The sequence below is a fragment of the Phaseolus vulgaris genome, chromosome 11 (genome assembly GCF_000499845.2).
Source record: "Phaseolus vulgaris cultivar G19833 chromosome 11, P. vulgaris v2.0, whole genome shotgun sequence".
Classification (NCBI taxonomy): domain Eukaryota; kingdom Viridiplantae; phylum Streptophyta; class Magnoliopsida; order Fabales; family Fabaceae; genus Phaseolus; species Phaseolus vulgaris.
This window is the reverse complement of record NC_023749.2, coordinates 47870795-47937744: the sequence shown is the minus strand read 5'-3', so window position 1 is coordinate 47937744 and position 66950 is coordinate 47870795. Positions and strand designations below refer to the sequence as shown.

Genomic DNA, 66950 nt, shown 5'->3' with positions numbered 1-66950 from the left:
AACGTATCTTTGTGAGTACATAGATCCCTTAAAAATTTGGCATACTTTGGGATCTATTTAATAATGTCTAGTAGAGGAATGTTCCTCTACCTTGAAGGTCTCCAAAATCTCTTTATACACCTCTTCCAATTTCTTATTCTTCTATACAAACCTCTATGGAAAAGGAAGATGGATAAATTGTTGTTCCAAAATGGTAGACGATTATTTTCTGCCAGGATGATCTCTACTGTCAAATCTAGAATTCACTCTTTCAGTGATGAGGACATTGGAATCATATCATTCAGGAAATGAAAGATAAATTGAACTGCTTTGAGGGGCATACGTAACTCTTCTTTGTTCGGGTTCCTATGTTTAAACTTGCTAGACTATCTAACATTATATGAGTCTCAACATGTTGTAGTTCTTGCATACTCTTGCCTGATCTCAACATAATTGCACTGACATTTTTTGGGTTGATAATTGTCTGGAAAGGCAACTTGTTGGACCATTGAGATTGTATCTCGTTTACCCTAGTGGCCAATTGACCAATTTGATTTTCCAAGTTTTGAATGGTGATATTTGTTCTCTGTTGGAAATTCATGTTGTGCTTAACCATTTGTTTCATCTTGTCTTCGAAAGATAATCCATTCTTGGTTGGTACAGCAGCTAGTGGTGACAATTCTTGTTCTGTTGGCATAAATGTGGGGGTTTGTGAGGTGGTCTAGTAACATGTTGATATGACATATGAGCTTGTTGCTATTGTGCATGTCGTTCCCCTAACTCATACTACGATTATTTCTCTAACTTGGGTTCTATTTGTTGGAGGAGAGATCGGGGTTGTAGTGTTAAAAGGAAAATCAATAAATGATCCATTGATGAGATAGAGAAAAGCGAAAAAGGATGTGAGAGACATTCCACGTGTGCAATGTGTGTCCCAAATCATCAAGTTAACTTCGTTGGTGAAAACTTAACGGAATGGACCAAATTGAACCTTTTTAAAAAACTTTGGGACCAAATAGATTTTTTTTTTAAAAAACCACTATATTGAATTGAATATTGACCCCAAGAGTAGGGACCAAAAAGGTAATTAAATCTTTTATAATTTACCTTATAATTATTAATATTAAATTTTTTTAAGTATATTTGTTCTGAAAGATCACATGAGCAAGAGAAAAATGTTCTTAATTCACATTATTGATAAGGAGCATTAGAGTTTGCCTTCTAAAAGGGACAAAGTTTGATGGGCTAAATCTTCTTATGGTATTTGTCACAAAGCAAAATATTTACGTAAGGAGAGCAATTTAAAATATATATATATATTACATAAATGGATAAATATTTTTTTTATTAAGAAAATAGGTAAGTCGTGATAATGTGAGATGACTTCAGCTTGCTAAAGTCGTTTCAAGTAAAGATTTAATTGAACAAAGAAGAACTTGTTATGTGTTTCCACAACTTTAGTGTTATATGTGATTTCGCTTTGAGGTCGTTCTAGGTTGGAACGACTTTGATTGAGTAGTTTTTTAATTTTCTATCTCACGCTATCATCAAAAGTGCGTGCAACAACACCTTATACCCGAAGTTGTGCCTTTCAAGCATAGCCTATAAACCCGACTTGGTCGGCAAAGCTTCCAGCAATAAGAATTTGATTTTTTTTATCGACTAAGAATAAATGTAATAAAATAGAGTACTTAAGAGGTACTCCAATCCTTATATAAAAACAATCCATATAAGAGTACATACTACCTAAACACCAGTAACTCGTACTAAAATAATCCACCTCATTATCTTTCCACAACCAAAAGACCTTTGACTGGTTGTAACACCATCTTGGACACCATCTAGATTGCTCCTAGTGCTACACCAAAAAATAAAAAAAATACAAGAGGACCTATGTGGCAAAAATATGTGACACTAGATTGTAATGATCTACTTTATATAATGAAACAATTATTTGTTTGATATTTTATTTTCTTTATATAATAAAGCAGTTATTTGTTTAATATTTTATTTCCCAATAAAGAGGTGCAAATATTTTTATATAATCCAATTATAGTATGATAAAATTAGTAATTATTTTAAAATATAATCTGTATTGCTTTTAGTTTATAAATAATGCAACAAAAAACTGTAGTAAAAAGTACGAAAATCTAACATCACAAATGTTAGCAGTTTTAAAATATGTTTTATTCACTTGTAAAAATTATTTTATTCACTAAAAAGTATTATACTTTTTAGATTTAGTTCTTCTTTAATAATTTAATCCTTCTATATAATAAAATTAGTATAGGTTTAGTCTTCGAAAAAAACTATTTTTAAAAACAAAAAAATAAATTTTATCTTTCATGAATGTATACCACAGTGTAGTCCTCAATGGCTTTTAACTCCTTTAATATATGCAAATATACAAACAGGTAAACTTATTTTGAAAAATTGTTTAGATGAAATAAGACTTTCAACACAACTAGAGTAGTTGAAATTATTATTACTTTTTGATTTTTTTTAATAATAATTTTTTATGTAATGACAAATGCTTGTTGTTACTTGAAGTATTAGCCTAGTTGAGATGTCAAGTTGCATAATCATGCCTAGTTAAACATTTATATATGATGTAAGTTTGAAAATTAAAGAGCAAACACTAGAAAATTAACTATTATGAGACAAATAGGAGAGAGAGTTTCAACAGATGGATCATTAATAAATAGGAAAATACATGCTTGATACCAAGTTTGAAAGATGAAATAGGATGATGGAAGTGCCTCCGAAACAAGATTAAGAAATGAAGATAAATTAGGAAGATGAAATAAGAAGATTAAGAAATGAAAATAAGAAAAGTGATTTCTAAAATTATATGTGCTTACATGATATAATTCCAAAAAGAACTAGAACTAACACTAGAATTGGGAATTTAGGGTTACGAAAAGGAATCTATTAAAAATAAAAACAATGAAAACCTGGATAGAGAAGGCGCCACAAACAAAGTTTGATAAACCTAAGGATGATCGCCATAAGAATTGGTGAATTTTTTTATAAGATCACAAGATGAAGAAAAAAATCCTAGCAGAGAAATATTTTCTCTTAAAAAATCCCAAAATATTCACCCCTCATTTTGATTTCTAAAAGTGTATAAATACAAATTTAGTTGTAAGTCTTGGGTTCAAATCCCAACTCCAGCAAAATAATAATATTATTTTATTTTAATACTCCAAGTATGTTGTGTATGTAATCTACTTAGTCTTTTAAAATGTGGGTCATTCAACAATTGGACCTCCAAAAGATTAGTCGTCTTTGGCTTGAACATCTGCATCATTACAACTAATTAATAGTGATATGCGTTTTCTCACTAAAATTGTTAAAAGTCGCCTCCGAAAATAAATTTGTAAAAAAGTGAAGTGGGAAATCAATGGAAATTGTTGTAAAATCACTTAAACTTACCAAAGGTCTCATAATAAATTTCAATTAAAATTAAATATTTTACTGTTTACAATAATATCTTAATCGTAGAATTATTAGCAACACTATTCTTTTCAGAAATCACTTGAAAATTTAAATCCTTAAACAAAATTATACTATAAGAAAACTAAAAGTACAAATTAGAATTTAACTTTAAAATATAACCAAGCAAAATCACTTGAAATAGTCTTTATTGATAAATGTTTTATTAATAGAAATTAGGATAAGAAATTAGGTCTTTCTTCTAAACTATTCCAAGGAGAGCATTGATCTTTCTCTCCAGCAAAAATCAAACATGGTCCATCTTCTCTGACTACCCAACTGCATAAGGAACATCTAGCGGCATCCCTATTTGCTTTGTAAATATCAAACCTATGCAAGACAAAATCCCATTGAAAAGAACAATGGTACAATGTTGTTCCAAAGAAGTTAAGTTTGAAACTCCACGAAAAAGTACCATGAGGATGAAGATGTTGCACACCAAGATCATAGTCAGCAGATTCGCAATGAAGGAACAGATCTCGACCTTCCTGTAATTCATTTCCTACAATCACAGTTGGTTGTGGTAATTTTGGTATAGAAAAAGCATGACTTGTTGAAGGTTGCACAAGCAGCCAAAGTAAGAAAAAACTTTTAACAGTCACATACATTGCTTCTCCTTTTCCAATAATCATGGTTTAAGTTTAGTTAGAATGTTATGATTATTATTATATTTATAGGTATAATCATCGATATCAATATAATTAATTAATAATATAAAAATTATTAATATTCATATATTTAATATCAAATTTATTATTATTCAAATTAATGATACTATTAGTTATTACAAAAATATTATTAAATATTATTATCATTATTAAATAATATTGAATATTACTAATATTATTAAATTAATTAAATATTATTAATATTATAAAAAGTATTATTCAATATTATTAATATTATAAAAAGTATTATTCAATATTATTAATATTATTAAATATTATTAATATTATTAAATATTATTCAATATTTTTCAATATTAATAATATTTTTAAATATTATTAATACTATTAAATATTTTTAAATACTATTAAATATTATTAATACTATTAAATATTTTTAAATACTATTAAATATTATTAATACTATTAAATATTTTTAAATACTATTAAGTATTATTAATACTATTAAATATTTTTAAATACTATTAAATATTATTAATACTATTAAATATTATTAAGTATTATTAATATTATTAAAAATTATTAATTTTATTAAGACTATTAAATATTATTAAATATTAGCGAAAACACTTATATATATATATTAACATCTTTTATTTTTATCATTATGATATGTATATTTATATTTATTAAAATAACTATAAATTTATATGTATTCAAATTTTAAAAGGCTAAAAAAAAGAAAAAATACTCATTTAAAATATTTAATTTTAAATATTTGCTTGTAAATTGAAAGTTCTTAGTCAAGGGAATTCTTTTAATATTTTCTAAGTACACACCTTTAAGGAATATTTAGTTGGAGAATTCTTTTACACTAAATAATTGGAAAAAGTTTATAATATCTCTTTATAACTTTTGAATTTTATTAACATTTTTTAATATAACGGTCATATGCTAGAACCATTAAATTAAGGAAAAAATAATGGTGAAATTATTTGAAAATTAAAATAGCTGTGAGATGTAGTTAAACTTAATGAATTCAATTATATTTTTAAAAAACTATCTAAATTCATTATTTTTAAATTCCACTAGTAACAACCATAATTACATTGTTTTTAAAAATTTTGTTTATCTCATTAGTTATTGTCAAAATTATGTAGTATGAAAAAACTTTTAAGAAATTTCTTATATAAAAGATAAATTTAAAAAAAAAATTATGTTTGTTACTTGTAATAAAATCATTATGATTGAATTGTAAATAATAATAAAAAATTTGAATAACGATAACATTTTTCTAAAGAAATTTATTTTAATAGTTTAAATTTATTTAAAACTACAAACTTAAAAAAAAAGAAATTAAATATAATTTGAGTTTTTTATTCTTTTATAAATTTTTAATATTTTATCAATTTTGTGAATCAAATGGAGAATTGAAACCATGCATTAAACTAGATCAAGTATGACTTGTAGCAAACATGTCATACGAGAGGGGTGGTCCTTAAGGAGTAGTATAGATGCATCATTTAACACATAACTCACTTCTTGATTATAATCAGTGACATTGTGTTGAGAGAAAAAACCAGATTGGACCAAGATTTGCATCAAACGGAAAATAAAGCAAGTCTTTGGAAGAATGAATTGGGAGTAGAGGAATGAGTTCTCAGAGTGACATAAGTTGGTCATACTTATTTTTTTTATCAGCAATAAAAAATAAATAAATATGAACCTTCTCCACTTTGATTGAATCCGTAAAGAATTACCAAAGATTATCACTCATACATCTAAAAAGTCACTCATACACCTAAAAAGTCACTCATATACCTAAAAAGTACATCAGGAATCATCTTATGTAAGTCAAAGGGTGGGTCAAGACACCAATCAAAATCAGAGAAGAAAAAATATTAAAGAAATAATAATTATCAAATTATAACGCAATTATGGTATGCAATAATTTTACGTTATTGTACAATATTGTACGTAATTATACGCAATTAATTTAATAATGATTGAATCCATGATTAATGGATCCTTACATAATTAACTTGTAATTTGGAGAGAGAAAGTATCCGAAAACTTGTATATATTTTCAATTGATGTAAACATACACAATAATAAATCTTCATTTTTTCTTACCATCTTCTTATATATCATTTTCTTATATGGGAGTGAAGGAATGAGTTGTGAGAGTGACATAAGTTGGTCATATTTATTTATTTTTATCAGCAATAAAAAATAAATAAATATGAACCTTCTTTACTTTGATTGAATCCGTAAAGAATTACCAATGGCTATCACACATACATCTAAAAAGTCAGTCATACACCTAAAAAGTACATCATGAATTATCACATATAAGTCAAAAGGGTCAAGGCACCAATCAGAGAAGAAGAAATATTAAAGAAATAATAATTATCAAATTATAACGCAATTATTGTATGTAATTATTTTACAATATTAATTGCATTCATAATAATTGTAGTGTTTGTCCCAAGCAAAATAATAGTTCTAAAAGTACAAATTAGAATTTAACTTTAAAATATAACCAAGCAAAATCACTTGAAATAGTCTTTATTGATAAATGTTTTACTAATAGAAATTAGGTCTTTCTTCTAAAGTTTTCCAACCATAGCATTCATCTTTATCAAAAATCAAACATGGTCCATCTTCTCTGACTACCTAACTGCATAAGTAACATCTATCGGCATCCCTGTTTGTTTTGTAAATATCAAACCTATGCAAGACAAATTCCCATTGAAAGGAACAATGGAACAACGTTTCTAAAGAAGTTAATTTCGAAACTCCACGAAAAAGTACCATGAGGATGAAGATGTTGCACACCAAGATCTTCGTCAGTAGATTTGCAGTGAATGAACATATCTCGACTTCCTTGTAATTCATTTATGACAATCACAGTTGTTTGTGGTTTTGGTACAGAAAAAGCATGGCTTATTGAAGGTTGCACAAGCAACCAAAGTAAGAAAAAACTTTTAACAGTCACAAACATTGCTCATTTTCCAATTATCATGTTCTAAGAGATGAACACACCACATATGATTATGAGAGGTTTTAGTTAAAAAAGAATACATGAATATATTAGACCAAGATAAAGAATAGGTGGAATGAGAAAAAAAATCACTTGTATTTATTTTTCCAGTTACATATACTTAAATGTTACCTGACATAAATTTTAGTAACTCACACTCAAATTCAGTTAAGCTTTTCTCTATCTCTCATAAATCTCTATCTCGATCATACGACTCGCATTATTGTCCGTGCCGATGCTCAAACACATGTACTTGAATTTGATCTTTCAGTATTACAAGCTTAAAGTTGTTCTTAGAATTAGGTAGGATTTTTTGTTTTTTTTATTTGATTTTCTTTTTCATTTTTGCTTCAAATTTAATTATTTGATTTTGGATCACTTTATTTTAAAATGTTTATATGAAAATTACTTTGAGAATGAGATTTGTCTCTGCTTATCATCCTATTTATTACTCTTAATGAAATGTAAATCTCTAGAATTAGTTGTGATTGCATATTAAGATTTTGTTGAAACAGCTTATTGAAATGAGGATCAGTTTTAGTTCTTATCATGTAGATTTTCTCATTGAAGTTTTTTTGTCCCTCACAGGTTTATTGATTTCTGTTTCTGATTTCTCGTTTATCGTGCATACTTACTTTATTACTTTATCGTAAATAAATGTTACGATAAATAAATTTAACGTAATATATGGTGTCATACTTTTAAAATGTCACTAATAGATAACTCTTTTTAATTAAATAAAATAAAAATAATAATTAAATGAGTTTGTATTTTCCAGAATTAATATTTCACTAAAAAATAATAAATATATATTAGTTTAAAAGAATAATAATAATAATAATAATAATGATGAAGTTAGAGAAAGAAGGTGAAAAATGAATGGAGACTGTAACCTCAACACATCATATGTCATTATCATCAGTTACCGTTATTTGTGAAAATAATAATAATAATTAAATTAAATTACATGTTCAAATTGATGGATTTTCTGGAGAAAAACATGTTTGAGAGAAAAGAAGGAGAGTTTTCGTTTTTTCAAGAAGAGAATTTTGATTATTCTATAAGTTAAAATACATGTTCAAATTCATGAATTTTATGCAGAAAAACAGCTAACTCCATGAATGGGTTGTCCAAACAACACAATTGACATATAATTTTCAACTTTGAACTCCACCCGTGCCTTTTCCACGGTGAATTGTTTTTATAAAGAAATGTATATCTGGATTTAAAACCAAATGGATCTGCACATGATTTCGATTGAACCCTTAGATATAATAATCAAACTCCAAACACAATCAAAACGTTTTGTCTCACATTCTATTTCTGCAATGAAGATGAAAATGTTTCAGAAAATTAGAGTTATCCTCTGTTTTTCATAGCATCCGAAGCATCTCTGCTCAATCAAACTCAAGTAAAGGACAACCAATTGTGAGGCTAAACTAGAGTTGCAGAGTTCATTATAGTAGTATGTAAGTTATGAACAAAATTACAAAATCAAAAATTCCCGTGACAAGATTCCTCTCTATAAGATGGAAGAACATAAGATAGAAAAAGAGAGCAACGTTAATCTTAGAAAAGAGACCATGCATCAAAGAATATTCACCGTTCCTCCTTTCCCTCATGCCCCTAAAAGTTTCTCGCCGCCGCCACTGCTGCCGCCGCCGCCAGGAAGATGTGCGTGCAGGAAAGCTTAGTAGCTTCAGTCTAACACTTGCATACATATTTCTCGTTGTCTTCATCATCATCTTCTTCTTCGTCGGTTTGGTATATTTCTACATGCAAAGGCGATCCTCCTCGACGAATCCCGCGGCCGACAACATCCAAGGGCAAGCGGTGTCAAATCTCGTGGCTTCGAGACCTCTGATGGTGGTGGTCGTGGTGGCCGAAGTAGCTGGGGACTGTACTATCTGTCTGGAGGGGGTGGTAGAGGGAGAAGAGGTGAAGATGACTGTCCAGTGTAAGCATATATTCCACGCGAACTGCATCGACACTTGGCTGGAGAACCATGTTACGTGCTCGGTGTGCCAATATTCTGATATGGGTGGAGAGGATGAGCTTGTGACGGTAGGAGGAGGTAAAGAAGAAGATGCAGAAGTTTCTGGAACAAACTTGGAGTAGGAAGTGTTGAGTCTCTTAGAGGGCATATTTATATGTTAGGGGTGAGAAAAGTTTATTTTAAGGTTATTAGTATAATATGGGCAAGAGTATAAAGCTATTGTGTGTAATATTTATAAAATAATCATTTATTGTGAGATACGATTGACTATCACTCCTACCCATTCTTAACCAGTCTCCTTTACTTGATGAAAATGTTTTGTCCCACATCCTAGAGTTATCCTCTATTTTTCATAGCATCTGAAACATCTCTGCTCAATCAAACTCAAGTAAAGGACAACCAATTGTGAGGTTAAACTAGAGTTGCAGAGTTCATTATAGTAGTATGTAAGTTATCAACAAAATTACAAAATAAAAAATTCCCGTGACAAGATTCCTCTCTATAAGATGGAAGAACATAAGATGGAAAAAGATAGCAACGTTAATCTTAGAAAAGAAACCATGCACCGAATAATGTTCACCGTTCCTCCTTTCCCTCGTGCCCCTAAAGGTTTCTCGTCGCCGCTACTGCCGCCGCCAGGAAGATGTGCAGGAAAGCTTAGTAGCTTCAGTCTAACACTTGCATACATATTTCTCGTTGTCTTCATCATCATCTTCTTCTTCGTCGGTTTGGTATATTTCTACATGCGAAGGCGATCCTCCTCGACGAACCCCGCGGCCGGAAACATCCAAGGGCAAGCGGTGTCGAATCTTGTGGCTTCGAGACCCCTGATGGTGGTGGTCGTGGTGGCCGAAGCAGCTGGGGAGTGTACTATCTGTCTGGAGGGGGTGGCAGAGGGAGAGGAGGTGAAGATGACTGTCCAGTGTAAGCACATATTCCACGCGCACTGCATCGACACTTGGCTGCAGAACCATGTTACGTGCCCAGTGTGGCGATATTCTGAGATGGATGGAGAGGAGGAGCTTGTGACGGTGGGAGGAGGTGAAGAAGAAGATGCAGAAGTTTCTGGAACAAACTTGGAGTAGGAAGTGTTGAGTCTCTTAGAGAGCATATTTATATGTTAGGGGTGAGAAAAGTTTATTTTAAGGTTATTAGTATAATGTGGGCAAGAGTATAAAGCTACTGTGTGTAATACTAATAAAATAATCATTTATTGTGAGATACGATTGACTATCACTCCTACCCATTCTTAACTAGTCTCCTTTACTTGATGAAAACGTTTTGTCCCACGTCCTATTTTTGTAATTTAGATGAAAACATTTCAGAAAACTATTAGGGTAACCATTTAATGCTCGATTAAATGCAAAAATGAGATGCCCCCTCACACTGTACTACCTTCTGTCTTTGTGCCTCCTCTCCTTCATGCCATAAACGGTTCCTTGCCGCCGCAAGGAAGTGCAGGAAAGTTCAGTAACTTCACTCTGAAACTTGCCTATATCTTTCTCATTGTCTTCATCATCCTCTTTCATAAAACTTTCTCACAATATTTACATCTTAGGTTCCTTGTTTTTTCCATCAACAAAAACACAATGCTTCTCTACACAGGATCAGTTTTTCCCTTTGCCATTATAATCATCTCCCAAATGCAATGAATGCGTGTGCGAACAGTGGAGCAGTGGCCCGCACAAACGGAGACGCGAGTGGCGGCAAAACGTGTCGCACGAGCGACGACAAGAACAGAGTTGCGAGCTACAGAGGTTATGAAATTAGGGTTTCGGGTTTTCAAATTAGGGTTTCTAGTTTTATTCAGGTTGGATTTTCATTTTTTTGAGCTGAGTCATGGATCGTGGAGGCCCAAAGATCGTCCGATCCAACCCATGAATTTCCAAATCGCTCTGATTTAGACAAATTCCAATCCACCCACGATCCGACTTGTTTTCTTCTAAAATATATCCTGAGATTTTAAGATCGACAATCTAGATCAGAATCATAACAAGAGTGATTTTATGCATAACATCTCTAACTCTTCATTCCTTATTAAACTCAATATACTTCCAGTTATCACCACCCTTAAATCGCATACACTAAGGCTTACCATTATTATGGATAACCTTGTACGTTCCCTACAACACTCTTTAGCTTGCATTCTCTTTCTTCCATTGAAAAGTCTAGACTGACGTCACCTTCATATAACATTGTTCCTATTTGCTTGACTCCCCCTGAACAATGTTCTCCCTTGAACAGTGATGGTTGTGTTACCCTTCAAGAGAGAGAGAGAAGTAATGAAAACAAATCTCAATATATCACCACGTGTTGCCATTGCTAACTTCTATGGTTTGATATATGTTTTAGAGGTTTGGACCTAAAAAAGTGTGAATAGCCCTTGGAGTAACCTTATCCATAAAGATCTCAGCCACACATTCTTATAAGACCATCTCAGCACTTATATAACAACATTATTTGTATGTAATTATTAATTTTTCAGTAAGAGAGTGTAATTTTCTGACTGAAAAAGTTTCCTATGATACTTTTTTTTAATCACAGTTCATTATTATATAATATTTTCTATTAAAAAACTGTCTCATTAATAGTTATGGTCCATGAAAATAATAGTTTCCCTATTGACGTTTGTTCATAGACGCCATCTTTGACTGTCTTTTTTCAAAAGACTAGTCGAACTATAACTAGTCTTCTCTATAACTATGGGATTTTATTCTTACCTCAAACACCAAGTTGATATCATGGTGCAGTGGTCGTTTGCACAAGGTGTAGCATTCTTTGTCTTCTTCATCTGCTTGGTCAACGTTGCACAAGTTCAAGCTGCAGAGGCCACCACAGATCCTTCAGAAGGTTGGTGCTTTCTCTTTTCCTTTTGTTTCTGTTTCTCACCGCGATGATATCATCATATCTGTCTCTATGAGGGTTCTTTCATATAAAGGAAATCAGTAGACTAGTTTTCTTGTTAATTTGTGGCTATGGAAAAAGGTCTGAATTCTGGAAAATTCTTTATCTTTAACAAGTTTTCCATCATGATGGTACATATATCTCTGCTGCTTAAGACTATTCATATTCATAAAACGTTTCAATATTTTCCCAATGTTAATCCCTAAGACAGTTTTATAAAGGATATACTTGTTATTCCAATCTCAAGTTGACTAAGATAATATTGTTAGAATCATTATTTAAGGTATTTTTCATTTTAAAGTTTGGAGTTGTTTTATTTTTAAAAGATATTTCGTTGGGGTTAAGACATATACTTGAACACTTGTTGCATTAAGATTTTTTTTTTCAAAGAGAAACTTATAATAGATTGTAAGATTTAATTTTGAATAATTAATTTAGTTTTGTTTGCTCAAATTAAAATCATCATTAAACATGTTATTTTACTACAATTATTAAATAAAAAATAATTCTAGATACCCAAATAATTAGTTAAATTAGAGACAATTTTATAAACTAAAAAATTATTAATATCTAAAATAGTTATTTTATTGATAAAAATTTATAAAATAGTTTCTAAATTGGTATCTAACTATTAGCTAGTTATCAAGTAACTACTAACTATTTGTGTTCTAAATTAGTATTTTAAAGATTAATTTTGAATATAAAATATTAGTAGTTAAAACTTTGGTACTTAATTTAGATACTAATTTAGAAACCATTTTATAATATTTTATTAATAATAGAAATCACATTAGATATCAATAATTCTTTAGTCTCTAAATTAGTATTTAATTTAGTCAATAGAGTGACTAATTATTTTTAGTCTTTAAATTTGATTACTATTTAATGATTTTCTTGTTGTGTTTATAATAACTTCCTAAAAAATATTATTTTTATTTGCCACAAAAATAAGTACCCATATAATTTATTTGAGTAAAATAGGAAAATATTTTTTACATTAAAACTATAACTATTTTATAATAAAAAATGGACTTTTAAATTTGGCCTCCCCTATTGAAGTACCTTTAAATCTTGTTGAGAACTCGAAGTTGGTATCTTAGGGTGAGATAGATAAATCAATTTTCCATCAAACTTTGATATCAAACCATTCTTATCTCTTCATGAAAAGTTAATGTCAATTTTCTTCTTAAAACCCCACTTACACGCCATGGATTTGATCAATATAGGTGGCTCCACCAAGCTCCATTCTTGGTGAGTCTACATTAACTCCTTTAGATCTCATCACCTCTTTGTCAATATAGTTGGCTCCACCAAGGTTCATTCTCAGTGAGTCTACATAAACTCTACTTTAGATCTCACTACACGAAAATCATGAAATAGAAACCAATTTTAGAAGCAAAAAATAATTAGTTGTTATAGTGACTAAATTAGAGACTATTTTAGAGACTAAATAAATTTTTGCTTTCTAAATTAGTTTCTATTATTGTTAAATGGTTTCTAAATTGATATCTAATTATCAACTAAGGCTTTTGCTACCAAATTTAGAAACTAAATAATTGGTAGTTAAAACCTTGGTAACTAATTAGATACCAATTTAGAAACTATTTAACAGTAATACAAACTAATTTAGAAACCATTTTTTTTTTAGTTTTTTTAAATGGTCTCTAATTTAGTTAGTGTTGCAACTAATTATTTTGGTATCTAAAAATGAATTTCTATTTGATTTTGTTGTAGTGTGTCATCACCTCTTGCCAAATTTATGATTTTGGGCAAGTGGCTTCTTGGTAGGTTAAAGGGTCATTTTTGAGATGTGAGCAATTAATGCATCTTCTTCCTATTTGGTTTATATCTCTTAGGTAACTAATGTATTCTCTTAGACGAATGCGATTTTGTTAAAGTTCAACAGGTTATAAGAAGGCCTTTTTTTTTTTACACAATAGGCACAATGGTATTTGAATTTCCCCATGTTGTATTTTACTCCCACTAATTCCTTTAAAGATGAGTACTTTTGCAAAAAGTACAGAACTAACAACAAACACTCTTAGAATTATAGTTTCTTTTCGATGTCCCACAAATTGCATTTATATAGACTTAAAGAACCAAGTTTATCTTACCATAACATCAAAGAAAATCATTAAATAAAAATTAATTTTAAAATTAAAATAATTAATTACTATATTAATTAAATTAAAAATTATTTTATAAACTAAAATATTATTGATATCTATATTATTAATAAAAATTTATAAAATAATTAGTTACTATTTTATAAATTTTTATTAATAATATAAATCACTTTAGATAATAATAATTTATTAACTAAGTTATTTTATTTTTAAATTTAGTTATTATTTAATAATTTTTTTTGTAGTACATAATTTTTTACATAATCAAATCCTCATAAAAAGACATAATGAATCTTTTACTAGTCTATATCCACTTAAAAAAGAGAAGGGTATTATATTAATTTTTTTTCCACTTTGTTTTAAATTGTAATTTCTAAATTTTAAACACTAAATTGTGACTTCCACCTCTAACTTGTTGAAACCCTTGCTATCAACTTCCTTGTCACACAATAATTATAGGTCATTTTCAATACTTCATCACATTTTGTTAATAATTTTAATATATGGATATGTGTACCTAATGAAGCATAAAACATAACCCTTTGAAAAGTTTAAAGATTCAAAAACCAAAAAAATGAACTTGAAAATAAATATCAAAACAGATCAAATAGTGGTGGCGGGATTTGGGTCAATAGTTTGTTGACAATATCGAAAGAAATTTGGAATAAAATCTCAACTCACAGCTCTAGGAAAACCAAAATAAAATAGTTTTGCAAAAAAAAGAATAAGAATTTATTGGACATGGTTGGATAAGTAATGAGTGATGTAAACTCATTGCACTCTTTTTATGGATATATTTTTCTTAAAGTAGGTTTTATACTTAATCATGGGGATTTTCGTTTTGATTTAAACTCACTGCACTCTTTTTATCGATATATTTTTCTTAAAGTAGGTTTTAACCTTAATCATGGGGAATTTCTTTTTACGCCCCAATGAATTTTTTTCACCTCTATAAATATTAAAATTCGTTCTTTATCCTTCAATTTTTTTTTAATTATGCAATTCAAAACTTAAAATAGTATAACGGAATATACAACCTGAAATAGTAATATTGAAAGTCAATTTTGACTTTCAAATTGTATAATTTAAAATTAATATTATATACAAATTATATAATTTTTAATTCATTAAAAACTTTTTAATAAACTAAAATTGTATATGGATTAGAATATGCTTGAAATATTACTTTTAATTTAATTTATTTTATTAATAAAAAAATAGTTGATTATAAAATTGACCATAACTATCAAACCATCAACGCAATGGCTAACTCTTGGTTTAAAGGAGTCCCGGATATAGTATGAGATATGATGCACATGTCATATTTGAATAAACTAAAGTAACTAAGGCTATAATCACAAGAAACAAATTCCTTTATTATTTTTTATCTACTTTATGTCTAACATTAAATGCATAATGCATAAACCAACAATTTCAATATTTACAAAGCTGAAGCATAACTATCAAGTTGACAATTAGATCAATTACAGTTACAATCCTATTTTTTCTGATAAAAAAAATCTTATTTTAATTTTTTATTCATGATTTTACTATGCTTATTATTTTTCTATATTTTAGCAATTGAATTTTATTAAATTCATTTTTAATATTTTTTTTATTGTTTAATTAAATTCTACACCTAACATATTATTTAAGGTACCATTAATAAATAATTAATTTAATTAAATGTGAAATTGAGCATTTGGAAAGTAATTTAATTCTTAAAACTATAAAGATCTAAATTTATGAGATTTTTTTTTATTAAGAATGTACTTTTTTTTAATAACAACATAGAAGAACAGAGAAGAAAAAAGGAAGAATAATTATTTTTTATCTTATTTTTCATGTGATAATATGTACATACTAACATGAGTTTTATAAAAAAAAGAAATTAAAACTATTTTTTAATTTGTATTAGCAAAAGTTAAACTATTGCAAATTGGTGACAAAAAAATAAAAATTTTAACTACTAATATTTTATATTCTAAATTAGTTTCTATTCGTTTACAGAATAATTTAAAATATAAAGTAGTTAAAACCTAAATATGCATTTCCCTGAAAAAGTGAAGTTCTGAATGCAGCAAGAACTATAAATTCAATCTTCAGCAAATGGGGTATATCAGCAGACACAAGTATATGGAATATAAGCGGTGAATTGTGCAGTGGAAGAGCCATTGATAGTACCTCCACCCCTGAATCTTACAACCCATTTATCAGATGTGACTGTTCCTTTGACGATGGAACTACTTGCCGCATCACAGCACTGTATCTCTCTCCCTCTCTCAACTTTACTTTTTCAGTTTTTCAGATCAAATTTATCTGTGGTTGTGATAAGAATAATTCAAAACTTAAAATTTTGATACTACATATATAAGAAAGGCTAATCATATCGTTTTCTGTAATATACACAATTTTGCCAAATATACGATGCATTCATTCTTTCATTTTGAGTCATTCTTTCTAAATTAGTTTTTATTATTGTTAAATAGTTTTTAAATTGGTATCTAATTACCAATCAAGATTTTTGCTACCAAATTTAGAAACTAAATAATTTGTAGTTAAAACCTTGGTTGCTAATTAAATACCAATTTAGAAACTATTTAACAATAATATAAACTAATTTAGAAATCATTTTTTTTTAATTTCTAAAATTGGTATCTAATTAACAATCAGTTATTTAGTTTCTAAATTTGGTAGCAAAAACCTTGGTTGCTAATTAGATACAAATTTAGAAACCATTTAACAATAATAGAAACTAATTTAGAAACCAAACAATTTTTAGTCTTTAAAATGGTCTCTAATTTATTCACTATAACAACTAATTATTTTTTGTCACTATAAATTAGTTTCTATTTCATGATTTTCTTGTAGTGTTAGATACCAATTTAGAAACTATTTAACAATAATAAAAACTAATTTAGAAACCATTTTTTTTTAATTTCTAAAATGGTCTCTAATTTAGTTAGTATTGCAACTAATTATTTTGGTCTCTAAAAATGAGTTTTTATTTCATGATTTTCTTGTAGTGTCAGTTCAACTTAAACATATGAGAATTGAGAGAGAACAACCAACAAAAATCATTTCTTCCTCATATTCTTTTTGTAGAGTTGTGACCTGGTAGTGATTTCTTTTTGTAGGTTAGATGTTTGCTCTTAAGATGTCATAATGGTGGTGATATTTAGCTTTGTAAAACTTGCCAAGAACATAACTAAGGAATATAAACTAAACTTTAAACACTACAAGAAAATCATTAAATAGAAACCAATTTTAAAGACAAAAAATAATTAGTTGTTGTATTGACTAAATTAGATACCATTTTAGAGACTAAAAAATTATTGATTTCTAAATTAAATTCTATTATTGTTAAATAGTTTTTAAATTGATATTTAATTAGCTACCAAGGATTTAACTACCAATTATTTAGATTATAAATTTGGTAGCAAAAACTTTGATAACTAATTAGATACTAATTTAGAAACTATTTATTAATAATAGAAACTAATTTAGAAACCAATAATTTTTTTAGACTCTAAAATGATTTCTAATTTAGTCAATATAATAACTAATTATTTTTTGTTTCTAAAATTAGTTTTTATTCAATGATCTTATTGTAGCGAAACAACAACTTAATATACCAATTACCAATTTCTCAACTACCAATGTGTCAATTCAAAGTTATTAAAAAATATTTGTGGGGCATCTACCTCAACGGAAGCATGTGAGATTTTGGTGAAAACATAAGGTAAGGGAGAAAAGATAAAGAAGGTTAAGCTACGATTGTTGAGATGGTAAAATGAACTTCTTAGAATGAAGAAGAAAAAATCCATTTGTAGATTACTTTGAAAATATTTAAGAATTGGTCAATGCCATGAAGGTTTTGAAGGTTCAATTGACTCTAGAAGAAGAGTGGTGAATGGAGCTTAAACTCAATTCGGCAGAGTATCCTAGGTTTCTAAATCACTATAACCCTAGGTTGAAAATTCAAAATGCCATAGAGGATGAAAATTTGAATTTCAAAATTCAAAAAAGAAATCAAAGGAATTCTTTGGAAGTTGGACAAATTTCATGAATAGCCTTTCATTCCTGCACATGCACATGCTTCTCTTGCCTCTCTTGAACATGCTTTCCTTGTCCATTTTGACCCTTGAACAAATGTTGACCACTTTAAACACTACAAGAAAAATTGGAATTACATACAACCAAAATCCGTATATAAGACCCAAAATCCATATGTAAAACAGGTTTATATACGGATTACATACGGGCAAAAATTCGTATGTAATGCAAAAAGAAAAATTATTATTATCTATTTTAATTATTATTATTATTAGAAGCCTGAGACAAAGGAAGCATCAACCACTAGACCGGACAAGTTTTTTGGTCATATTACCATTTTTATTATACTTATTATTATTAATACAATTTATACATATTATTATTATTACAATTTATACATATTATTATTAATATAATTTATACATATTATTATTAATATAATTTATACTTATTATTATTAATATAACTTATACATATTATTATTAATATAATTTATACACATTATTATTAATATAATTTATACTTATTATTATTAATTTAATTTATACATATTATTATTAATATAATTTAAACTGATTATTACTAATATAATTTATACATATTATTAGTAATATAATTTAAACTTATTATTATTAATATAATTTATACATATTATTATTAATATAATTTATACAATTTATAATAATAATAATAATATAAATTATATTCATATTATTAATATTATATTCAATATTCATATTCTTAATATTATATTCATATTATTAACATTATTCATATTATTAATAATATTAATAATATTTTTAATGTTATTAATAATATTGTTAATATTATATTCATATTATTAATATTATATTCATTTTATTAATATAATTAATATTATATTCATATTATTAATATTATATTCATTTTATTAATATAATTAATATTATATTCATATTATTAATATTATTAGTATTATTAATTTTATTAGTATTATTAATATTATTATTATTATAAAATATTATTAATATTATTAGTATTATAAAATATTATCAGTATTATTAATATTATTTTTATTATTAATATTATTAGTATTATTAATGTTATTAATATTATTAGGATTATAAAATATTTTTAGTATTATTAATATTATTAGTATTATAAAATATTATTAGTATTATTAGTATTATTAATATTGTTAGTATTATTAATATTATTAGTATTATTAATATTATTAGTATTATTATTAATAATAAGTATAATAAAAATCATAATAATACACAAGAAGTTGACTGTTGTAGTGGTTAATATTATTAGTATTATTAATATTATTAGTATTATTAGTATTATTAATATTAATAAAATATTATTAGTATTATTAGTATTATTAATATTATTAGTATTATTAATATTATTAATATTATTAGTATTATTATTAATAATAAGTATAATAAAAATCATAATAATACACAAGAAGTTGACTGTTGTACTGGTTAATATTATTAGTATTAGTAATATTATTAATATTATTAGTATTATTAGTATTATTAATATTATTAGTATTATTATTAATAATAAGTATAATAAAAATCATAATAATACACAAGAAGTTGACTGTTGTACTGGTTAATATTATTAGTATTAGTAGTATTATTAGTATTATTAGTAATATTAGTATTATTAATATTATTAGTATTATTAGTATTATTAATATTATTAGTATTATTAATATTATTAGTATTATTAATATTATTAGTATTATTAATATTATTAGTATTATTAGTATTATTATTAATAATAAGTATAATAAAAATCATAATAATACATAAGAAGTTGAATGTTGTAGTGGTTAAGTTTTCTCTAGTGACTGGAAGAACTTGTGTTTGAATCCCATTTGTGCAGATTTTTGTTTTATGGTGGTGGCAAAGTTACATACGGAAAAATCCGTATGTAATTATATACGAAAAAATCTGTATGTAACACCTGTTTACATACGGATTTTAATTCCCGCTTCATGGCGCCAAAATTACATACGGATATAATCCGTATGTAATTACATACGGAAAAAATCCGTATGTAATCTCTATTTACATACGGAATAGAATCTGTATGTAAATATCCGTATGTAATGTTGATTTTATATACGGATTTTGATCTATATGTAATAATCCGTATATTATTCGCGTTTTTGAAATTGGGCTTCTATTTTGAACCTTGTATAAAGCCTTTTTTTCTTTTTTTCTTTTCTTGTACTCCTTTCTTGATATTGGTCGCCCTTTGTAAAGTCTTCTTAGGCTTGAGGAAGCACAACTAAGTTTAATCTACCTTATTATACCTTAAAAATTACAAGTCCAAAAAATTCAAAATAAAAAGAACAAAAGATTATTTTGTTGAGCAAGAACAACTTGTCGTGGCATACTTCTTGTGATTCTTATAGATGTTGTGTGTAACTTCATCATTCATGCCCTTATAAGATACTATTAGAAGAAAATGAATTCTTAATTGCACAAATTATCAACAAAAATTCTAATGTAAGAAGATTATCATGGATATCAATGGTCGTTACATTTTGAGGGATTATGAGTTGTTTCAAGACTCAATAGTTAACACATAAGTGAGAGTTGGTTCATTTTTGCATTTATAGCAGAAGTTGAACCTAATGAGTTTGATAAGCTAGTGACTAAGGAAGAGTGGCTAACAACTATGAAGGAGGATATCAAAACCCCATATAGAAGAATCAAATTTGGGATTGGTGAATCCTCATTCAAATAAGAAACTTATAGCATTAAAATAGGCCTATGAAGTGAAAGTTAACCCAAAAGGAGAAGAAGTGAAGCACAAGGTAAGACTTGTCGCATAAGATTTTATACAAAAAGACAACATTAATTGTGGTAATGTTTATGCACCATTAGATGTAAATGGAACTGTCAAATTGCTTGTAAATATTGAAACTAATGCTAACTTGTCAATGCATCAACTGGATTTTAAATCTACCTTTCTCGATGGTCCTTTAGAAGAAGAATTTTATGTGTTTCATTGTAGGAATTTTTAGTTAAAGGTGTCGAAAACAAGGTGTACAAATTGAAGAAGGCATTGCATCACCTTAAACAAACACCAAGAATTTGGAATAGGAGATAACTTTTTACCTTATGTAGGATTTGAAATGCACCTTAGAACATGAAGTTTATTTGAAATGTTGAAAAGACGATGTGAAAATAGAAAATAATTATTGTAAGTTTATATGTTTATGTCCTTTTGATTATTAGAACTGGTGAGAAAGCAATTATTGATTTCAAAGGAGAAAAGATGATGAGTTTCATATTAGTGACCTTAAACTCCTCTCTTACTTATTGGGAATTCAACTCAAAATGTCTTTGTATGGGACAATTGTACAATCAATCCAAGTATGAAAATGATCTAATCATGCTAGAGAAAGAAACAAATATGAAAATATGGTTAATCCTACTTACTACAAAAATATTTTTGAATTCTTAATACTTGTAAAATACAAGGCTTGACTTGAACTTAAGTATTAAACTTATTGGTATATTCATGTAAGAACCAACATAATCTCGATTGTTAGTTGTGAAGAGGATATTGAGGTATATGCAAGGGATAATTGATTTTATAATATTACTCCTAAGTTTTTTATTATAAAAAATTATTCCAAAGGGTAAAGCTTATGTAAAACTAGAACTGATTGGATATTTTGATTTGGTGTGGAGACAAAAGTGATATAAAAACTCCTTTGATTACATCATATTCAATAAAGGACCTCCAATTATTTAATCCTCTACAAAGGAACCTATTAAGCAGGCTGAGTATATTACAACCTTTGAAAGTATAAATCAAACAATATGATTATATATTTTGGTGATAGAATTAAGGCTGAGTATATTACAACCTTTGAAAGTATAAATCAAACAATATGATTATATATTTTGGTGATAGAATTACATGTGCAAAATTGTAAGTAAAATTTCTGATAAAACACTATTGATCCAACAAAGCATCCAAAATCTCATGAAAGAAGCAAACATATATAAATAAAGTTTTACTTTCTAAAAGAGCATATGTGAACAAGATATTGAAAATTGATCATTGTAGAGCTAAAATTTAAAATTTAGTTTAAAAACATGCTTACTAAGACTTTGAAACTAGATTTAAGGCATTATTTTGGAATTATTGTGTAATTGCAACTTTGAATTAAGGAGAAGTATTAAAAATAATTCAAAGTTTTACAAGTTTATTAATAGCTATATAAGCAAAAAAAAATATTTGTAATACACCATTTTATTAAATATACCGTTCATTTCTTCTTTAACATGATGTACATCGAAGTTGGAAGCTTATTATAATTACAAGCAATATAATTTTCACTTGTTTTTTGGGATTTTTTTAAAATGGCACAGGAGAGTCTATGCACTGAACGTGGCTGGTGAAATTCCAGAAGAGTTATGGAGTCTCACTTATCTCACCAATTTGTATGTTTTCTTATGCTTTTAATTATTATTATTGTTATTATTATTATTATCTTAGTTTAATTTTCATGTACTCATGATTTCATATAGAATTTTTGAAGTATTTAATATTAGAATTAACAAATTTATTATTGGACGGAAGACAATGAAATCAATGATTTATGATGAAAAACATATTAATCACAATAATGAAGAGTTCTAGTAAGTTACCTTCTAACTTTGTCTACAAGTTATTTATTTTTTTGAAACATAAATATATTGATATATTTTATAATGTATTCCATTAAACAAGAATGTGGTGGTGGACTAAGTTAAGTCTCAATTCTTTTACTCGACAAACGGATCGAGTCAACTGTAGTACAGTTGAGGTTGTCGAATCCATAGAGAATTAACGTTATCAAAGTAGAATTATCTTTCAAGTTAAAGTGATACGAAATTTGGAAATGATTTGCATATAATCTTTTATAAATAACTAATAATAATAATACTAAATATTTAGATTGAGAGGTGAAGTTAGGACAAATAATTGAAGGAAGGAAATAACAATATAGCACAAATGTTGAGATTGAAATAGGTTTATGAATTTTCTTTGTTATTATTATTTATAAATGCAATGTTTATTCAAGCTCCCTGTTCCTTATGGCCAAACCAAGTTGATCTCTTGCACAAGGTTATTTAGGACAATAAGTCACTGTTATGGCTTATTCATGCATTTAGAAGGAACAATTCAGCATAATCTCCGCGTTCTGTGATCATTGAATCCTATGACTGGTTGAACAGGGTCCATATACATGAACTCGTCTTTCGGCCTTATTCATGCTATATGGATAATCAATGGTCGTTCCTCACCATTTAGCATCAAGCATACTACCAGACCCAAGGAATTTGAATCTCAAATAGAAAGATGCATCTATAAACAACAATAACTCCAAAAATATCACATTTCCATTGAATCTCAACAAAATAGATTTAACAACTCATAATAAATTCTTACTGTGAAAGTTCAAGTATGAGAGGCTAAAGTACAATAAACATGGATCCCCAAGTGTTGTGGCTAGCTTAGGCTTCAAGATTTCATTCTCTAGAGATTAGTCTTCACTTTTTAAGAGGTTTTTTCCTTGTAGCCTGATTGATTATGAAGTTCAGAATTTCTGAGTCTAAGCAAGCAAAATCTCTATATCTAAACCTTTTTCTGGATCTCACATGATTTTTTTTCTACTTTATTTCTCAAGTATTCTCACTGTTTCTCAGTGGCTCTTAATGCCTCTCAATTTCGCTAGACCTCTCGATGCTTTGAACATTGTCCTAAGGTCCCTATTTATAGATTTTTTTGAATGGGATTTAAAGGGATTTAATCATTTGTTCATCGCATGCCAACCCGCTCAGTGAATTGTCTTTCTTCATCCTTAAATAATTTTTGGGCTTCTTGAGATTCCAGAGTCAAGGATTCCTCAAATTTCTTTGCATATTTTTCACTAGTTTTTACACATATTCTACACAAATTACATGCCTATCGAAAAATAAAAATTACTACAAATTAACACTTATCAGTATGCAAACTAAATTTTAGTTTTGCAGTGTTCAATCTTCAACATCTCATTCTTGAATTGTTCCCATAAGAAGTAAATCCTTATTTCTATATGTCTGCTCCTTCTACAAGATGATGAATGTCTTTTTAGAAAAATGTAGATTTATTATCTACCAACAAGTTTAATTTGCTAAAAAAAATTACCTGTAATTCTTTCAACAAATCACCTAAGTACTTAACATGACATTTCAAAGGTTTTAATATGTCTCATAACATGATAACATTACAACATATTACCTTGTAAAGGACCAATTGATTTGAGCTCCATAGAATAAGATATACCTAACAAAGCTTTTTCTATCACTTTTGCCTCTACAACTATCTCAATCAGAATTCCAATATTTTTGGTTCTACATTGGAATAACATTCCAAAATCAATTATCCCTTGCACATACTCAATATCCTTTGCATCAAACAAGTGATACTAGCTTGGTTCTTGCATGAATCTACTTATTAAACAAACACTTTTTTTATAGTGTATAGGATCAACCATCTTTCATATGTCTTATACACCCATAACTACAAACCCCATGGTTGAAGCACATAAACCTCTTCTTCCAATGGACCACTGAAGAATGCAAACTTAACATCAAGTTGATGCACTCATCAATTAGCATTAGTTACAATAACTACAACCAAACTGAGAGTTTCAATCAACTTCATCATAATCAATTCGACTTTTTTTTTAAGAAAAATCCTGTACTACAAGTTAAGTATTATGCTTCATCACTTCTCCTTTGGGGGTTAACTTGCATTTTATAGACCCGTTTGAGTGCTTTATGTTTCTTATTTGAAAGAGAATTCACTAATTCACAGGTTTGATTCTTCTTTATAGAGTTGATCTCCTCCTCCTTATTAGTTGTTACCCACTCCTCCTTTGTCACTGCTTGTCAAACTCAATAGGTTCAACTTGACTATTGAGTCTTAATGATGTTCTCATCACATTAGAATCATTGTTGGCAGTGGATGCAACTAATAGTTATTCTAATAGTATTTTTAGTTGAGCTTTATTAAAGACTGAATTCCAATTCCAACTTCCATTTTCATTATGGATAACATCTCTGGTAATAGAAACTTGACCACTTTCTGGTTCATACACTAGTGCAAAATGTAGAAACAAATATGGTTTATTTAGTGCAGCTTCGCGCTCAAACGCTTTCGTTAAAAACGCAGTGGCATTTTTGAAATTAAGTTCATTTACAAGGCTTTGATTTACAAGGGCAGCTATAGGTAAAGCCGCCCTTGTAAATCAAAACGCTTTCATTTACAAGGCTTTGATTTACAAGGGCGGCTATAGGTAAAGTCGCCTTTGTAAATCAAGCGTTTTGATTTACGAATGCAGTTTTACCTTTAGTCGCCCTTGTAAATCCTTTTTTACCCTAATTTTTGAAGCGTGCCACACTCTTTCATATTTTCTTTCTCCTATTCGTTTCGCGTTTGCACTGTTCCTGCTCGCGTTTGCGCTTTGTGTTCATCTCTTCTTCTGCAACTTCATGCATTTTGTATTGGTGCCTTTGTAAGTTTCTCTAAGTTTTCTTTCTTCTTCTCCAATGGTGTATAAATCTTTTTCGTTTTTCTTACATTTTGTTCTTGTGTGTCTTTTGGTTTGCTTCGTCGCTGCTTCCTTGTTCGTTGCTGCTTCTACTACCAACGTTTCCTTCACACTTAAGGTTGGTGGTGTTTTAAATTTTTTGAATTTCTTTTATGAGTGGTTGTAATACATTTTGATCAATATAAACAATTTGATTCTCTGAATTTATGTATTTGTCTGGTTGGGTATATATAATTGAACATGTTAATTTATATGGGAATAAACATTATTTACAAGGACGGCTATTATGCGGCTACAAAGCCGCATTCTTATCGCTTTAATTTACGAATGCGTGCTCATCAAATACAACTATATAACCGTCCTTATAAAAGTAAAATAGTCGCACTTGTTTTGCATTTTTGCACCAGTAATATAGGTTGTAACCTCTAGTTGGGTGATAGCTAATATGGTTTATATGTTTAAGTTTGAACAACCCAATATAACAAACTTTTAATCGTCCATTGATTTACATTTAGGAACTTTAATGTCATTATTTAAGTTTTAAAAATAATTTTATAAAAAATAAAATTGTTCAACCTCTTATTTCTTTTGTTACAAATATTGATTACGTAAGTCTGGTCTAACTTATCAATGGCTATATATTTGAAGTTTAGTTGAAATAATTTGTGTTATGATGATATCAATTGTACTGTCAAATCCAAAACCAAGTTAAATGTAAAGCGTAGTTTAGACTCAAGAAATCGTTCAACAATGAGGATTGTAAATTGAGGTTTTTGTGTTTTCAAACTATTTTATTAGAGCTAATGAGATAATTATATTCTGTACAAATAAAAGTACTTAAAGAAACCCATGTGAACAAGTAAAATCTATTGATCCATCGTGAACCAATTGTATAGCTAGCTTAGTGTTATTATTTGTGATTCAATGATTATATACAATTATTTTGATGCATTTTTAGCTTTCGGTTCATTGTTCTTAAGCTAGACATTTTATTTATTTTATATAATAAGTTCCATCCATTTGAAAGCAGATTTATTGCACAAAATTACTTGACGGGTTCTCTACTTGCAGCCATTGGAAATCTAACTCGTATGCAATACTTGTAAGGCACATTGAAGAAGTTCAGTTCATTAATTTATTTGTATTTAATCTTTAGACACATGACTTCTAACATTTAGTTTTATTCTTTGTTAGGTCCGTTGCAACGAATAATTTAGCAGGGGAGCTCCCAAAGGAATTGGGAAATCTTTCACAGTTAAAAGCATTGTAGGTCATATTTACTTTAACTTGTTTTTTCCCACTACTTATCAAGTATCAATACGAAAATACAAATCAATTTTAGAAATTAAAATAATTAATTGTTATTTAAATACTATTTGAGAGATTAAAAATGATTGATATTTAAATTAGTTCTTAATAATTGATTTTAACTACTAGTTATTTATATTCTAAAGTTGGTAGCTAATCAGATACCAACTTAGAAATTATTCATCAATAATATAAACTAATTTAGATACTAATTTAGAAACTATTTATCAATAATAGAAACTAATTTAGATATCAATAATTTTTTAGTATTATCTAATTTAGTCAATATAACAACTAACTATTTTTATCTTTAAAATTGATTTTTATTTAATGGTTTTTTTAAAAAATCATTGTAGTCACTAATCCAATTGTTGGTGGAATATTTGGTATTTTTTGTCTTTAAAGTACATTGATCTTGATATATCAATTTTTTTGATATATTTTAAAATGTTAAAATTAGTATTTTAAAGATATTGTAAATGGTAAACATACTCTGCAAGAAAATTATTAAATAAAAATTAATTTTAGAGAAAAAAAATAATTAGATATTGTATTAAGTAAGTTAGATGTCATTTTATAAACTAAAAATTATTTATATCTAAAGTAATTTCTATTATTAATAAAATTTATAAGCTAGTTTCTAAATTGGTATCTAACATTAACTATCAAGGTTTTAATTACTTTACATTATAAATTAGTCTCCATAAAGAATAATTTATAATCTAAAATAATTAGTAGCTGAAACATAAACGACTAATGTTGGATATCAATTTAGAAACTAGTTTATAACTTTTTTTATGAATAATATCAACTATTTTAGTTAAAAAATAAATTATAAAATATTATCTAAATTAGTCAATATAATAAATAAATATTTAAATAAGTTGCATTCTTTGTAACTTAATTATATTTTGTTAGTTAAGTTGAGTTATGTTGAATTAAGTTAAAATTGTACTTATATAAATAAAATGGACTTAGATAGTATTTGAGATTGACCTAGATAGTATGTGAGATTTGTTGTAACAATTGTTGTTGATGTTGGTTGTTCGATTGCTCCCTAATTACTCCTCAATACTTTAAGATTTGTTCCTCACTCGATCGGTGTTGACCTACAAAAGATACTCCGACGAAGTACTCAATACTTAGAGTGTATATTAGAAACTGATTAGAAGCATACGTTACTCCTTTGCAAATGGTTTATTTATAATGTTTGACCATGAATTATCTATTGTGATGAGTCGAATCTATCAAATATTAGTGTTAACTTATTTTTAAGGAGGTTTCCTGATTTCCTAGGACCTTACCCGATTTTAGTCGGATGTGACCTTAATTCTCAGAAAGTTTTTTTAACTGCCTTATTATTTATTATAATTAATTTAAATGTATTTTAAGTTCGATCCCCAAGACCGAGTGTTGCTTGTTCGGTTCTCACCTGTACCAAAAAAAAAAAAAAAAAAATTAGTGTATTCAATTAGAATTGAGTTAAGTAATAAGTTTATAAGTTTCAAACTGTATAAACCCAAGTTATGAGATGGTGTCATGAGAAATTTCTGTAGATGGCACTGTTGAGATTTTTTTGTTATATTTGTAGGGTTTTTTCCTCAAACAAGTTTTCAGGATCTCTTCCACCAGAACTTGGGAAACTGACAAAGTTAGAAGAACTGTGAGTATCTATAATAAACACTTTTACTATACTTCTAAATCCATAAATTCACACATATATATATAAGCATTGTTTTCTTGTATGCCAAAATATTGTTTATCTGACATATCTGACATAAATTTTTCTTGAGTTAGAATTATTGAAGCAAAAAGTGGTTCTTTATTATTGTCTATAAGCTGATACTGTTGAACAATGCTTTGGTCTTTTAATTCAGAATTAGTTGTTAAAAAGTTATATACAATACCTCATTATTGTGATTACAAGAGAATAAAAAGAATGATTTCATTGTAGGTATTTTGATAGTTCAGGAATCAGTGGTCCAATTCCTTCCACATTTGCAAAGCTTACAAATTTGGAGAGAGTGTAAATTATTCCTATTCTCTTATGTACCTTATGATAATTGATTTAAAAAAGGAACTTCTACCGTAACAAAGGTTTTTCTATTCATTTCAGATGGGCTTCAGACTTGGAATTCGGAGGCCAAATACCAGACTTCATAGGGAATTGGTCTAAGCTTCAAGTCTTGTAAGATAACATTACAACTCAACTCTCTCTTTTAGATTATTTGTCTGTTAAAAGTTTCACATGAAATAAAAATAAATAAAATAATAATATATAAGTAGAAAGATCTTATAATTATACTTGTCTTTAAGATTCGAATCGAAGATATTATATTCATCTCATATCACTACAAGAAAATCATTCCTTAAAAACTAATTTTAAAGAAAAAAAAATAATTAGTTATTATAGTAATCAAATTAGAGATCATTTTAGAAATTAAATTTGTTTTAGTTTTTAAATTAGTTTCTATTATTGTTGAATGGTTTCCAAGTTAGTATCTAATTAGTTACCAAAGTTTTTGCTACCAAATTTAGAATCTAAATAATTAGTAGTTAAAACCTTGGTAGCTAATTAGATATTAATTTAAAAACTATTTAACAATAATAGAAACTAATTTAGAAACCAAAAATCTTTTTAGTCTTCAAAATTATTTCTAATTTAGTCACTATAACAATTAATTATTTTTTATTTTTAAAATTAATTTTTATTTAATGATTTTTTAGTATATATATATATATATTCATAATTTATTGATGTTGAAGGTCTTTAAGTGTCTACCCTAAATATATTTTACTTATTAAAATTTATTGATGTGTCTTAATAGGAGGTTTCAGGGAAATTCTTTTAAAGGCTCAATACCTTCATCATTTTTCAAGTTGACTTCTTTGTCAGAGTTGTGAGTATGATCACTAGTTTCTTCTATGATTAATGTTAATTGATGAATGTTAATAAATAATGTGTGATATGAATGTAGGAGAATAAGTGACATGTCCAACGGGAGCTCCTCACTAGAATTTCTAAGGAATATGAAATCTTTAGCTATATTGTGAGTCCCTTGACTTTACTAATGAACACAGGTTTTCCTACAATGCAAACCGAGTTCGTTTACTTGTTATATATCTTCCACAGTGCAATTAAAAAAAAAATTCTATAATTTTTGCAGAGAACTAAGGAATAACAATATTAATGGTTCAATTCCATCCTTCGTTGGAGAGTTTCAAAATTTGACTCAATTGTGAGTATTACATGTGCTTGTGTTAAACTAGATAAGAATGACATTCAAGTGTTACACTATAATTTGTCTCTAATTAAATTACTAACTAGTTATATAAGGGATATTGTAAAATAAGTACTACATTATTATCAATATTTTATTTGCAAAATAGAAACTAGTATCTTGTATTATAGTTATAGTTATGCCGTATTTGAAAAAGATTAAAAAAAATTATATTATTAGGAAGTGAACTTTAAGTCTAACCCAATCCCATAAAACCGGCTCATAGAATAAGGTTTGTACCCACTTATATACAATGAAATATTCTCATCTCTAGTCGATGTGGGATCTCCAACACACCCTCCTCCCACCGAGAGTGACAACTCGTGCATGGGACAATATATTATGGGTGGTCCGATAACGGCCCGATAGCGGGTGACACAATAGGCCCAACAAACACTTGTTAGGATAGACTTTAAATGGCTCTGATACCATATTATAAAATAGAACAAATATGAACAAAAAAGAACAAAGATGAAAAAAAGAATAAAAAGACAAAGGATATGAAAATGAATATCTTTTTTATTGTTTTGAAATAATAACGAATAGTCTGAATATATACAAGGTGTACACACCCGTTCTAGGTCTAGCCAAAGAAAAAAATAGTCTAATCAATCAATAAATACTAGAATCATAACAGACAAAGACAAAATAAAGGTTATTCACCTCTACAAAGATAAACAACTAAGAATTAAAAAAGACACCATCAATATTAACTTTTTTTTATAAGGTTTTGTATCCATATCTTTAATATATATTTTGATGGCTATTGGTAGGGATTTAAGCTTTAATAACATCTCAGGACACATTCCAGAATCAATTTTCAACTCGAGTTCACTCTCTTACGTGTAAGTTGTTGCCATATTGCATTCCGACATGTCATACATTGTATTTTTGATATCCCATCTAACAAGGTTTAAAGGATGTTTTGTTTTTATCCAATTACAGGTTTCTTGGAAATAACATGCTAAGTGGCACTCTGCCGAGGCAAAAAAGTTCATCTCTTCAAAATATGTGAGTAAGATTCAACTATTTGAATCCTATTTATTACTTTGCTTATTTAAAATACTAGGACAGAAATGAGCCCTCCAACTATATATCACATGTAGAAATTGTGCATAAGCTTTGAATTTTACTCAAACAACTTCTTGAACACTACCAACCTTATTAACTTACCAACATTGTCTATATTAGAAAAACTTTTGCAGATATTGCCCAAGTAGGAAAGTTTTGTATGCCTAATCTCTATGAAAAAACAAGTTAACTTTACAAGATATTTAATAAAATTATGAAAACTTTTCACAGTTTATTGGAAAACAAATGAACTATCAAAGAGTCTAATGACTATCCTTTAGATGTTTAATAAAGGTATTGTCACAAAAATGTTTTTGAAGAACTTGTATACAAAGGTTTAAATATGAACGATAATCTAAATATATAATAAAAATATATAAAAAATTATTTTTGTACTTTTCATGAGCTTCTAGTAGTCATACCTTTCTCCCTTGAACAAGAATAGATAGTTTATGGCTTATTTATAGCTCTTCATACAATTTGTTAGATCATGCCTCTAGCCTTGCTAAGAACTAACCACAGAGATTAGAAGGGAGTTGAATAGAGCCTAGACTCTTTTAGTAGATAAATAGATTATACTGTCTAGCACAAAAGCAATAGAAATAGTACAAACATATTTTATACCAGTTCACTTAAACTCATGGCTACGTTAGTTCTCTCTTAAGAAAAATTCTCAAGAGGTTCCACTAATCAAATTAATGATTGCAAGAGTATACAAATCACTCATGGTTACAAAGAGTACACAAAACCACTTTCGGGTTATACCATCTTAACCTCCCCTAACACTACAAGATAATCAATAAATAGAAACCAATTTTAGAGACAAAAAATAATTAGTTGCTATATTGACTAAATTAGATACTATTTTAGAGACTAAAAAAATTATTGGTATCTAAATTAGTTTCTATTATTGATAAATAGTTTCTAATTTAGTATATAATTAACTATCAAGGTTATAAATACCAAATTTAGAATCTATACTTGTATAGACTGATAGGGTCTAGATAGTATTTGTTACCAAATTGAATAAATGTCTCTGATCCCTCGGTCACTCCTTCTTCTCGTACTCGCTTCTTGGTGCTTGGTTGTTCCTCCTACTCCTTCTCGTATTCGCTTTCTGATACTCGGTTGGGAGTTAACCTACAAAAGGTTCTCCGACGATCAAGTAAGTGTTATGTATAAGAGTGATTGATATATTGATAAAAGCGTACCTTACTCTTTATGTGACAATGTTTATTTATAATGTTCATAGTGAACTATTTTGCTTATGGACTGTATCTGATACATATCTTTAATAAAACAATATTACCTGATTTATCTCATGGTTACCAGATTTGTATGGTGTTAAGATATAACCTGATTTATCTCATGGTTACTAGATTTGTAGGGTGTTAAGAGTTTACTTGATTTATCATGTATCTCTTTATTTGTTATTTAATATAATCAGTTCATTTGATCGGTCAGTCACCGAAGCCAAGTGACGCGGCTCATTCAACTCTGATCGATACACTTGCCCCCAGGCTTGAGGGAGATTCATCTAGAAGAGCCTAGATGTGACCGTTGGGTGCTTCGAGGTAAGAAGTGATAGTGTTAATAATTAATGGTGCACAAACTCTCTTCTGGGTGTGTGTTGGCCACCTCAATCTTTCTCTTTTCCTTCATCTCCACCATTCTCTGCTCATACTTGATAGCGATAATCACGCAATTTTTCTGTTGCATGAACTTTGTCACTAGTTGTCTCAATTCGCCTAAGTTAGCTGCTGGCTTTTTGCATAGACTGTTGGCGAACGTCTTGACCCTAGGGTTGTGACCAAATGATGCATGGCCACTTCCGAACTCAGATTTTGGATATTTAAAGATAACTTATTGAATCTCTCCATGAAGGTTTAGAGTGATTCACCTTTTTCTTGTCGTATGTTAACAAGTGCAATGGATGTGAGATGATGCGATCGAGTGGTTTCAAACTAACTACCAAACTTGGACAAAAGTGCTATGAAGCAATCCACCGAGTTAGGGGGAAGCCTTGTGAACCAACTAAGTGTCACTTCTTTTAGTAAGGTGGGGAATACCCGACACAACACCAAGTAGTTGATGTATAAAGGCTCATTTGAGTCTTATATACATCCATATGTTCGCCCTGATCAGTGTTATTGCTGTATCAATCGATTTTCAGCCCCTTCTAATTAGGAGAGAGTTGTGCTTCCATGATTTCATCAGTAAAGGGGTGTTCTTTTGGTTCGTTCTCTAGAAGAAGAATACGCTCTGAATGTTTCTTGGAGGATTGATGAGTCTGAGATCGAACGATGGTTGTCCTCTCCTAATTTTGTGTATTCTCGGATCTCTCCGCGGAGGGTTGTCTTTCAGCTTCTGAATCTGACCCTTGAGGCCCTGGTTTGAATAGTGGACTTTTAACCTCTAGATCTGGCCTTCAAGGCCCTTGTCCGTTTCTGGGTTTGATCCTGGCTAGTTGCTGCTTCATCTAGTCATTTTTTTCTCAGAGGACTCATACTTCCTTCTCATTCTTCTGGCAAAGGGCTTATATCTTCTTCTTGTTCTTCTGACGCATTTCTACCATCTCTCTTTGTAAGGTTTGGAACATAGCTACTTGTTCGGTTTCTGTCATTCTCTCGTTTGTCATCTGCCTTGTTGAAACCATTTGTTGTTCTTCGAATCTATCTCAACCCCATAGTGGGTGCCAATTGTACTTGTATAGACTGATAAGGTCTAGATAGTACTTGGCTTGAACAATTGTCTCTAATCCCTCGGTCGCTCCTCCTTCTCATACTCGCTCCTTAGTGCTCGGCCGTTTCTCCTACTCCTTCTCATATTTGCTCTCTAATACTTGGTTGAGAGTTAACCTGCAGAAGGTTCTCCAACGATCAAGTAAGTGTTTTGTATAAGAGTGATTGATATATTGATAAAAGTGTACCTTAATCTTGTGTGACAATGTTTATTTATAATGTTCATAGTGGGTTATTTTGCTTATAGACCGTATCTGATGCGTATCTTTAATAAAACAAGATCACCTTATATATCTCATGGTTACCAGATTTGTAGGGTGTTAAGATATTACCTGATTTATCTCATGGTTACCAGATTTGTAGGTTGTTAAGTTATTAATTGATTTATTGCATATCTCTTTATTTGCTATTTGATATAATTGGTAACTAAAATCTAGGTAGCTAATTAGATACTAATTTAGAAATTACTTTTCAATAATAGAAACTAGTTTAGATACCAATAATTTTTTTAGTCTCTAAAATAGTATCTAATTTAGTTAATATAGAAACCAATTATTTTTTATCTCTAAAATTGGTATCTAAAAATGGATTTTAAGGTGTCTTTATATTTCTTAATTCATATCAATCATTTGAATGAATAACTCATATTCTCTTAAGTTCAAATGCGGAAAAACTTTTGCAATATATTTTTACAAAAAACAAATAATACAAACTTACATAAAAAATTTGTTTATTTTAATCTTCTTGTTTCTTCTCTTAGCCATTGTAACTTGTAAGGTTAAGTGAGAAAAAATGGGTAGTTCAAGCTTCTTCGTCATTCTTTTAATTGTAACATTTTTGCAATTTCTCTATCAATAATCACTCTTGCAAAGTTTGTTATTGATGAAACATCTTGTAAGAAATATATTTTTCCTGTATCAACAAAATTCTTTCATTCATGCACAAGTATACACCTCACAGTTAATAATCTCCTTCCTTATAAGTTAATTTATTCACACTATTACTTGAAAAAGATGAAGAAGGAGAATGATTGGAGTACACACCACCATTATTTTGTATCATCATAGTTCTTTTGGGGGGATAATTAGATGTAATGTGCACATAACCAAGTATTGAAAACATTTGATGCTACTACTTCTTTCTTGAGCTTTAAAAGATTATGTTTATACTCTTGAGAAGGTTTAAAAGAAGAATAAGGAGATAGCAATTTCTCCAATATCTTATGGATTACAATGTCAATAAATCAATTCATAACCCCTTATAATACTCATTAAGATATTTTATACACAGTTTTATATGCATAAAAATGCAATAAGGTACGGAGATTATATAAAGGAAAAGAAAATAAGAAAATAATTTGTTATGTCAATGTTGATTGAGCAAGCCACGAAATAAGAGATCCACTTCTAGGTATTAGTATCTTGGTCAAAATGTCATCTCATGAATAAAGTCAAATAAATGGAACTAGCTTCCTATAAGTTCACATGGCTTAAACAATTTATCTAATAGATAAAGCTTAGAGACATTCAGGATATTAAGATTATTTGTACAATCAAGTTTTTTCTCCATAGTGATCAAGTTTTTTCTCCATAGTGCAATAAGTTAAATCTTCCATGAACAAAATAAACATATAAAGATAGACTACCCATTTGCTAGAGAGAAAATAATCTTTAGGAAATGACCATTGTTATTGTCAACTCTAAAGACCAACTAGATTTATTCTTATTATATCACTCACAAGTTTCTTTCTTCACTATATTGGTATCAAGGTCAAGTCATATGGCATGTGTAAAAATAGAAACAAAAAATAGAAGAAGAGAGGTTAAATTTTGTTTTATAGAATATAATTAAACTTTCTCAAAAACCCAAAATTGTATGTAAATTTATATTTTATAAAGCAGTCAAGGTTTGATTCGAATAATGAGAACAACGGATGATAGTTTAGAAAACAAATTTTTGCAAACTCTCAAAAGACATTAAGGTGACATAATTGAATTAAAACAAGGTAAACAAAATCACAACACAAATATTTTTATATTGGTTTGTCTAAAATAAGATTACAACAAGTTTTTAACCAATTGATTAAGTTTTATGATAGAACAATTAGTTGCGTCTAATTTCAAAATAAAACTATGTTTCTCCCTAATCTGGTATAGGTTCAACCTAGGTCAAATCCAAGGACAATATATCATGTCAATGTTAGAATGTATGGTGAAAAGAAGAGGGATGTGAATTGTTTTCACAAGGTTTTCGCAAAGATTAAAAGTAGAGTGAAAATATCTGTAAAATTAATCAATTGATTTTCTGTTCAACTGGATGAATTTTTATATTAACAGTTCTTTATGAAAAATTAACTAGTTGTTTTATCGAAACAACTGATTGTTTAATGCAGCAGAATGTAAAGAATAGAAATTAAAGTAATGTATAAGAGTAGGAAAAGAAAGATTCACACAGAGAGATTTATACTGGTCCACTCTAAACCAAGAGCTACATCCAGTCCTCTTCTAACCACTGATAATTCACTATGCAATCAAAACTAGATTACAAAACATACACCAAGAATGTTGATCTTGAACCCCCTGAAGAACACACAACACTTCTTGGCAACACCACAGTTTCCATAAACCCTTTTTTGAAACCGACTAACACATAATTACAGTATTCAAAGAAGGAATAAGAGTACACCTGGGCTTTACAAAGCAGTGGAACAATTGAATAGAAAATCAAGTTCTTACTTCACACACAAGCAATAATCCAAAAGCTCTTAATCTTTTCTTGAAAACATTTTTTATAAAACTCTCTTTCTTAGCTTTTGAAAAGATCACAAAACAACCTCTATATAGGCTTTAAAAAGCAGTTTAAACTGTTAGATCATTAATTGAAAGCAGTTAAAAACATTTAAAAATAGTTTGAAATTCATAACAAAATTCTGTGTAAAAAATAGTTGATTGTTTTTAAAAGGAACTGATTGAATTCTTTTAAGGTTAAAGATTTCACATAAAGCAGTCATTTTTTATATCAAAATAACCGATTATTTTTGTCTCACAAAAAAGACAAAAGAAACCAAAGTTTTATCAAAAGCTTTGAAAAACACTAAGTGTAATTCAATCGGTTGTCATGACAAAACAACTAGATGAAAAATTTGTTGTTATCACCAGACTTTGAACAACAACTTTTTCAACTGATTAAAAGCTCGAAACAACTGACTAAAATTAACACAACTTTTAGAAAACACTTCTTTCAAAAAGAGATTAAGAATCAAGTGAACTTGGATCAATACTAGATGTGAACTAACAACTTAAAATCTACTAAATAACACACAAACACAACAACAAATTCCTCAAGTCTTCAAAGTAGATTTGGAAGCATTAAAGCACCTTCTTCAACAATGAAGAATTCAATGTATCTTTCTCTTACAAATTAAAAGATGGAAAATTGGAGTTAAATAATGGAACTACAAAGCAAACTAAAAAATAAGGCAGAGTGAGTGCTAAACTGTCTATAGACGATCGTCTAATGGACCATCTAATAACACTCAAAATGTAAAGATGGAAATATAAACGACAAAATAGTAAAAAGATGAAAATAAAATGTAATGTAAATGAAAATCAAAAGAAATGAAACAAAAATAATGAATTACAAATATTAGATCATTTACTCTGGAATCGCTTCTTAGACCTTTTAATGATTGTTGTGCAGAAAGTAAAATGAATTATGTAGAATGATTTTTCATATAACTGTTAAACCATCTAGTAAGAAATCACTTACTAGACCGACTAATAGCTTTGTGAAGAGATAAAAAGAAAGAAAAAGAAAGCTAGAGCATAAAGTGTAAATTGCAAAAAAAGTAAATGATAGAACCTTATATTGCGAGAAAAGTAAATGACTGCAAATAACTATGGTTAATAATATTCCACGTCAATTTACAACTTGGAATCCTTATTGCTAAAGAAAACACACAACTAATCTATTTGTATGTTTCTTAGATAAATTACTTTCAATTGAAAATAGAGTTTTGAAATAATTTTGAAGAAGAAAATACCAACACCAAGCATCTTCTAACATGGTTTTCATTTCGTTGTTACCCATTTCCAAAACCAAATTCAACTTTGAACAACAATTACAAAACATAGAAAATAAAGAGAAGAGAATCAATGGAGAAAAATTCATAAGAAATAAATTCATAAGAAAATAGAGAAAATTTTATAAAATTGGAAACGTCAAAAACAAAAAATAGAAAACTAAACTAAACTACTTCATTAGTTAACTATGTTGTGTCTCTCTACTAAGCTTCGCTCTAATAATTCTTTATAGAAGTTTCAAGCTTTACAAATGAATGGGCCTTGGTGGTAAAAAAAAATTGGGCACACACAATCAGTTCTAAAACTAAAATAACTACTTCATCTTCTTCATTCAAGGCAGTGTTGACCATCCAGTTAACAAAGACTTATTGACTGTCTAATGTCGATTTTCTTAAAAAAATTTGCTTTTTAACTCAACTTTTCCAATCTTCATGGCATATCTTCATTCAAGCTTTTAAGGTCAAAGTCCAATTTAGAAAATGTTCCTACAATTGATCAAAACACTCGTGAGATGGTTCAACCAATATATAAGCTAAAAAATATGCAATTTTTATGATATTTTATTAAAAAATCTAATTTTATTAGAAAAATACAAATCTAAACTAAGAATAGAAAAAAAAAAATAAAAGAAACCCTAAGGAATTACAATTACTCTATAAAATTTGAACAAAATCAAGAGTTATCATTATATGAAAAGAAGTATTGGTAAGGTCATTCCCTACTTACAACATGACTATTATTTACATGTATTTCTAATTATAAGCTTTACAACATGAATGCTTGTTTTTTACTCTACGCTTAGATTCAATGTTTTAATAGAAAAAGATACAAAATATTGTACTTACCGAGACAAAATAACTTTTAGATTAGATTCTTCTTCGGATAAGTGTTGGGACTTATCATATATGTGTTCTTCCTTAAACAATCAATCAGATGTAAGATTTGTATACAAGAATGATGAAACTTATATTCATCTATATATGAGTGCAATGAATACAGAGTCTAAGAGTGATATTCTGACTACAAGAAAACCATTAATTAGAAAAAAAAAATAATTAGTTCCTATATTAACAAAATTAGATACTATTTTATAGATTAAAAATATTATTGGTATCTAGATTAACTTCTATTATTGACAAGTAGTTTTTAAATTGGTATTTATTAGCTACTAAGGTTTTAACTACCAACTTTAGAATATAAATAATTGGTAGTTAAAATCTTGGTAGCTAATTAGATATCAATTTAGAAACTACTTAGCAATAATAGAAACAAATTTAGATATCAATAATTTTTAATCACTAAAATAGTATCTAATTTAGTCAATATAATAACTAATTATTTTTTATCACTAAAATTTATTTTTATTTAATGTCTATTCTATTTAATATATATATATATATATATATATATATATATATATATTTCACAAATCAAAATTAAGGGTTTGTTCGGTTTTAAACTAACATGTATCCTTCATTTGGATTTATTTTCTTTTTTGCAGAGATTTGTCATACAATAATCTATCAAACGACCTTCCCTCTTGGGTAAATGAACCAAATTTACAGTTGTAAGTATTGTGTTTATTTTCTTCTCCTCTTTTACATATTAATTTGTATGTGTGTCAAGCTATTAGTATATATATATGTGTTGAAACTTATCATCATCATAACATTTTTGGGGTGTCATGCAGGAATTTAGTTGCCAACAACTTCAGAATAGAAGGTTCAAATATAAGGTGAGTATTATACAGAACTTCAATCATGATTGGTTTAACAATTTTCTTTTAAAACATTGGTTATCTTTAGTTTTTACAATAAATTTGAGTTACTAATGAAAACGGTTAATAAATTTAAAAAAAAATAGTTTCATTGTTTTTAATAAATTAGGATTGTCTAGGTTTTAATATTGTGAATAAGTTAGGAATATAAAATCTTAATATAGAAGTGGAGAAAACCTATTTTCGAAGAAGTAGAGATTTCATTTTTAATTTATTCATAAATAAATCATTGAACCTATATGATCGAGATGAATAGAAAAGGAATACGTCTCTTAACACTATAAGTTAAGCCATGAGTAAGACATTTTTTTTATAAAACTCTTAGACCTTATGATTAAAACATATTTAGATAATTTTTTCTTTATCTAATGTTAAGAATTTGAGCAATTGATTAAAGTAAGTACAGATAACATTTCAATAAAATAGTTCAAGATATTCCAATCCATATAAAAAAAAACCAGAAACAATTACCATGAACCATGAACAGGTGATTGCTTGCAGCTGAAATAAACCTACTGGTCACAAAAAAATCATTCCAAAGCCCAATTAGCAATAAAAATCATTTAGATTACTCTATATGTGCACCACTGTGACATCTCCATACCCGAACCTCTTGTTAACACCTAGAGGTAAGACTTAGACCATAGGATTTTCCACACATTCCAAAGCCCTCTTAACTGCTCTTACATTGCCAGTGACCCCAAAACCTTTACAAAGACAACACTCCTTTGCCTCCTCCTCTATTTAAACACTCCTTCTACTGCTTCATTTAATCAAGACATCCTTCCTCTTGGGGAGATACATGTATGTTGTCAAAAGCTTGATCTACCAGTAAAAACAGGATAAGAGGCACCAAAGTCCTCTCACATTTCTGGACTTCATTCTGCATATTTGGACAAAAACAGAAAATATGCATCTCTCACAAAATGCAGAGTAACTTTTCTCTATTTCATTAAACTTATAAAATACACTAGGTAGACCTTCTATTTATAGGTGAAGGAGCTGTGGAGAACAAGCTAAAGGGGTAGGATGGGAAAAGGGGAAAAATGGACAGTCTTAAAGTTTGACTAAGTCAATCCCGCATCCTAGGCTTGTCCTTCTAGAAACTAGGTCAAAATGCCTTCAAATGGGCTAGGAATAAGCTAAAATGCTATCCACACCCCCTAATATACTAAAGGTACCTTATTCTAGTCTATATTTGCTATTTGGACCCCCAAAGTGAGCCCAATTATTTACAACATATTTGTAATCATTTAAAAAGACTAGCAGGAAGAACTTTAGGTGCTCTGATTTACAGCTTCTTCTTTTGTTGATGCTTTCTCAGGGTTGGTGGGACCTGACTTTGTATACTGAGATGACTGACCCTTTTGGAAATTTCTTGTTGTGTCCTTAGTCATCTGTCAGTTTGTATCACAGAAGGTGCAAAGTGATAAGAGGTGCACTTACATAGGCTACTGTCCTGACTGGGTATTTCCTCATCAAAACTAATATTGTACACCTTGCCATTGATCCTAATACCCTTTGAAAACCCTGCACTACACGACTTAAAAAGACAAACTTTGATTCTGGCGTACTCTAAGTTGTCCCATGACTTCATTGCTGCGTCAATAGTAACCAAAGACCCCACCTCACCAGCCACTTTAGATAAGCAATCTTTGTTCTACAGATAAATGGGTAGACCATAGCATCTAACCCATACCAATTTATGGCCTGCATCAAAGGATTTCGACCAAGGTTCTATAACCTAAAAAATACTCTCAAACCAATCTTTCTTGAGCTTAATCAAATTTTCCATCCTTTCTCCTCCCTTTGGTGTAAGAAGCACCATGTTATCTCCCATATAACGCACTCTGATCATATTCATCCCTCCCTTAATGAACTCCTCACACAAATGGTCGAAATTAAAATCTGTTGGCACCTGACCGACCACACTATTTAACATCCAAGGTAGAACTTTGTGTTGAGTTCAATAATACGACCTTTCCATTGCTCTTGGGGCTTTCTTCTCACAACATCTGTATAGGATTGTTCCATTTTGTTCCCTCTCCAAACCTTTTTCCCTTTGTTTGCCCCAACAAACCTCCTTCCCTTTCTTTTCCTTCCATACCACCTTACTTCTGTTATTCGAGGGTTCATAACCTTGAACGTGTTGTTTTCTAAACACCTTACTATTATCACCATACACGTATTGTTGTTTTCTTGCCACTCTCTGCCATCCATTCTTTTGTTTGACTCAGTTGTTCTATATCTTGGAAGGTTAACGTACATCTTCGTATTGCCAATGTGTATCTGGTCCAACTTCGTCTCCAATCTTCCCACATTATCCAAATTGAAGAATCTAACAAACTCAAATCTTCTTTCCCATCTATTGAGTCTTCGAGAAATTAACACCTCTTTCACCCTAGCCCACCTTTGGAAAATCTTAATCAGATCATACTCTCCATAATTGTCCGGGAAGTTTGAGAAAAAGAAGGTGGTAAATCTACTTGAAGAAAGTTGTGGCTTATGACCCTCAGGCCTCCTCCCTCCCTCAGGCCTCCTCCAACTCTCCGCCCTTCGTCTCTCCTGTCTCTCCATAGTCTTGGTAGCTTGTAATCAAAAAACAGATTTGGTATAGAGTTTGTTGTTGAATTTTATAATTTTTTATCTCACTGAAACATAAATTAATTTTAGAATTAGTTTTTAAGTAGTTAGTAGTTAAAATTATAGCAACTAATATTGCATATTAATTTTAAAATTATTTTATAAATTTTTATTAATAATAAAAATTACTTTAAATATTAATATAATTTTTTTAGTTTATAAAATAGTATCTAACTTAGTAACTAGTTATTTTTTATTTTTAAAATTAATTGTTATTAAACAATTTTTTTTAGTATCAACTTATAAAATGTAACAATATATACTATATGACACAATAATACGATACTATAATAAATGAGTTAAGATTAATTTAATCTTGTAAAACTAATTTATAAAATAAGAATTTTTGTCATTTATATATTATAAATTCACTTTATTTATAGTGATTTGAGATATTCAATAATCGTAATATACTTATTTCTTGTATTTACACTACAAGAAAATCATGAAATAGAAATCAATTTGTAGAAACCAAAATAATTAGTTGCAATAGTAACTAAATTAGAGACCATTTTAGAAACTAAAAAAAATTAGTTTCTAAATTAGTTTCTATTATTTTCTATTATTGTTAAGTAGTTTCTAAATTGGTATCTAAGCAAGGTTTTTGCTACCAAATTTAGAAATTAAAAAATTGGTAGTTAAAACCTTAGTTGCTAATTAGATACCAATTTAGAAACTATTTAACAATAATAGAAACTAATTTAGAAACCGATTTTTTTTTTTTTAGTTTCTAAAATGGTCTCTATTTTAGTTCCTATTGTAACTAATTATTTTGGTATCTAAAAATTGGTTTCTATTTCATGATTTTCTTGTAGTGTTAGTTCACTCAACTCAAACTATATTATATTTCCTTCTAAAAAGTCTTAATGTTCTTCTAGTCAAAACTACTAATTATGCTAATGACTACTCTTAATCAAGAGATAAATGGAATAATTCACAATGTTTTCACTTTTTAAAATTTTTTAGGAGATTTATCATTTTGTTGTAAATTCAAAATTCATTTGGTAACAATGATCGAAAATGATTATTAAATAAGTCAATGCAATATTACCAATAAGCTACCCTTTAAGCTAACACTTGGCGGTTGATTTTCCTAAACTTAATATTTTCTCATAAGAATCTTGAAATTATACTGCTCATACTTGTTTGGGATCGTAAAAGCCTTAACAATTAAATCATTATAAATTAATTATTTCGTTAGTATTTATATTTCTTGAAAAAAAAAAATTGTGCACCCATCTTTTATCGGATATAACTTGAAAGAGGGACTGTATGATCTGCTTCTTCATGAAATTTGAATTTTCAAATTTATTCTTATTAAAATATATTTTAAAATATGTGTTTGAGAATATATTAATACAATCCAGATTGTATATTCTCAAATGTGTTTTTATAATGTATATTCTGAAATATATATTCCATAACGTATTAATATATTCTGAATATCACTTTCTAAACATTTTAATATATACATTTTAAAACATATTATCGGATTATATAATTTAAAATATATTAATATATATATATATATATTAATATATTAGAGATAGTATATTTTAAAAAATATTTTTCAAATCTAAAACTACTTACTGAAATATATTAAAATGTATTTTTTTTTTCAATTTGAGTCACCCGATAATGGAAATGCAAGTTTAGAAGTATTAGAGTGCGAAAAGCAGATATTTTTATTTTCCTAGTATTCTTTTATTTTTATTTCTTTATTTAACATTTTTTTTCTATATAGCATGGTTTCAAAAATAAATAAAAAATAATAAATAAAAAAAATTGATAATTTTAATTTTGAATGCATTAAAAATATAAATGTATTGGTTGTAAGAAAAATATTTTTAATGGTTAAAATTGTTAGAAATATAATTATTGAAGAAAGAAATGAGTTTTTACAATGTAAAAATAAAAAGTAATAAATTAAAAATATTTAGTTTAAAATTTATTTTTTTAAGAATGAAGAAAATAAAAAATTAAAACACCATAAAAGTTGAATCTATAAACATAAATTAGTATTTATTTTTATTATTATTGATGATGTGATCATGTTAATTTCAAGTAAAAAATACATGACATAATTATAAAAAACCAAAATCAATTAGTATTAATTAGTAATGGACACAGATAATATTGAAGTGTTCATCCTAAATGCAAAATTCTAAAAAAAAGCATGATTACATCACTAATAAAAATAAATACTAATTTATGTTTATAGATTCAACATAACTTTTATTTTGTTGTGCGGTTTAATTTTTTATTTTCTTCATTCTTACAAAGAAAATAAAGTTTAAACTAAACATTTTTAATTTATTGTATTTTATTTTTATTTTGTAAATACTAATTTCTTTTTTCAGTAATTATATTTTTAACTATTTTAAATATTAAAATATTTGTTTTACAATTAATAATTTTTTTAATGCATCCAAAATTAAAATTATCAATTTTTTTTAATTTATTAATTTTTTTTTAACTTTTGAAACAGTGATAGATAAGAAAATAAAAATAAAATGATACTGGTGGTTGAGAAAATAAAAGTGAAAAATAGTGTTATCTATAGAAAATACTCATATGTGAATTTCTCCCATCTAAAAAAATAACTGTTTTTATTTTTTTGCAGTGGTTTGCCTAGTGGGCTCGGCTGTCTCCAGAAAAATTTTCCTTGCAATAGTGGAGTTGGAAGATGTAAGTATCACTTTAAACTATTTTCTCTCTAAAGTGATAAGAAAATATATCTCATATATATATATATATATATATATATATATAATCGATTTAAATTGTAATTTGTTAGAACTTACTCATTATACAAAAGTTTACTTTGAGCTATTTTCATTGAAATCAAAATTATACTATAGAATCTTTCAAGAATATTTAAATACACTGTATCTAGTTCAGATGTGTAATCTAGTAAAGCATATCTTTTATATATATAACACAAAACTCTTATGTAATTAATTATCAATTTTTTATAATTCACTACATTACTAAAAATAAATTATATAAAATATAAATATATGTTAGAAAGATATAGTTTAAAATTTTAAACTACCAAGATTATTTTTTTTTATAAAAAAATCTCTTTTTCTTTAAATTTTCTTTTTAATTTTAAATTTTTTTGATTCCTTATACTTGCTTTGCATGACCTTTAAGACACATAATACATAAACATAAGCTTCATTTAGGTTTGGCATGGAGAGAAGCCAAAATAATCTAATACCATTATCTTTTGCTTCTTGCTTCAACTTATCATCCTCTTCATTTATATGCAACAAAAAAACTATGTATAAAATTAATAATTGAAAAAATTACCACAAAATTTAAGAACGTGGTTGTTTTTTTAATTGTTGTATTAAGAATGGACTTTAAGCATAACTCAACCCTAAGGTTGAGGTTTGCATCCACTTATATACAATGAATTGTCCTCATCTCTAGTCGATGTGGGATCTCCAACACACTCCTCTCACGCTGAGAGTGACAGCAGCTCGTGCGTGGGATAACATATTATGGGTGGTGGCCTGATAAACCCAACAAATACTCGCTAGGATAGACTCGAAATTGCTTTGATACCATATTACAGAAGTGGACTTTAAGCCTAACTCAAACCAAGATCACTTGCATAGTTGTAGGGAACGAGGTGTTCGACTACAATCTCTCTCAGCTTATAGTAAATCTCCTCCCTGCAATGCAAAGTATGTACAATGCTCTGGTTAATCTAGGACTAGCACAACAGGTTACTATTACTTCTGCTCATTCTTACAAAATTTTAGTCTCCTCGTTTCCTCCTTCATCAGGGGTATTCAGGCAAGATCTGATACAATATATTCAACCCGGAGCCTAAATTTTGGAATCAACTATGGGCAAATAGCCGACAACCTTCCATCTCATTCTCGTGTGGCTACTCTTATAAAATCTCTGAATGTCACCAAAATCAAACTCTATGATTCTGATCCAAATGTTCTATCTGCATTCTCCAATTCAGACGTGGAATTCATCATAGGAGTTCGGAACGAGGATCTGCCGAGTTTGAAGGACCCTTCTAATGCTCAGAGCTGGATTCAACAGCATGTTCAACCTTATATTTCACAAACCTCACCTCATTGAGCCGGTTTTATGGGATTCAGTTAGGCTTAAAGTCCACTTCTTAACATGGTATCAAAGTCATTTCGAGCCTATCCTAGCGAGTATTTGTTGGGTTTATCAGGCCACCACCCATATTATGTTATCCCACGCATGAGCTTCTATCTATCACTCTCGGCGTGAGGGGTGTGTTGGAGATCCCACATCGACTAGAAATTAGAGCCTTTCATTGTATATAATTGGGTGCAATCCTTAACCTCATGAGCCGGTTTTATGGGGTTGAGTTAGGTTTAAAGTTCACTTCGTAACATGTTGTGTGAGGTAACATTAACAACTCAAAAAGGGTCATTTTAACATTTTGTTAGTAGTTTTTGTGTATCACTTGCTAAATATTGATTTATTTATTAGTATTTTGTTTAGATTTAACTACATATTATATTTCAATTAGGTAGCTCACTTTTACTAAAAAATAATTTTGCCTTTAAATTTTGTTCTGGTACCGCCAATATAGTTGTCTTTTAAGGACAAAACCGTGATGGAGCACCGACCTCTAAAGTGGACAATACCTCAGATGCGGTGATTGACCCAAGCGGTGCTATCTCTCGAACTTGAGGTTGACGGGTTGGGGGAGGAAGGAGTATATACACTGCCTTTGGCCTCGACTCCTGAGCGATATATAACTATATTGGCGACACTGGAACAAATTTGAAATGTTACTCTTAAATTTTTTTAATTGCGTAATTTGGTTCAATTAATTTAAATTCTTAGTTTGAATAGGGTATTTTAACTTCAACTTCTACAAAATTTATTTATTAAACATTTTAAATTAAAACTTTAATACTAAACTTTATGAAAAGCCAATTTTTAAATAATTAGTAATTTAAAGAATTATTTTTATTTTGCTCCACTTAATTTCTAATAATTTCATACTAATAAAACAATAACAACGTCCAAATTAATAATAATAATATTATTATTATTAATAATAATAAATAGTTATAAATAGTTGTAGTATTCATAATGGTAACATATCATATAACCATATCATATAACCATGTGAGGATATGAGAATTTTGTTTACTATAATGACTACTAAGTCAAAAATTTAAGATAATAAGTTTATATTTTATTCATTCTTATTTAATACGGAATTTCCAACTTACACTTGAAATTTTAAGACTATCTTCCTCAAGTTTAACACTCTTTCTCTCATAGGAACATGTATTAATAGTTTCATCAACTGAGAATTATTGTTCAACTTTATAATAGAAAATTGTTAGTTGAACGAGAGTTTCCTAAAAGAGAAAATTTTAGTTTTAATATTTGTTTAAGAATGAATTATGTTATGGACGTAGATTGAAGTTTGTCAAAACTTCGATTAAACCATGCTATTTTATGTGTGTAATTATTCATTATCCTTCACTTATTTACCTTCTAGATGTTTCTTTTTGTGGGTTTTGTTGTTATCATTTTATCGTTTATGTGGTAGATTACCTGCAGTGAGTTTCTTTGATTTATTCCATAAAAAATTGATTTGAGGAGTCTGGAATTCAATCATCATGACTTCCACAAAATATGAGGTTGAGAAATACACTAATTTGAATGATTTCAAATTGTGGCAATTGAAGATATGTGCTCTTCTAGTTCAATAGAGCTTCCTTGAAGCTTTAGAAGGAGAAATCAAGCTTGAAGTAGCCATGGAAAAGAAGGAAAAGAAAGCGTTATTGGAGAAAGTTTCATAACGCGCTTTCTCTTAGCCTCGATGACAAGATGTTGAGGCAAGTGTCGTAAGAGAAGCTTGGAAGCTTGTGCATGACGAAGTCCTTAGTTAATCGTTTATATCTTAAGAAAACATTTTACTTGTATAAGATGAGTAGCGAAAAGGAAATTAGCGAACAACTGGATGAAGTCAACAAGTAGATTCTTGATATGAAAAATATTGATGTTCAAATTGATCATGAGGAATAGGCGTTGTTTTTTTTTTCTTTTTCTTTTTTGCCTAAGATGCATGATCATCTCAAGGAAATCCTATTGTGCATAATAAATACTCTCTCTCTTTAGGAGGTTCGAGTTGCACTAAGCTCGAAAAAGTTGAATGACAAGTTTGACTTGAAAGCATCCAATGTAGAGATGACCTTATAGCAAGGAAAAGATTGTCTACTAGGATAAGGGAAGAGTTAGAAGGAGGTCAAAGTCAAATACTCATGAAGGGGGAGTTGCATTGTTTATTAGATGTTAACATTGTAAGAAGGATGGTCAAACTAGAAAGTTCTATCCACAAAGACTAAAAAAGCCAAAAGCATTAGTAGAGTGTTTGGGTCTGATAGACAATTTGGTTAAGATAGATTGTCCATGTCGGATGAAGCAACTCTAGTGGAAGACGATTATGAATCATCAAAGGTCCTCACAGTGTGAAGCAGTACTAATGATTGTGAATGGATAATGGACTCAGGTTGCTCATAACTTATGAAACCTAACTGTTTATGGTTATAAGAATTTACAAAACTTGAATGAGGTTCAGTTCTCCTTAGCGATAACAAGTCCTATAAGATAATTGGGTTGGAACGTCAAGTTTTGTCTACATATTGGAACGGAGGTGTTACATGAAGAAGTTAGGCTTGTACCTAGTTTTAAACTTAAATTTATATCCCTTGTTGAACTAGAAAATGAGGGATGTATTTAAAGGTGAGAGGGGAGTGTTGAAGGTGTTGAGAAGATCCATGATAGTGATGAAGGGTGTGAGGAAGAATAACTTGTATGCCTTGGAAGGTGTCTTAAATATGGGTCAGTGTCTACTGTTGAGAAGATGGTATTGTTTAAGATCGAGATATGACATAGGAGGTTAAATTATGTAAGTGAGAAAGGCTTAGTTGATTTGAAGAAGCAGGAAAATTAAACTACTACGATTCTATAAACATTGTGTCCAATGTAAAACCTGCAAAATTTGTTTTAATATAGAATAGCATAGGACAAAAGGAACCCTTGATTACATTCATGTTGATCTATAAGGACCATCTTCAGCTCCATCACATTGTGGAGCTAGATACTTCCTATCAATTGTTAAAGATTACTTAAGAAAGTTATGAGTCTATCCTCAGAAGGTCAAGGACAAAGTCTTTGATAATTTTAAGAGTGGTAAGCATCTAGTGGAGACCAAGGCGATAAGACAGTGAAGAGGTTTAGAATTGATGATTGTCTTTAATCATGTTCAAAAAATTTAACACCTAGGAGAGTGACATAGCAAGGCACTCAACAGTTGCAGGGACTCCTTGACATAATTCCCTAGTAGAGACATTGGATAGGACCATTCTGAAATGAGTGAGATCCATATTGCTAAATGTTAGTTCCAAAGGCTTTTGGGCTGAAGCTACTAGTACTGTCTACCTAACCAATAGATGTCCCTAAATAGTGCTTGATATGAAGACCCTGAGGAAATTTAGTCAAGACAATCGGCCAACCTTGGAAAAATACAAATATTTGGTTCCATTTACTCACATAAGGCAAGGAAAAATGCATGTTTCTAGGCTATCTAGAAGGTGCGCAAGGATATCATTTATGGTGTCTTGAGCAAAGATTCAAGAAGCGTATCATCAGTTGGAACGTCATCTTCAATGAAACTGAGATGATTCATAAGCCAATATAGTTTCAAAATGTGAGCTTGAGAGTAATTGTGATGGTGAGAAGGAAAACATTTAGATGGAGTTTGATAAACAAGAAGCTTGCGATGAGGATGGTCGCTCTAGTGTGTTTGATGAAGACAAACACTCTATTGTGTCTGATGAAGACAAACATTTCTATGATTACAAACTTGCTAGATATAAAGCAAGGAGGACAATTAGAGCTCCATAGAGGTATGGATATGTAGAGCTTATTGCGTACTCCTCAATAACTCCTAGTGAGGAGTTAGAAGATGAAATTTTTAGTGTATCCTCTACATTAGAAAGTAAGAAAAAGACTTAATGGTTAGATGACATAAATGAGATGATTTTGTTTCATCTGAACAATACCTAGATTCTTGCTTGTAGACATGAAAGTTCGAGGTTGGTTAGTTGTAAATAGATTTTCAAACATAAAGATGGTAATCCAAGAATTGATAAATGAAAATTCAAGGTAAGATTGATCGCTAGAGGTTTTAATCTAAGAGAAGGCGTTCATTATAATGATGTTTTCTCTCCTTTCATAAACTACAAATCAATACGAATGTTGTAAGCCATTACTGGTAAGCTTAACCTTAAGATGAAATAGATGGGCGTTAAGACTAAACTTCTATATGGAGACTTAGAAGAGACCATCTACATGAAGTAGCCTAAAGGGTTTGAGGTAAGAGACAAAAATGCAAAGGAAGAAGTGATTATATGAGTTTATTGCAAGTGTTGGTTTTGAACGTAGCAAGAAGAATACTTGTATCTACGTCAAGTTTCTTATAAAAGATCACTTTATAGTATTATTTATGTGTACTGATGACATTTTGATACCTAGCAATAGGAAGCTTGAGGTTGAAAAGATTAAGGCTAAGTTGAATAACGAATTTGATATGAAGGATTTTTTAGTTACTTGGAAGATTTTAGGAATTAAGATCATAAAAAAACATTATTTGAAGTATCTGTGAGTGTCTCAAAAGATCTACCTCTGAAAAATTCTTGACATGTTTGGAATGAAAAACTTGAAAGATGTGTCTACATTACTTGGTTCTCAGTATAAGCTAACTGATGAACAATCTCTTGAGACAGTGGAGGAACAAAATTATATAGATGGTATTCCATATGCAAATATTATTGGTTCTCTGATGGACATGATGGTTTGCATTCGATCGACATAGCCTCTGTTGTGAGTGTTGTTAACAAGTTCATGTCAAATCTTAGGTGAGCTCACTATCAAGCTCTTGGAAGATTTTTAGTATATTGTGGAGTTAGACAACATGCCAGAAATTTTGGGTATTTAGACACCAAAAAATCTCTCACATGTTATGTGTTTATTGGATATGTTATTGTAATAAGTTGGAAGGTCAATCTACAGAAGGTAGTAACCTTTTCAACATTAAAGCAAAGTATATTTCCATCTAAAGTAGTGAAGGAAACCTTATGGCTCAGCGGTCTATTGTGACAAAATCAGTGTTATATAGTTATCAAAGAACCAAGTCTACGATGAAAGAACAAAACATATTGACATCAAGCTATATTTTGTATGAGAGGAGATTGCTCGAGGATTTGTAAAGGTAATAGAGGTCTCAATAGATCATAGTTCCTCTAATAGGATTACAAAGGTTTTATCATGCATAAAGTTCTTTCATTACTTGGATTTCTCAAGAAATAAAGAGAATAAAATAGAATGATTCTCACTTATTATTTCTCCTTACATACAATGAATATATATACATAATGGGAAAGATAATCTTGTAATCCTATCGCTCTTAATCTTAATAAAACAATATCCCTCAAATTATGAGATTTATAATCTGAAATTAAGATAACATAGATAGAATTGAAGCCCCAATAAATACCAAAATTAAAACTAATATGATAAAATTAAAACCAATAAAATAAATATCGAAAGTTTCCTAAAATAACTCAACACTCACCTTTAAACTGGTGAATAAGTGTTTTCCATTCCCAACTTGGATATAATTCTTTCAAAATTATTGTTGTTCAGCGTCCCTTGGTAAGTATATATGCAAGTTGTCCTTGAGAAGAAACATAGTGTTCAAATCATGTCGTTGTTAAGCTTCTCTTTAATAAAATGTATGACCATTTCAATATGTTTAGTTTTTTCATGTTGTACTGGGTTATGAGCTATGCTAATTACATATTTGTTGTCACAATTTAGTTTCATAGGTCCATCACATTTAATCTTTAAGTCTTTCAGTATAATTTCTAGCCACAATAGCTCACATATCCCTTTTGCTATTGCTCGCAGTTCTACTTCAGCACTAGACCTGGCTATACAACACTTTTCTTTTTACTTTTCCAAGTTACTAAGTTTCTACCAAGGAAGTGTAATAACCAGTAGTTAATCTTCCATCAACAACTGAACCTGCATAGTCAACATCAGTATATGTTTCAAGATTGAGATTCCCGTTTCTTTTGAACAAAATTTCTCTTCTTGGTGTTCCTTTCAAATACTGGACAATCCTAAGAACAACTTGTAAATATGCTTTCTTTGGTTGATGCATAAACTAACTTACTACACTCACAACAAAATATATGCCAGGTTTAGTATGAGATAAATAGATAAGCCTTTGATACATTTCTTTACCAATAACCACACCATGCTCTAGGTGACTATTTCAGCCCCTAAGACGTCTTCCTTAGTTTGCATCCTGTTTTTGTCTCAATTTTCCTTATACATGCAGGTGGTACCTCTATGTATGTTTCTTCAAGATCCTCATGTAGAAATTAATTTTTACATCAAATTGCTGCAAATTCCAATCACGGTTTGGTGCCAAGGATAAAATAAATCTGATCAAGTTCATTTTCCAACTGGGCAAAAGTCTCCAATTAATCCACTCCCTATGTTCGATTGAATCCTTTTGCTACAAACCTAGCCTTATACCTTTCAATAGTTCCATTAGTCTTATAATTTATTGTATAAACACACTTGGATCCAACATGTTTTTTACTAGGTGGTAGAGTGACCAACATCCAAGTATTCCCCCAAAATCTTTTTGGAACATTATTTTAAAAGAGGATTGCTTTCGTTTGTTCTAAAATATGTTGAACATTATTTTTTTTTATTTTTTTCTCAACAACTCCTTTTTGTTGGGTGTATAAACACAACAAGATTCATGATTTGTCCTTTTATTTTGAAACAAAAAGAGTCTAATATACTATTAAAATAATCCTTAGAATTATTCAACTTAAATTTCTTATAACCACCCCAAATTTTGATTTCAGTGACACAAATTGCATAATGACATAACTAACCTCATATTTGTTTTTAAGGAGAAAAAATCATGTTACTCTTGTACACCAATAAAAATTAATAAAACATTTAACTCCTAAAATATTTGCAATATTAGAGGAACCTCACACATCAGGATGAACTAGATAAAACAAATTAGAACTTATTTTATTAAAAGTAGGAGGAAATGGAACTTGTTCATGTTTTTCCCAATTCACAAATCTCACAATGAAGATTTTGCATATTTAAATTCAAAATACTCAAACAAAGAAAGAAACAAAAGTTTTTTAACACAAAATGAGTTATGTCAGGGAGGACAATGATATAAATGAAAATTTCATGGTTGTGTATTAAGGATTCGGTCATTAAAGAGTGACTCTTAATAAACTAGTTCAAGTCTTTCATGTAGGAAAATCATTCCACTCTCTAGCATGTTCAATCCTCCTATTTGATTCCTTGCCTTGCAATATATAAAAAATTCAATTAAAAGAGAGATTTTTGGTAAGTTTTTGAATGAATTTTATATTTGTGGACAATCTAGGATCATGAAGGACATTTTTTAGGAATATGATTGGGTTTACTTGGATACTCCTTGACCAACTGTAATTATCACGTTTTCATCTCCTGCGGAGATATTTGTTGTTATTAGGACATGGGAAAATGTGAAAAAGAATTCAAGGAATGGTGTCATGTGATCACCGACTCTAGAGTCTAAAATCCAATGATTGGTAAAAGGTGTATTTGAGCATTAAATTCACAAAAAAATGGTAACTCACTAGAATATGTCAACAAACACATACTTGTTGGTTTTTCCTTATTATTATGGAAAAACCTTACTCTTTTATACACCCATGAATCAGGACAAAAAAAAAATGCAGCAATGCAGGCCGGAATTGTGTAAATCTTTGATACCATCTCAAAAATAAAAGAGAATAAAGGAGAATGTTTCTCGCTTATTATTTCTCATTACATACATTGAATATATATATATATATATATATATATATATATATATATATATAAATGAGCAATATAATCTTGGAATCCTACCGCCCTTACTTTTAATAAAACAATAACTCAAATTATAGGATTTATAATATGAAATAAATATAAAAAATATACATAACTGAAGCCCCAATAAATATTGGAAATAAAACTTATATGACAGAATTAAAACCAATAAAATAAACATTGGAAGTTTCCAAAAATAACTGAACACTCCCCAAGTTGGTGAATAAATATTCCCAACTTAGATATAGTTCTTTCAAAATTATTGTTGTTTAGGTCCTTGGTAATTATACCTACAAGTTTTCCTTGTGAAGAAACATATGGTGTGAAAATCATGTTGTTGTCAAGCATCTTTTTAGTGAAATGTTTCTACATTTCAATATGTTTAGTTCTATCATTTTGTATTAGATTATGAGTTGTGCTAATTGCATATTTGTTGTCACAATATATAGCTTCATATGTCAATCCCATTTTTTCTTCAAGTATTCCCGTATAATTTCTCCCTCCAAGCCGTACATACGACTTTCATCGAATACGGTTTTCCACATAATTCTATATGTATCTATGATATCTAGTATGGAATTCTGTTTACTTTTTAGCTATAATAGCTCACATATTCCTTGAGTCATTGGAAATTTTGCTTTAGTTATATTGGACCCGTTTTGCTTTCGATGAGGAAGTGAGTTTATGTCGATTCATCCTTAGAAAATCAACTTGTAAGGTGAGGATTGTCCCCAGTTATAGTGTAAATTAGTCATATCCCTAGTCGATGCGGGATCTCCAACACATACCCCTCATGACGAGTCATGTACATCTTGTGCATGGGTTTAGATATTGTGAGTGGTTCGATAGGTGCCTGATAGAGGGTGGCATAATAAGTTCATCAAACCTTGCTAGAATAGATTCTAATATCATATTAAGAAGTGAACTTTAAGCCTAATTCAATCTTACAAAATTGACTTGTAAGATAAGGAAGGATTTCCCCCACTTATATACTATAAATTGATATTATCTCTAGTCGATGTGTTATATCCAACTAGATTTGATCCAATTGATTGGTGATTAAGTCTATATTGGGCTTAATGGTAGACAATTCTTCTCGCTCGGATGTTATGTGTTGAACCAAGGTGGATATTTGTGAGGATTAGTTTAGTAAAAATCTTTTTAAGTTTCTTAGACTGTTTGACTACTCTAGATTCTCTGATGGTTCGAGATCATTTGATGGTTCAAATGTGTTTGTCTTGACCAATGAATTTGTCTTCAACAACGTGTATAAGAGCATTTGATGACATTGGACCATCTTCCAGCATCATACCTTAACTTCCTCTTGATCTTGTATAATCTGAAGAGTCTGCCTAACTAACGTTTCAAGCTCAGTAGTGAAAGCATTTTGATGCATTCTTTGTTAATTTAGACGTGGAAGTTAGTTATGATAGTTATTTTGTATAAATAGGATCCTGTATTAGTAGTTTTGTCAACTAAGAGTTGTTTCTCAATTATATAATAGAAAACTATTAGTTAACCTAGAGTTCACACAGATATTGTTTGATAATGAATTATATAAACGTATATTGAAAGTTCATTAGAACTTCAATTGAACCATATTATTTAATACTTCCTTGTCCTTCCTTCATTTACTTCCTAGTTGTTTCTTTTGTTGGTTTTTTTATTATTTTTTATCGTCCGTGTGATAGACAATTTGAAGTAAGTTTGTTTGAGCTATTCCACGACATTGTCGGATACTCTCCTTTCCTCTTTTAATACATGTAAAAGAAATAGAAGGCTTTACCTAAATTCAATTTTGTTACTTAAAACTAATTTGAAAATATTGATTGGTTTGATCTATGATTTTATGCAGATTCTAACTTTGCAATCAAGTGTGGTGGTCCCCAAATTTTATCGACAGAAGGAAATGTGTATGAGGCGGACAATGCTACACTTGGTCCTGCTACATACTTTGTTACAGAAGCAAAAAGATGGGCTGTTAGTAATGTTGGACTTTATACTGGGAGCAATCAACCCAACTACAAAAGCGTTGTGCTCTCGGAGATCCTCCAAACAGCACGACAATCTTCTTCATCATTAAGATATTATGGTTTGGGGTTGGAAAATGGCTTTTACAACATCACCCTTTCATTTTCAGAAATAGCTATTTCGAGTGATACTACATGGAAGAGCCTAGAGAGGCGAGTCTTTGATGTCTATATCCAGGTACTTGGAAAACACAATAAAGGTGCAACAATATACTTAGAGACTTATTATAGTCGGTTTTATGAAAGAAAATATATGATAGGAGGAATCTGTTTTATTCAGTATAGCAACAGTATAATTTATAACCTTTCAAATAGAATAGGTAAAACTAATGTGTTGCGCCAAGATTGCTGAAATCTGAGATAACTGAGATAATTGTTAGCAGTAGATTGAATTGAACTACAGCCTCTTATTTTTGTGTCATGAGAAAATTCTAAAACCTACACTTAAATAATATCTTTAACACTTCTTATGTTATCAACAAGAAGAATATTTAGATATATTCACCTTTGTTGTAATAAATACATTAACTATCCAATCAAGCTCTTATACCATCCTTCATAAGAGCACAATAATCTTACTAAACTTCTCTTTTTGATTTATTGATGTACTAACGGAATGTACATAAGAGGGTGGTTGAATAGTGGATACAATTTTGTTTATATAAACACTAGATCTTCTAACAAAGATTGTTGAGTGAGAAAAAATACCCCTACAAGTTTATACTAATTCACCCTAAACTTTTCAGCTATATTCAATTTCCCTTTAAGTAACTATTTAAACGAGTGTAATCACTCTTGATTTTTAAAGGTACACAAACCATTATTCCTTCAAAATTTCACTCTAATTAAGAACTCAAGTGTTTCCAATTGTCACTTTTGGTTACAATAAGTTAATATGTTCTCAAGGAATAACTCTTTAAGAGGATAAACAAAAACACCTCCTTTCTCAGGTGGTTACTTCACAAAATCAAGAATACAAAAGTTTTCACACTCCCGAAGCAAATACACTCTTAGTAGACAAGCTTTTGGCATTGAAAAATGATGGTCATGATTGTAACGAGAGTAGTAGAGATAATAGTGATGATGGTGAGAGTGGTGACAACCATGGGAAAGTAGTAAAGGTTGCTATAACAGTGAGATTGAAGGTAATGATGACAACAACATAAGTGAGGACATGATACTTGTAGTTATTATGATGACATAGTGATAGCGATGAGAAAATGATAATGATGTGACAATAATAGAAGTGATGGTAAAGGTTTTGACAAAAATGATGAAAGTGGTGGTAGTTGGTATAACAATTATGTCGTGATGGTGGTTGTTGTGACAAAGATGATTTTATCAGAGACAATATGTATAATAAGGAAGCTACAACAACAAATATTGTGAAAGTGTTGATCATCCTTAACAGTAGTAAAAATAATGGCGATGATAACAAGAACATTGATAACAACAGTGATAGTGACGATGATAGTTGTAAATAAAGGCTAAAGTAACATGAGAGTAGAAAGAATGTTGACTATCTTATTCAATTACTTTCTAACTCAATTCCTTCTAAATAAGAAATACATTATTCGAGGATAAAAGAATCATATTGTATCAATTCAGCAAACAAATTGATTACAATGATATAAGATAATTATTTTATTTTATCTTAAATATCTGGTCACGAAACAAGGCTAAAGAGTTTATGACGTATTATTCTATATTTGATGGGTATATATAGTAGAGAAGGGAATATATATATATATATATATATATATATATATATATATATATATATATATATATATGCATATCTTGTTTGTTGTCCAAGTCAAATTCATGTAACCAAGTTGTTTTTGTTGTTAAGTAGTTTGAATCGATGCGGTGTCATTTTTTAGCACACAAAAAATGTTGACACTCTCGTTTGCTGTCTTTTATTCTACCTTCTGTTTTCTTTCCATTTGAATATTCCAGGGGACACTTGTTCGTAAGGATTTTGACATACTAAAGGAAGCTGGGGGTTCCTACAATGGTATAATAAAGAAATTTAGGTCTGAAGTTCTCCAAAATTATCTTGAGATCCATCTCTTTTGGGCTGGAAAAGGGACATGCTGCATACCAGTTCAAGGCACTTATGGGCCCTTGATTCAAGCCATTCTTGTTATCGCAGGTAAGACTGAAAAAAATGTGGCAGTTCAAATGTTTATTTAGAAACCTTTCGTGATGTATAATCTCTTGTTTGTTAAATATTAAAAGGGAATTGTTTCTTTGAACTTGATAGAATGTGTATGTTGTACAGATTTCACACCTACAGTCAGTAACGAACCTCCGAACAGCAAAGAGAATAAAACTGGTTTAAATTACTAACTTCTCATCATATATATTCTCTTCTAACCTAAATATTCAAGATTTTTATTTTTTATTTTGATATTGTGTGTCTTTATTGTAGATTTTCCAGATAATGTCAACACTGGACCTACGAGCAGTAAAAAGGGCAGTACTGGTCTTATTGTTGGAATTGTTGTTGCTGGAGTTATAAGCTTTCTATCAGTTTTTGTGTTTTTATATATCATTTATAGAAGAAAACACCAAAATGATGATGAAGGTATTTGTATAATATTTCTCTCTAACTACTAGAATAGTTTTTGCTTATCATAAATGTTCTTCTAGACTATATGTTTAAATCTATTGAATGTCAAACAATATATTTTAAGATCTAGTGGTATATGATGCAATGGGAATGGAGAAAGGTGTGGTTCCAATGGGAAAAACTACTATTAAATCATTCAATGCTAGAAATTAACCAAAGCATACCAAAACAAGATGAAGTGGATACCTGGATATGAAAGCTAACAAGGTTTGGGAACTAATGTAGATAACAGTAGTATGGTCCTTATGATTTCAGAGAAATGAAGTTCCTTTTATAAATTGTATATATAACTCTGATGTAGAAAAGATTTTCATTATGGCTCAGTTGTGAGCATGGGCTTGGATTACCAATAGAGTGACAAAAGCTGGTTTCACATTTACCCCCATTTCTTATCTGCAGTATCTACAAAAAATAAAATTATATCATTGGAAACATGAGAAAACTATGTTGTTCATGCATTTGTACCCGATGAAGATTAACATTGTCCCAACTACATGAGTAAACTATGTTGTTCATATATGTTTGCAATTCATGCATAAATACATTACGTCTTTGTTATTGTACATATTCAGTTGTTGTGTGTCCTTGTATATATAATATCTTCTTGTACCACACTTTGTCTCATGATATATTTCTTTTAGCTGAGAAAAGAAAATCAAAACATTCTAGAAAAGCTGCTTTTAAACTTGAATAACAAGAAAATCGAGCATTTACTGTTTTTGTTTTCTTATTCAACCTTAACCTTGTTCATAATATGATTTTCCAGAGCTTCTAGGAATTGATACAAAGCCATACACTTTTAGCTATTCTGAGTTAAAGAACGCTACAAATGACTTCAGTCTCGAAAACAAACTTGGCGAGGGAGGTTTTGGATCTGTTCATAAGGTAATATGAGCTCCCATACTTAAAGATAATGGTGTTCTCCTCAAAAGGTTATAATAGATACCAGTTTAAATCATACTAGTGGAAACTAGTCAATGGTGGAACCATGATCATTTGAGGTGAGAATGCTTTTGTAAACCATAAACTTTTTGTGCTTCCTAATTACTTCAAGAGGTTGAAACAAGTCTTGTTATGCTTTGAAACACTTATACAGTTGTGAAGAAAATTTTATATATTGATATTTGGAATTTTAGCTTGTTTAATGTAATAATTTTGTTGGAACTATTTGTTCTTGTAGGGGACACTAAATGATGGAAGAGCTATTGCTGTGAAACGACTATCAGTAGGATCCAATCAAGGGAAGAGTCAATTTGTGACTGAGATTGCTACCATATCAGCTGTGCAACATCGTAATCTAGTCAAACTATATGGGTGTTGCATTAAAGGGAGAGAAAAACTTCTTGTTTATGAGTATCTAGCAAATAAGAGTCTTGATCAAGCATTATTCGGTATAAGAAATTCACAAGTTTTATGTTCTCATTTTCATTTTCACAAATAACAAAGGTTTTGTTTGGGCAGGAAATCGTTTAACACTTAATTGGTCCACACGCTATGATATTTGCATGGGTGTTGCTAGAGGTTTAACTTATTTACATGAAGAATCACGTCTCCGAATCATACATCGTGATGTGAAGGCTAGTAACATTTTACTTGACGATGAGCTTATCCCAAAAATATCAGATTTTGGGTTGGCCAAATTGTATGATGATAAAATGACCCATATGAGCACTCGTGTGGCTGGGACAATGTGAGTCTTCATCATCTTTCATATCTTTTTTTCTGTATCCCATTTATATAAAATATTGATATATACACTTAAATTCTTGTGATGAAGTGGATATCTTGCACCCGAGTATGCCATGCGTGGACACCTTACAGAGAAAGCAGATGTGTTTTCCTTTGGTGTTATGGCTCTAGAGTTAGTCAGTGGAAGACCAAATTCTTATTCAAATATGGAAGAAGAGAAGGTGTATCTTCTGGAATGGGTATGCATGTTCTCTTCTTATACTAATTATATGGTAAAATTTCTATATAAAAAACTAGTTTTAAGTAGTTGTATCTTCTTGGTTTATTAAATTGTTTGATACAACAAAACATTGTTGTCATTTGAGCTTTTTGGTTAATGTTTTGTTTTTAGGCATGGGAACTTCATGAGAGCAACTGCATAAGCGATCTGGTGGATCCTAGACTGATAGAATTCGATGAGGAAGAAGTAAAACGCATAGTAGGAATAGTGCTTTTATGCACTCAAGCATCACCAATATTACGACCATCAATGTCACGTGTTGTGGCAATGCTTTCAGGAGACATGGAAGTGAGTAGTGTCACTACAAAGCCTGGATACCTGACTGATTGGAATTTTGAGGATGTGAGCAGCTTCATCACTAACATAACAAGTTATGAGAATTCACCATCACGAGCCACCATACTTGATGGACTTCACCAGTCACCAATAAGTGCTTCTAAACCGATCCTTGATAGAAGTACTTAGGGAACACTCAAGCTGCACACAGCATTTTTTCGGCACCGGTGCATCCTAGAGTGTAAGCTGTGGATAAAATGTTTAAAATAACAAAAATAGGTTAGATGTCAGAAGTGGTCAAAGGGTATGAAGAAAATTTTGTTATTTAAATTTCAGCCCCCTGATAAGAAATCAAGAACTCAAGATTTTGGCCGAGTCTTCAAAATCCTAAGCAGTGTCTGGAAGGCTGAAAGTATACTGTGTATTGGCAATTTGCTCATCAATGAGTGTGAAGCGACACTTTGCTAGTGAGTTTGGTTGAGGAGGCTTGACAGAAGATCCGATTGAAGGGATGGTTTCTCATTGAAGGTTTTCTTTTCTTCTCTCCCTTTGAAGCTCAGTTTTAAACGTATTTTGTATTGCTGTAGAAGTAGTGTTTGCAGTAGGACTGTAGATGGATCTGATATTATTTGGGTGCCATAGTTCTGTGAGTAATTGTATTAACATATAATCATTTATCTGTTTTATTTGATTCATGCCGGTGATAGCTTGATTGATGCTGTAATTACAAAACAAAATATGCCATGCCATGTCTCTTGATATATGTTATGGAGAGATACCCTTGTTATAATAACAAAGATAGTATAAAAATAGAACAGTGAACTCCTATAATATTGGGACAAACACACATTTGGTCGATCTGGTAGATATTCAATATTACAACATTGCTTAATATTGCGTCTAGGAGAACCACATTGCTTATAGATAACAATTGAGTTTTACTTCAGATCAACCAAAACTGAGTCAGTTGCTTACTATGTATCAGTCTTTTAATTGTGTTGCAGCTTAACATTGTTTCTTACCGAAGTAGAAAATCATGTAATATAATGAATGCAAGTTACTAGAGTTTCTTTTAGCAAGGGACTTACTGAATGCTTTTTATGTATGCATGAGTAGAAATCAGTCAATCATTTGATTCTACTCATTGAAAGTAATCAATGGTAAACATTTTTTTATGGTAGATTGGCATCTTTTGTTTATTACCTGAACTATAGTTGGATTTTGTGAAGTCAGGGATTTATGCATAAAGATTTAAAATCTAACCTTAATAACCATTGAAGCCAAACAAAAATCTTTTGCAAGTCTATTACATATCCTAATCAAGTTCTTGCTCCTTAACCTCTCTAAATTAATGATCCTTTATAAAAGGCATAACAACACCAATGTGCTACATGACTGGAGATATTTGGATGACTAGCAAAGTGTAATATGTCCTTTAGCATCCAAATTCATCCAAATACACCAAAGTACACTATGCTACATATCCTAATATGTCCTTTCTTTCATTTGTATGAAATATAGAGTATTTGGATGAATTTGGGGAAGACAAAATATCCTAATTTGTGCTTTAAGATCTAGTACAAAGTGATTAAATGTTTGAAACTGTTAAAATATTAGCATTCTCTGTCATAGTAGTTAGTATCTTACGATTCACGATACGTATTGTACGAAACGATACAGTTTCACCCTCTCACGATACGAATCTTTTGATGAATCTTTTTCGTTTCTGAATCTTAGTTGTATCGTGCGATTCGCACGAAGAATCGCTGAATCGCGAAACGATTCTGTATTGTGTGAATCAGTGTGGATTTTAAAAAATTAGTAAATAAAAGAAGATAGACAGAATTTGTTTAATAACATGTATGCACCACATTATTTTTTTAGAGGTTGTTTTGGTGAAATTGTGTAGTATATATATAATTTATTGTATCTTGCATGTATACATATCCTATATATTTAAATATAAATTAAATTTTGTAATATTTATGAATCTTACGATTCACGATACGATTCATAATATCAACTTTCCAATACAAACTTTCTAGTATTAAAAAAAAAGGTTTTTTCTATTGCCATTTCATTTCATTATAAGATGAATTCTTCTAATACAATTAAAGAATTAGGGACAGATATATTTCCATGTAGGACAGAATGACATCCTTATATGCAATTCAAACTTTCAATATTCATGCACCATGCAAAACATTCTACATAGATATATATGCAATATATGGAACTTTCAATATTCATGCACCATGCCAAATATTCTACATAGATATATATATGCAATACAAACACTCCATAGAATTGGTACATTTCTCCTAAAATCAAGACTCTGATTCTTTGTGCAAATTACTTTCTCCTAAACAATTAGCAAAATAAACAAGAGAGCCAAAAAAAGGATCTATGTAAGAGCCACTCAGAAAAACAGAATAAGAGACACTCAAACTCAAAAATAAAAATTTAAGATTATAAAAATTTGAACTGATCTTGGTGGGATGCACTAGTCTTTTGCTGTAGTGCAAAGCAAAGACAATGCTCCAAAAGCCTCAGTAGCAAGCTACTGTAATTGGCCTCTCCCTTAAAAAATAAATTTAATATCGTGTGAACCAATGGTTCACATATCAGATATTAAACTGATAAGAACAGATACTACACTTGATCTTAGCCAAAAGGCCGAGAAAGGTATGCTTTGTACTGTCTAAGTATTCTGTTTTTATATTCTGCTCTCCTGTTCTTGTCAGAGTTGTAAGAAATGTGGGACTTATGCTTCAAGAATGCTTGAACAAAATGATTTTAGAATTGGTGAATGTATAATTTTATAATGCATGAATTTATTTAACTGTTGTTATATGTAGATTTTTTGAAAACAGTGTATATACAGCAATTTATTTTTCCTTTACAAAATGCTAGTTGCTGTAGTATTTTTGCTGTATGAAAATACTTGTCTGTAGAAATTAATTTTTATGCAAAAATTTGCTTGTCTTGTGTGCAGTAATTTAAAAATATTGTTAGTATTTTGTAATTTGTTGCATTTTAATCTTAAGGATCTAAGTCTTGTTTATTGTATTTTAATATTTGTTGTCTGCTATATTTTAAATCTGCTACTGAGTGAACTTCAGCAATTATTGTTCTGCTACTGCTTCTACTTGCGTTTGATCAGCTTATAGCTCAAACACATAAAATGATGTTGACTTAACATTCTACTGCCACAGTTTTGTTGATTTCTTATGCTATGTTTAAAATTTAGAGAAAAAATGGATTTTGTGAAAAGTTTAGTAGTTAGTCATGGTAATTCATGTACTTGTTGGCATCAGACAAAGTCTTTTGAAAATAAGTGTTATTTTTCTTTTCTAATGGTACCTAAATCTGAGTAATTCAATTTTTTCTCTGCAACTACTCATTGATGACATGATTAAACACATAGAACATGCATTCTCCAACAATTTGTAAAGTAATTTAACACTTTTTCTTTTGATCTGTTTACAATTTCAAAGATTTTGTCAAAAACAAAAAAAAGTTAGGTAATGATTTAGAATCATATTATTTCTTAATTTTAGTAAAAAAATTGTTAGAAAATAATATACCCTCTAATATATAAATTAAAGTGTCCAATAGTCTCATTTGTTCACTCTCTGAGACATTTCATTATTTAGTTTATGATATGCTTTCTGTTTTTTGATATGTTTGGTTTAATTTGAAAATAACAAATACTCAACTATTTGTAAGTAGAGAAGACAAAACAACTTATTGATTGTACCTTCTCACAGTATCCAAACACAGTTTAAGATCCAAATTTGGCTTACCAATCATCATATTGATCCCTTTGATAAGGTGAGCAAACTTGTGCCAATGGGAAAATTTTCCATTAACCAAATACAAAGCAACTTATATAGTACTTCTAAAATGTGCAATAGAATGGTTACAAATAAAACTTATATTTTGTAAGAGATTTTCATACAAAAAAAAATAATGATCCAAGCAACAAGGCTCACACCAGCCAGATTCATATTAAGTTTTATTCTCTTTTGCTAAATAAGATGAACAGATTTTGACATAAAAAAAAAAGTGATAGTCCGAAGCCCTCCACTCTAGGAGATCTATGCCTTCACTAAGGAACCTATTTATAGTGGCAAAACCATGTCCAAACAAATGGTATCAGTGAGCTCAATCCTATTTCTCCTAAGGGGAAATGTATTAATCAATCAGAAAAAATTAAAGCTTTTCATTTTTGTAAAAATAATTTTTTTTTTTTATTATTATTATTTTAACCTTATCTTTGGATAGAAAACTTAAGGATTTTTATAACACTCAAATAGGTTGAATTTGAATTGTTTTATTTTTTAAATATTTAGTTTGGATAAAGAATTTGAATTTGAATTTAATTTTAAATAAAGTGTTTCAATTAACACTAAATTTAAAAAAATTATTTAAATTTTTAAAGATTAAAAAATGTCATTATTGATAATTTTTTTAGTTTACTTTCTATGTTATTTTTCTGTCAAAGTTCATGATAGTTTTTCATTTAATATTTAAAAAAAATCAATTACCGTTAACCGAGATTGTTTATAGTTTGATTATAATTATTAGTGATCAAAATTATTTTTACCGCTAAAAGATTTTTTGTCTATATTTTTTTATCAATTCACTCCTGAGTTTTTCCAATTTATATTCGAAAAAAAACAATGAAAATTTTCCAATTAACATTAGAAAAGACATCCTAAGAAGTATTGAAAGGAAAAAAAAGTATTTATGTTAATTATAATAAAACTTATTTGTTTCACATTCTTAAAATGAAACAATTTAAGAAAACTCTAACTAATATTTAACAATTTCACATTCTTAAAATGAAACAATTTAAGAAAATTCTAACTAATATTTAACAAGAAATAATAACTTACAATAATAAAAAAGTTAACAACTTAAATCATAAAATAAATCTTATTAATATTAATAAAAAAAATTATAATCCACATCAACTAAATTGAATGCTAATCAAACTGATGAGAACTTAACCAAGCTTGAAAAGAAAATATGAATTTGCAAATAAGGAGAATTGTCGCCTATAATTGCTATTATAGATTATGGTTTTTAGAAAACCGTTGTTTATATGGTTATTAGGTTATAATTGTTGTCTATATGCTTTTTAATTTTTCACTTTAGGCCTTTTTGTCTTCGCACTTTCTTCTCCGCTTGTCATGTTGTTTTTTCTACAAATTTTCCTTGTTGTCGTTGCTCTCATTCCTTGTAATATGTCTTCTTTATTATTTTTTTATGTTGTTTTTTCATACTTTTTGGGCTTTCTTAATGGATAATTCTTC

General features: G+C 29.2%; 3 protein-coding genes and 1 non-coding gene across 6 annotated transcripts; 3 read left to right on the top strand and 1 right to left on the bottom strand.

Moving 5' to 3' along the window:
• Positions 1-8763: 8763 nt before the first annotated feature.
• LOC137809149 (RING-H2 finger protein ATL40-like) lies at positions 8764-9261 on the top strand. The gene has a single exon (XM_068610289.1). The coding sequence runs from the start codon at positions 8764-8766 to the stop codon at positions 9259-9261; it is 498 nt and encodes a 165-aa protein (XP_068466390.1).
• A 384-nt stretch (positions 9262-9645) lies between these two features.
• Positions 9646-10224, top strand: LOC137809144 (RING-H2 finger protein ATL39-like). The gene has a single exon (XM_068610285.1). It carries the CDS (start codon positions 9646-9648, stop codon positions 10222-10224), a length of 579 nt encoding a protein of 192 aa, XP_068466386.1.
• Positions 10225-11824: 1600 nt separating this feature from the next.
• LOC137825778 (probable LRR receptor-like serine/threonine-protein kinase At1g56140) lies at positions 11825-62324 on the top strand. 3 transcript variants are annotated; one of them, XR_011083348.1, is made up of 26 exons: positions 11825-11989; positions 16251-16434; positions 22617-22688; positions 26856-26927; positions 27020-27091; positions 28725-28796; positions 29088-29159; positions 29250-29321; positions 29962-30033; positions 30112-30183; positions 30301-30372; positions 31188-31259; positions 31360-31425; positions 39810-39875; positions 39999-40043; positions 45352-45416; positions 56575-56927; positions 58709-58904; positions 59034-59087; positions 59184-59339; positions 60151-60269; positions 60565-60775; positions 60846-61074; positions 61162-61312; positions 61465-61870; positions 61966-62324. XR_011083348.1 is itself a non-coding variant. In XM_068631561.1 (25 exons), exons 1-25 carry the CDS (start codon positions 11842-11844, stop codon positions 61816-61818), a joined length of 3117 nt encoding a protein of 1038 aa, XP_068487662.1. In that variant the 5' UTR covers positions 11825-11841; the 3' UTR covers positions 61819-62324. The 3 variants fall into 3 exon arrangements, 2 of the variants coding, with proteins under 2 accessions (XP_068487662.1, XP_068487675.1); XM_068631561.1 differs by having other exon boundaries at positions 61465-62324; XM_068631574.1 differs by lacking the exon at positions 11825-11989 and having other exon boundaries at positions 16371-16434; positions 26897-26927; positions 61465-62324.
• A 1798-nt stretch (positions 62325-64122) lies between these two features.
• Positions 64123-64318, bottom strand: LOC137811976 (U2 spliceosomal RNA). The gene has a single exon (XR_011081210.1). It is a non-coding gene; the product is annotated as a U2 spliceosomal RNA (small nuclear RNA).
• Positions 64319-66950: the final 2632 nt, after the last annotated feature.

Coding starts and splice junctions, on each gene's coding strand:
- LOC137809144 (XM_068610285.1), top strand. CDS start 9,646: ATGGAAGAACATAAGATGGAAAAAGATAGCAACGTTAATCTTAGAAAA.
- LOC137825778 (XM_068631561.1), top strand. CDS start 11,842: ATGGGATTTTATTCTTACCTCAAACACCAAGTTGATATCATGGTGCAG. Junction 29,322..29,961: donor TGGTCTAAGCTTCAAGTCTT/GTAAGATAACAT, acceptor GTGTCTTAATAG/GAGGTTTCAGGGAAATTCTT. Junction 58,905..59,033: donor AGCCATTCTTGTTATCGCAG/GTAAGACTGAAA, acceptor TATGTTGTACAG/ATTTCACACCTACAGTCAGT.
- LOC137809149 (XM_068610289.1), top strand. CDS start 8,764: ATGCCCCTAAAAGTTTCTCGCCGCCGCCACTGCTGCCGCCGCCGCCAG.